Source organism: Phyllostomus discolor, chromosome 8, assembly GCF_004126475.2.
Source record: "Phyllostomus discolor isolate MPI-MPIP mPhyDis1 chromosome 8, mPhyDis1.pri.v3, whole genome shotgun sequence".
Taxonomy (NCBI): Eukaryota; Metazoa; Chordata; class Mammalia; order Chiroptera; family Phyllostomidae; genus Phyllostomus; species Phyllostomus discolor.
In genome coordinates, this window is record NC_040910.2 from 105,357,874 (window position 1) to 105,418,821 (window position 60,948).

A 60,948-nucleotide genomic window follows, 5' to 3' on the forward strand; every position below is an offset into this window, starting at 1 on the left:
GAGATCCCTTGCCCAGTGCAGGGCTAACTCATTAGGCTGATGCACAGACCCTGCCAGGGGTGTCAAACTCATTTTCATCGGGGGCCACATCAGCCTAGCAGTGGCCTTCAAAGGTGATTTTGGGACTGAATAAATGTAACTGCTCCTTAACTGTTAAGCAAGTGCTCGGCACTGCCACTGGGTAGAAACAAGATGCCTGGCTGGATAACACAAGGTCAAGGGCCGGGTTTGGCCTGAGGGCCTTGTGTTTGCCACCTGTGCCCTACACGTTACAAAAAAAGGGCTGGCCCTTGCCTAGCTCCTGGAGATCACCTGCAAGCTTTGGAACATCCTGCCTGATAAGAGTATAACCAGAAATATATAGCTATCAGGGTGGCATTAGCATTTATATACTAGTTTAATTTTTCTAATTCTTTGGAGATGCAGATACTTCATGCCTATGGTGTGACTTATGACTGCATTGTGTCAGTTTGGCCTCTGAAGGGTCCGGAGATTGAGAAACAAAGGTGAATCACGTGGGTGCCTCATGCCGGCGTGAGTGACCCCCACTAAAAACCCTGGACACCAAGGTTTGCCTCCCTGGTTGGCAGTACTTCGTGTGTGTCTTCACATATAATTTCTGGGATAAATATGTGCTATTTAGTATGATTCCATTGTGAAAAAACAGTCGGAAGCTTATGCCTGGTGGCTTCTGTACCCAGCCCCGATGTGCCTTTTGTCTTTGGTGATTTTAATCTAACTGTTCACTGCAATAAGCCGTAGCTGTGAGTATAACAGCCTTTTCTGAGTTCTGCGAGTCCTTGTAGTAAGCCACAGAGCCTAAGGATGGCCTGGGGACTCACCTCTGCAGAGGGCAACTTCCAGATTACGGTGGCATCATGAGACTGGAGAGGACTGTTGGCTTACCGAAGAGCCTCAGATTATAGTGGAGAAGGCTAGTGCCCAAGGTTCTGCATGCAGCTCTATAGGCAGGGTTTAAAGAATCATAAAAATGAAATCAGTGTATAAATGCGAAGGCTACCCTGATACCTATATACGTTTGGTTATATTTTAAAGTGACTCAATCCTCTAGATAATTAAAAAATTATAGCCATGTCCTCTCTGTGTATGAATATACCCCCTTTTTCTTTCTTTTTCTTTTTTTAAATTTTATTTTAATTGTTGTTGAAGTACAATTTTCTATCTTATTCCCATCCCAGCCCACCCACTCAGCCCTCCCCACCTCCCTCCCATTTCCACCCGCCCTAGTTTTTGTCCATGTGTCCTTTATACTTGTTCCTGTAAACCCTTCCCTTTTTCCCTTGAAATTCCCCTGAAATTCCCTCCCCTCTCCCCTCTGAAAGCTGTCAGCCTGTTCTCTATTTCAGTGTCTTTGGTTATATTTTGCTTGTCTCTTAGTTTTGTTGTTAAGGTTGCTGTTAAAGGTGAGATCATATGGTATTTGTCTTTCACCGCCTGGCTTATTTCGCTTAGCATAATGCTTTCCAGCTCCATCCATGCTGTTCGCAAAGGGTATGAGCTCCTTCTTTCTTTCTGCTGCAGAGAATTCCATTGTAAATATGTGCCTCTTTTCATCCAGCAGGTAGAAGACTCTGCTGAACCAAGGCAGTCCTGTTCCTCCTCCTTTTCTGGAAATCGTTCTGCTCGCTCCTGCCTCACCCACTAGTTCCAGCACGTTGACCCCCTGAGCAGGAACGTGTCGGCTCTCCTGGCACCAGTCCCCGCGGGCCTGTGCATATCAGAGGGTAGGATTAGGAGCTGCGCTCCCCGTTTTCTTTGTAGACTTGCCATTTCGGCAACACATTCATGGGAATTAGGTCATTTTCCTCCTGAGTGCTTTTTTGTTGGCTGATTTATTCAATTCATGACCTGAGGCTGATGGTAAAGTAGGAAAAATTATCATTCACCTTTCAAAGGGTTGATACGATGATATCTCTCATCTGAGTACCAGGGATGACTCTGGATCAGCATCTTTATCCCTCGGGCCTGCGGGACCTGATGGGGAAACGTGGCCTGGACTGGGTTATCTCTAAGTTCTGCTGCGCCTTTCAAATTCTCCGATACCATGATTTTGATTGAATTTGGGGGGTGACATTGGTTGACAAAACCATACAAGTTTCAATTGTTCAACTTTAATTTTTTACATTTTTACTTCCTCATCATACCAGCTACATCATTTACTGAGGGCTTAAAATGAACCAGGCACTTTTCAAAGTATGTAGGTTGGATATTTAATCCTCACAATAACTCCCTGGAGTAGGTATTATCATAATCTCCACTTTACAGGTAAGGAGATCAGGTAAGAACAGTTAGCTAACTTGCCCAAGAACACACAGCTAGAAAGAGGTAGAAATTATTTTGAATCCCGGCAGTTCAAGGCCCAATCCCTGAATCACTCTTCAATGCTTCCTTCTGTAACAAGTTAGGTTAGAGAATTGATTTTTCTTTGTTAGTTTGATTTTTATTTTTTTAAAGGTTTATTTTTTATTCTCATTTGAGAGGGAGGGGAAGGTAAGGAGAGAAACATTGAGCGTTTGCCATATGCCCTGACTGGGATCAAACCCCAATCCAGGCATGTGCCCCAACCAGGAATCAAACCCACTACATTTCAGTTTATGGGATGATGCTCCAACCAACTGAGCCACACACTGGCCAGGGCAGTTAGTTTGATTTTTAATGAGATGAGCCCGAGGCAGATGTCTAAGCGGGGGGCCCTGACCTGCCAGCCGAGGCCAGGACTGCTCAGCTCCAGTCTGGATTGCCACAGGGCCCCTGCGCTGGTCCCCCTCTCTGGTCACTTTCTGGCCTTGAAACTGACCAACTAGAATTATGGAATGTAGTTGTATATACCAGACCATTCCTGAGCCTATACATGGTTCCTTAAGTCTTTTCGAAGGATGTGGATAAGGGGAAAAAAAGGAAAATAGATAAAGCCAGGTATAGCATTCAGAATATTTAACAACTGTATAGTCTGGGCACCGATGAATCAGAACAGACACCAGCTCCTGGCAAGTCCGGGGTGGGGTCCTGGAGGCCCCTGCTGTGCCTCTGGGGTTAGTGACTTGAGTTACAAGGTCACAACGACAAGCCTGGGCCCAGAGTCAAGGGCATTCATGGGGGCTCTGGGCAGCGGTGTTTTAATGACAGGCACCAGGCTTGCTGTAACTTTGTACAAACATTCTCTCTCATGGACTCAGCTTTGGGAGTGGAGTGTGGGCTGGGCTCCCTAGTGCAGGACATGACCTGCCAAAGCCTTATAGGCAACCTTTTGTGGTAAAAACTGTCAGCTGGGAGTGGGGAGGGGCATGCATGTCAGAATTTCTGGTGGGGCTGGCATGACGTGCTTGTGTTCATACTGGAGGGAACACATGTTGAAAAGAGCCGAGGACCATTGTTTTATGACGTTACCCAGAAAATTGCCATTTTTTGCAGTATGGCCCTGCAGCTATAGGATAATTTCTTGTCGCAATACTGGTTATGGGCAAAAATTTTGCCTATATTATCTTAGAAAAAGTATTGCATAATAATTCCCCAGAATTGATGATGTAATTCTCTTGCATTCATTTTCATATATGCCTTTTGGATATTTATTATGCTAAGCAAGGTACAGGTCGGAGTAATCCAAGTTTATTTTGGCATCTAAAAGTTTCAATGACTAATTTTTAAAATTCCTTTTAGGGCTTAGGTGAAGCTTTGGATTGTTTCGGCACAAGCCTGAGTCACGTCATTTGTTCGTTCAGTTCCGAGTCTCGTCCCGAGGCAGGTGCTGAGGGTTCGAGGAGGACAGAAGCCGCCCCCCCTCTCAAGGGCTTACTGTTGGCCAAATCCCGAGACAGATGGGACATAAGAGGCAGCAATGGCACAGAGTGAGGCTGTGGACCTCGGTGCTGTGCAGTGGGTATTCTGGGAGGATTTCTCACAGAGACTAAGTAGGGGTCTTCGCCCTGGCTGGTGTGGCTCAGTGGACTGAATCCCAGCCTGCAAACGAAAGGGTCACCAGTTCAATTCCCAGTCAGGGCACATGCCTGGGTTGTGGGCCAGGTCCCTAGTCGGGGCATGCGAGAGGCAACTGATCTGTGTATCTCTTGCAAATCGATGTTTCTTTCTCTTTCTCCCTCCCTTTCCCTCTCTCTAAAAATAAATAAATACAATCTTTAAAAAAAAAGCAGGAGTCTTCGAGGCCAGGCCACACCTCCTCCATGTCTTGTGCAGGTTACTCCAAGAGGCTCACTGCTCCCGTTCCTACCTCCCTACATACAATCCGTTCTCCACACAGCTACCAGAGTAGTTTTCCTAGATGGATGGAGCTCTCCGGTCTGAACCTCTCATGGCTTCCAACTGAGCTTTGAATAAAGTCCAGCTTCCTCCATGGCCTCATTCGAACCTCCCTCCTCCCTGCCCGCTCTGCCCCAGCCACACCGGCCACACTTCGGCTTCCGGAGCAAGCCGGCCTTCTTCCTGCCAGCCCGAGGGTCCTTGCACTAGCCGTCCACGGAGCTTCTCGGAAGTGGCTCCTTCTCATGCATTTGGGCCTCTGCTCGAATCTCATCCCCTTGAAAAGTCTCCAATGACCGCCCTTCTAAAGGAGCCACCTGATCCCTGTATTAATCATGCTTTTTATTTTCTGTATTTTATGATGTTTTGACATCTTAAATAGCTTGCTGGCTTGGGGCTGGCCAGTTTGACAGCAAAGGCCCTGCTGGAGGCGTGTCTCTCATATGCAACCCCCCAGTCCGGTGTCTATAGCCCACTGTCTCCCCTAACTCTCACGCATCAAGCCCATACTTCCCCTGCCTCACCTCATCCCAGGGCAGCATACCAGGCCACTAGAGAGCGCTCTACAGCTCAAAGCCCAAGGAAATTATTCAAATTAGCCACTTCTAAACCATGTATTCTGCCTTTCCTTTCCTGCAGAATCTCCAGTAAAGGCTTAGACCTCACCTTTCCCCGGCTGCTTTCTGCTTCTTGACCAACACTGGTGTTCCCCACGTGGCCCTGTACGTCGTGACATGCCCCCTCCTCATCGGGAAACGTAGGTAATGAGAACCTTCCTTCAGTGGCATTGGCCTTCCCACGTCACCACTCAGCTGTGCTTCCAAATTAATTCTACATATAACTTTAATGCCACCTGTTTGTTGCCTTCAAGGCACTTGGCAGCATCTGATGTCCTTTTGTTTGTCACTTGTCTATGCCCTCCTTAGTACGTAAGCCCCGTGAAAGCAGGGGCACGATTTATCTGTGTTCCCGTAGATCCTCAGCCCCCAGCATTGTAGTGGGCACTTAGTTAATATTTTTTTTTGACCAAATCAATGAGTGGTAGACACGAGTATTGCCTTTGGCCATGTAAACCTATCTGTATTCCTCTACAAAGGTAAGAAAAGAAGTGGGACTGAGTTGGAATGATTCCACACAAAAACTATGAAAGCACCAGTTCCAAATGCTCAGTTAACGTGTGTGAGCATGCTCCAGGTGGCGTACCGATATGCGTTCTAAAGGAATAAGTCAGAGAGGTCTGCGGAGGTAAGGTTAGGGTTATTACAGACCAGGTTCAACACTGTCTCTCTCCTTCCTCTTGCATTGTTCCTATAACTGCATATAAACCCACCATTTGGGCAGTTTTATTGCCTAGGTCTGTGTGAATATACCTTTAAGCCTACGAAAGGACAGCTACATTGTATAAGGTTTGGTTTACTCCTAAAGTAAGACCCTATCTGGTAAGACAGCCGTGTCAACACCTGAAGATTCTCAGAGTTGCTGGGGGTGGACACTGACGAGGTGGGGGGGGCGGCAGAGGTGCGGCAGGAGGAGGAGCACGCCATCGGGGAGTGGTGTGGGCGCCCTGATCACCGTGGATGAACCTTGGCTCTGCAAATGTCCCCTGAAAGTTGTCTTCTTTGTATAACTATCACCAAATTTGAAAAATTAAGCTTTCAAAATTAAGCAGAATTATCCCTAACCAAAGAGTCTCACTGCTGAGAGAATTCTTGATTGTTGTTATTACATGAAGGGGAACAGGGGCACGGAACCCAAGTGGCGTAACATCGAACAGTATTTTCTGTCTGACTGGGAATGTCTGTTATGCTCGCATTTACTGGGAAAGCCGCATTTCTGAGAACTCACGAATTTTGTCTAAGACTGCACTGTTTGTGTTTCACATAATCTAATGGGGGACATCATTAGACATTTTGATTCTAGTGGCCGCTGGCTAAGATTGCATTAGAAATAGACGATGAAAGTAATTCAAGGATAGTCACAGTGCCCTTAATGAGCCCCGATTATCCTTTTTGCTTGATATTTTCAGATGGAGCTTGAAATCAAATTTTCATGGATGGGTTATAATATGGATAATCCATCCACAGAGGATTGAGGGTCAAGTAAGTCTCCAGGGGTAATGTTTGATCTGAGGAAATTATGTTTTAGTCCATTTAATTTTCCCTCTTTATTAGGGATGAGTTCACTAGTGATGAGAGTTATAAACATCAGGTGTACTTTGTAATACAAGTGAGTGACTCCATTAATGGAATTTGAATTCTAAAACAGAATTTTTGTTTTAAGCTCCCTTATTTTTGGAATATTCTTTAAATATATTTTCAAAAGGGAAATGATATTTAAAAATTAATCATTGTAAATGTCAAGTATTAATCATAAGTTGGAATTTGTTGAGTGCTTATTCAGTAAGTATACTTCATAGTCATTTGTTTAATCTTTATAATAACCATTTGAGAGAAGTACTCTTACAATCCCCATTTTACACATGAACCTGAAATGTATACATTTATCTACTATGAAGAGAGAATAGACTTGTTGTTAAATCAGAGTATGGCGAATCAGGGATTTAAATGAGAGTATTTTTATTCATCCTGTATTTGTCTCATTTTGAATTATAGGGGAAAACCTCTTGAAAATTTAGATGGAAATCTCTCAAATTTTTAAGGTTCTCATATAAATTAAAAGCTGCTAGGTGTTCATAAATCTGTACCACAGACACGAACATTTTAAATGTAAGACAATACCATCAGTGATAACTTGCTAAAGAAAGAAGGTTTATTGAACACAAAGAATTGACATTATTTCCTATAGGGTGATCAGATAAGTCATCACATTTGCGTGTGACATTCTTCCAGATGAATGGGGAGATACCACTACTGATGGCTAGAGATTACATGTCAGTAACAGAAAGATGAAGAGGCGGATTTTGTTTTAGACTTGCTCATTTTTTCAGGACAGATCTATGACGCCACGCCTTCTCTTCTCGGAAAGGACTTGGCGCGTGCTGGCTCTTGCGTCTCCGACTAATTGCTCTGGGATTTCTCTTCCAGCGAGTGCAGCCTGGTGCTCAGGATTTTGCTGCGCTGGTCTACCTCCTCAAGGACCTTCTTAACCACTATGGCTTTGGCCGGATCTGAAAATTAAAATTTAAAGGGAGACTTTAGAGAGTTGAGAGAAGATGAATAAGGCCCCAATAGCTAAAATGTGGAAGCACCAAGCATCCATTAATGATGAATGGATACAAGATATGGTACAAACACACAGGGGAATATGATTAGGGTCTAACAAGAAAGGACATTCTGACACATGCCGTCTTCTAGTGGGCATTATGCTGAGTGAAACAACCCAGTCACAAAAAGACAGATGCTATAGGGTTCCACTTATAGGAGGTACCTAGAGTAGTGAGGTTCACACAGAAAGCAGAGTGGCGGTTGCCAGGGGTGGGGAGCAGGGAACGGAGAGTTGTGGTTTAGCGGATGTAGAGTTTCCGTTTTAGAAGAGGAAGAGAGTTCTAGAGATGGATGGTTGCCCAAGAATGTGAATGAACTGGACACACAAAAATGGTTAAGACAGTAAATTTTATGTTCTGCACGTTTTACCATAATAAACTTCAAAAAAATATTTGATAATAATAAGAAATATTTGAATAATATCAAATAAAAGTTTATTTGATAATAATAAGAAATAATATTTGAAAATAATAAGAAATTATATCAACTACAGGAATAATAGGATTTTTATATAAACTATGCAATAAGCACAAATAGACTCATTTTTAGTGAATTCCGATTTTGTGATTAGCTAAAAGCATGGTGACGTGTTGCTCTGCTTAAAATGAGCACACATCCCCAAAGGCAGACATCTGGCACACACTGACATCTAGCACACACTGACATCTACCACAAATCTTTATTGTACCTATTCTCACATATAATATATGAGCTGTATATTCTGGCCAGATAAAAGCAATCAAGCTGAGCACTGCAAATGCAGTAGGAAAGCATAAAAGTAGGTTTTACTTGGTGTTACCTTTGACTTGACCTCCCGCATTTCCAGGTCCATAGTCTTTGGTCTTGTGGCCTCCAGACTTGCAAGCCCTGTGAATACATGTTGTTGAGACGTTACACGGAGTGAGTTGGAGAGAGCCCCTTCCGTTCTAGGTCCACTATGCTGTTTTCTCTAGATGTTTGGTGAGGGCATTTTAGTGCATTACACCTGCTTTAGCATCAATAGGTGAATTTTAAATTTTCATACATTAAATACAGGGCTTGTTGCATTTTGGTTTTGTAGGATGTTGTTAATTCGTATCTTAGTAGTAGGATATCATGATTAATACTTAGCGTCTATGATAATAAATGTGTTCATATCAGTTTATGCACACTTTCCAGAGACCTACGTTTCATGCAGGTTTCAGTATATTTACTTCCCCAGAAAGTTATTTTTCCTACCCATCATCTCCACCGATGAGGAGGCAGTAGGTCTCGATTTCTTTCTCCAGGTGCACCTTGATGTCCAGCAGCTGCTCGTACTCCAGCTTCTGGCCCTCGGTCTCGGTCCGGACCTGGTGCAGCTGCTCCTCCAGGGCCCCGATCTGAGCCTGGATCTGGGCCAGCTGCGCACAGTAGTTGCCTTCCGTCTCCGTCAAGGAGCACTCCAGGGAGTGTTTCTGAAAGGAAATGATGAAGAAACTAAAATGGGTATCCAGATACATAAACTTGCTTTGACATATGACTTTCTCCTCTTGTTAACTTTGCTCATAATTGTTTTAGATTTTGCATTGACAGATGGCTAAGAAGGTTGCGGCACCCTTAAAATGAGCAAGTCTTTTAGGTAGAACAAACATAAAGACATTGATGTTGCTGTTTTTGCTGTTCCATATAAAACCTTATCCTTCATGCTTTAACTACATAAAGTAATATATGGATGTATTCTCAACATAGTTAAGAGATTTAAACCCAACTGTCACATATTTAAAACGACAACCTAGGAGATGGTAAGAAATTGTCCCTTCCTACCGTGGCCAGGAGAGACTGAAGTTCAATTTCCAGCGTCTGGAGGTTGCGCTTCATCTCAGTCAGCTCATTCCGGGCAGAGGTTGTGGCTCCGACATCCTCAGAGATCTGCTGTTGCAGCGAAGCGCTCTGAAAGGTCCAAGCGAGGGAGCAATCTTAGCTGTGGGAACAGCATCAAAATGCAGCGGGCCTGTTTTCGGGACAAGACTCACCTTCTCGTTGAACCAGGCCTCCGCGTCCCGGCGGTTCTGCTCCGCGAGGGCTTCGTACTCAGCCCGCATGTTGTTCAGCAGGACCGTGAGGTCCACCCCGGGCGCCGCGTTCATCTCCACGTTCACGTTGCCCCCCGCGGCGCACTGCAGAACTTGCATTTCCTAGAGGCAGAAAAGCGTGCAGCTCAGCTATGCAGGGACCTCATACAAAGCCTAGAAGCTTAGCTTCATAAGTATTGTTAGCGTTCCCCTGGGTGCATCTCCCAGGCTGGGTGGTGAGCTCCCTCTCCGTTTTGTATTTCCCGTCCAGTGGACATAACTTTCAAATGCCAGTGAGCTCACTGAAAGGGGCTGTCTCATTTTTGGAGCTTTAATTGCTCCGGAGATCTGTCTTAGGGTCAATTGCAGCTCAAAAACTCCAATTCTTCAATTGGTTTTAGTTCTGCTGCACAGATAACATCTTAATTCCTTTTCCAAATGAAAGCCCTTAAAATATTTAGAGTGAGTGATCCATCATCTCCTACTCTCTTCATGGATGGCTTAAACGTCTCCACCTCCGTGGAATGGCATTATTCTACTTCGGTACGAGCTTTGACGGGTCTCCGCTCAGCCATGTCCTGATCACAGCACGGCTGTGGTGGACGGGCTGCGTTTGCATAATTCTGAACAGTTGCAATAATGAAGAATAAATAAATATTTGTTTATATATGTATACTTATTTATAATTACAAACTTATTTATCATTAGTCAAGGAAGAACATAATTTTCTTAAGAATCCTAGCTACCTATTAAGCTATTAAGCTCACAAAGGACATTTATTACGAAGTCCATCAAGACACTGTCATGATGGACTTCAGTGTCAAACCAATCTCCGTGAATTTTGGTTCTGCCCCGTAGTAGCTAGGTGAACCTGGGGACATTGTTTAATTTCAAATCTCAATTTTCTTATCTGAAAGTTGAGGATAAAAAAATACCCTTCTCTGTGCTGTTGAAAGATGTGAAATAGTAATAAGATCAACAAAACTACCTGGCACATAATACTGAATAAATGCGAGTTATTATGGTCATTATCATCATTACAGAGGCTGGAATCGGTTTTGTGTATTGGTTCCTGTTATTCCACCCGAGGTGTGTGCCGTCGGGATGCAGTGAGTCAGGTCTAAGGTTGCGGATGGCGGCCATCGCTGCTGAGACTGGGTCCAACGGAAACAACACAGATCAGCTGGCGTCTCCGCTGTAGGAACCCTCCTCCACCCCATCCAGGCCCAGATGGGCCCTAATGGCAATCATGAGGCTTTCGTTCCTCCCGGCCCCAAGTCCCTCTGGGGAGTCTAGCTTTTGTTCCTCGCTGGTGGTTCCCCTGCCTTCTCTCTCTCCGGGTGGGGTTTTTACTTCTGAGGATTCAGGGGAAACTTCCTTAGTTCAAACAGAAAAATAAAAGGAAAAAGATGCGTGGGAGTTTGCCTGTGAGTTATTAAAAAAATTAATTGCGTTCCATACATCAAAAATTTGTTAACTACCAAGGGGTCATAGCCGTACTTGAACCTGTATATCCCTGTAGTTCTTCAGATAGTTGGATTTACAAGACAGCCGCACAACTAACCAAGCAGCACTTTTAGCTTGATCTGCTCCCTCAAGAAGTGTTGGGCTGTTTAAAAATATCAAATTCCTTTTCAAAGAATAGAGGTGTTCTCAGGCAACAGTAGTTCTGGAAACAATCCCAAAGGCGTGTCTGGTTGTAATGGCAGTATTTCCCGATTTAGAATCTTGCTTCCCAGGCTGACCGCTTTGGACACATATGCTGTTTGTTTGGAAGTCTAATTTTTGATATAACAGTTTAATTTCAGTCTCATTACTTGTATAGCCATACCCATGAAGAATATGTATTAATATTCAGTATATGCACTTTTTGTGTGTATGGAGAACATGTATAAGTGTTTTAAATCTGCCAGTGTTATAAGAAATTCAGATCTAGTTTCCTTAGACTATTCTTAACGTATGTATCTTTTATCTAATTAGGTGTAATCTTTTAAGTGTGCCATTTTAACTTAGCTCTAATTATCCAGCCAAACACAGCTCTTGCCATCGAGATTGGACTGGAAAATATGATTCTTTTTTTTTTCCCGTGGGAAACGATGAGAGAGCGAGGGTGAATCTGTACAAATACTTCGCCACTTCTAAAGACAACGCAGGCCCCATGCCTGTGTGATAATGGATCGTTAGGACCGCTTTGTTGTTTAAGAAGTCAAGTACATCACCGCCTGTCATGGTGATGGAGTGTGCTGGGGGTTGGGGGGGGTGGCAAATGTAGACGTTCAGCTCTTACCTCTTTGTGGTTCTTCTTGAGGTAGGTCATCTCCTCGCTCAGGGTTTCGTACTGAATCTCCAGGTCCGTCCTGCACAGGGTGATTTCATCCAGAACCCTGCGCAGCCCGTTGACGTCGCTCTCTACACTCTGGTGAAGCGCCAGCTCATTTTCGTACCTTAAAGAACGTTAATGATTTTCCTATTTGTCACATGGTTGGAGAAACTGTCACCCATCAGCGATCGAATGCTAGAGACCTGGAATTTTGCAGTGGCTGATTTGGCCACGGGAGCCATTTTCAAAGTTTACTGCATGATAATTATTATTTTCTTTATGGCATGTCTTTGAGAGAAAAAGAATGAGGGTATTCAACACGACTTTCATAGCTGTCCACACTTTATATTTCATGGCAAAAGCATAAAAAAGCAATAACATTCTGTTTATTTTAAATGCAAATGTTTTACCGTGCTGCAATAAGAGGTGGTTAATATTTAATGGAGGGATCAGAACATAAATCCTATGTCATGCTCCACATTAACCTCCGCGGGTCCTTTCACCCCACGAGAGCCCACTCACTTGAGCCGGAAGTCGTCGGCGGTCAGCCTGGCGTTATCGATCTGGAGGACAGCATTAGCGTTGCTGGTGGTGGAAGCGATGATCTGGAAATGTGGAGATTGATTTTTTAAAGGCAGTTTATCGCGATCAATAAAAACAAACCCAAAGTGGTACTTTTTTAGATTAGGAAATGGAAATAATCAAAATTAATGTAGTTCCTAGACATTTCAAATCCTGAGGTTAACCAATGCAATCTATTTAATGCTTATTTCCGGTGCTCAATTGAAACTCCTTTCAGGAAATGACAAGCAGAGATGGTAACTATTTTCAGTATCCAGTGAGGAAAAGGAAAGAGTATTTAGAGACGTAAGTTCATAAGAATGACTTTGAACCGTGATTCCTTACCTGACTTTTGAGATCATCGATTATAGGGAGGTATCTACTGTAGTCGTGATCCAGCCCCCGGCAAGAGCCCGGCCCAAATTTCTCATACCAGCCCTTGATCTTCTGCTCCAGGTCGGCGTTGGCCTCCTCCAGGGCGCGCACGTTGTCCAGGTAGGAGGCCAGGCGGTCGTTGAGGTTCTGCATGGTCACCTTCTCGTTGCCCGAGAGGAGGCCGCCCTCGTTCACCGCGAAGCCCGCACAGGAATTGCTTCCGCCTGCATTTCCTCCCAGCGCGCTGCCCCCGAAGGCGCAGGAGAAGCCACTGCCAATCCCAGGCAGGCTGCAAGCGTTGCCAGCCCCGAAGGAGGCTCCCGCACTAGAGAGCCTGAGCGATCCCGTAGTGGGGCGGGGACCCGCCCTCCTGGAGCCACTGGAGAGTCGCAGAGACATGGTGCCCGACCGGCGCCTGGCAGAGCTGTAAGCCGGAACGGAATGCCTTCGCATCTCGGCTGTTGGGTCTGCCTTTTTATAGACAGTTCGCAAGTGTGTTCTGGATGGTATTCTGCCTACCCAGGGTGAAACGCGGCTTGCCAGCCTCAGCAAGTTAGCATAATTGGACGATTTTTCCTAATTAGTAACTAACTTCGCCGGGCTCATTTCTGGAGGAGGGCAGTTGCCCTCAGGTTGGTGGTTATCTGAGAAATGGGTCTGGGTGGAGCAATTTCAGGTTCCTTATTACGTTTTAAGATTGTGAGTGAGTCATTCTTCACTTCCCTCCTTAGAAGATAAAACACATCAGTCCACCACGCCAGAAAAATCTGGCGTCGTGGTTTTGGACTATTTATGCCGAGGCAGATTTTGACGTTTCTGAGACTTTTTCTTGTTTTATTGTCACGATTCTTTCCACGTAAGTAGAGAACAGACTGGAATCACGATTTCCCCAACCTGGTCCTTGATTTACCAGTTCTGCCCCTGCACACGCCTGCGGCTGCTTCCGAGGGGAAGGAACTTCCATTTTGGCTGACGCGCATCATCTTTTGTTGACACTTACGTCTAGGGGCAGCGGCCTTCTCTTATCCATTTTGGTAATTAGGAACACACCCCTAATTGCTGTTATGGGCTGTGGGAGTTTGGAAGGACATTAACTTGTTTCCTGACCCAGCAAAAGTTGAAGCAAACCCAGGAGGAAATATTTTTATCTGTTTTTACTTCCTGTGGTTTTAGCTTAAGTGAAAGTCAGTAAATTAACTATTTACTGGGTGAGGATGCCCATACATTTATTGAAAACCCTAGATATTATGGAAATTCCTGCAAAATCTGGGAATTGGCTTGTGGACACAATTGCCACATTTATTGATACGGTTGTGAACATGTGGATTCGTTCATTCACTTATTTAACAAGTGTTTCTAAAGCGCCCATGCCAGTCACTGTTACGGGCAGTCGAGATGAGTAACACTGTGCATTATTTCTCTTTTTGTGACTGGCTTATTTCCCTCAGCGTAATGTCTTCAACATTGTATCATGTGTCAAAATTTCCTTTCTTTAAAGGCTGAATAATGTTCCACAGCATGTACGTAGATACCATATTTCGCTTATCCATTCAACAGCAGGTGGACACTTGGCGTCGCATCCACTTTTTGGCTGTTGCAAGTAATGCTGATTGAACATGGCACCCACCATTGTACTCTTTACACGGAAACATTCTTGATGTAAAGGAATCAAGCAGTATCTAAGGGTATAGAGTAAAATGTTGGAAGTTCTTTCTCACCTTCCTCTCTCTCCCATCCTCCTTATGCTCTCAGGTAATGCAGCGTACCCTTCCCGATGTTCTCACCCTTCCAGATGGTTTCCCATGAGTTTGCATACATACATACATAGCATGTAAGCCCACATATGCCACAGATGAGTCATCTGTGTTATCTGTGTTGTTCTATAACTTGCTTTGTTCACCTTCCATGCCTTAGAGCATGAATAGGTAGGTGTCTAATGTGAACAAAAATGTTGGCTGGCCTCCCCATTTTTAACTGGGCGATAGCTACCCACAGCAAAGACCACTTTCTCCAGCATTCTTTGCAGCTAATCGTGGCCGTGAGGTTAAGCCAGCCAATGTGCTACGAGCAGAAGTATATGTGGTGTGTTTTAGAAACTTTATCTGAGACGAAGCCGACACAAGTCTTCATCCCATCTTCTCCCACGCTGCTGCACTGAGTGTAGCAGCTGGATGTGATGGTTGGAGCTTCGTCCAGGACCACGAGCCAGGGCCAGATTCAGGGTGTAGCAGAGTGGAAGCTAAAAGGAACTTGGGTCTCTGAGGATTCTCTAGTGCAAAACTACCATCCCAGCCCTGAACAGCCTACCTTTGAATTTGTGCGTGTGAAAGAAATCAACTTCTCTCTGTGTAAAGTCCTGTTGTTTTGTCACTGTTCCTCAGGGCCAAACCTAATGTTAAGTAACTTGTTTAACTGCTATCTTATTAGAGAACTTTCAGATTGCTTCCAACATTTTGCTGTTAGTAACGCTATGTTCACATTTTTCTTTAAGATAGATGCCTTCAATTTTTTGTCAGCTCTTTTTCATTAGATTTACTGAGGTTTAGTATAGGTATAGTAAAATTCATCTTAACCATACATTTCTCTGAGTTTTGACAGATGCATGGTCATGTGACCCCTGCCATAATCAAGATACAGGGCAGTTTGTTACCCCGCCCCTGAACCCCTCACATCCTTTGTAGCCGACCTCTCTCACAGTCCCAGCTCTAGGAAAGTGCTGGCCAGTTTTTATATCTATAATTTCATCTATGCCAGAACGTCAGATACATGGAATTATGCAGTATGCACTCCTGAAAAAGATTGCATGTAAAGAACTTGAGAAAAGGAAGAAGAGAAAAACAAATTGTAGCCCATTTATTTTTAAGAACAGAAGTGAACCATTTCCTTGGGTTATTTAGCCAATGGGATTTTGCAAAGACAGGCCTTTAACCATAACAACCCCTTTTACCCCCATTATGGTGTTTTTGAAGGCCCTCGTTGTTCCACTGTAATATTGCTTATTTGAGAGGGTTTTTCTTCCAATGAGCGGACCCTCAACAAAAGGACATTGCTGAGTTGATCTAGTTCCTCGGCCACTGTTTTAATAGCAGTTTCTTCTTTTGAGTCTAAAATGAAACAAATGAAAGTTTAGGGTCCATTATGAATGGGGTCAAAGGTATTTAGTTATGATGGGCAAGCTTTTTAAAAATGGTGTTTGCAAGTGTGTAGTAAATGGAGCTATTGATACACTGGGTTTGAAGTCTCTGTTTAACAAGGCCTGGGCTGTCTTTCTTGTATTTACCGCTGTTTTTAGAGCAGTGGGTGTTTGAAAGCATGAATGAATGAAACATGGATTAAAACATGTAAGTGTCAGGCAAGTAGAGGCCTGAAGCAAAAAAAAAAATGTCTTCTTTTAAATATCAGCTTGCCCTAGTTTTGTGGTTTAACATAACGCAGCTTTAATATCAAAGCATTAAAACTATAAAAATCCTGGCTGGCATGGCTCACTGGATTGAGCACGGGCTGCGAACCAAAGCATCGCAGGTTCCATTCCCAGTCAGGGCACATGCCTGGGTTGCAGGCCATGACCCCCAGCAACCGTACATTGATGTTTCTCTCTCTCTTTCTCCCTCCCTTCCCTCTCTAGAGATAAATAAATAAAATCTTTAAAAAAAAACTATAAAATTAATAGGTTCTAAGCAAAAAGAGATACTGGGGGATTGGTTCCCCATTTCAGTAATTTCATAATTTGACCAGATCTGTTTGACAGGAATACGAAATACAAACATTAAGAACTGTCGTAATGACTTTCCCTCACCCCGTCCCTCACTAAACCTAAACTTAGAAACAACCTTATTATTGTATTTCGCCAGGTATAATGTGCACTTTTTGCCAGAATTTTTGAGGGAAAAATAAGGATGCGCGTTTCACGTGGGCGGTACTGGAAATACCCTTGTATTTGTTCTTGTGTTTTGTAATTATTTGTTACATAAAATTTCTTGTATCATAATAGTTCAAAAATAAACACTAAAATTCCTTTATAGTATAAAAACAAGTATCTAAATATAAATAATTACAAAATTGAATAAAAAAATTAAAAAGAAAGATTGTTTTTCCTGAACGTTGGGGCCAAAAACATGGGTGTCCATTATACATGGCAAAATACGGTAGCTTCCAAATGAGTGACTTATTGAATACAATTGCTGGAGTTTAAAAGAGTTACAGCAAGGAAAAGCTCTTCTGTACCTTGGACTTGATTTTCAGAATTTACGGGCTCACACGCTTTTGATTTGCCACAAGTAGACTTGTTTTTTCTGTGAAGAGAAGAGTAAATTATTGCAATTTTTAAATTAGGGAGCTCATAAATAACTCTGAATTGGGAATAAAAGTTTTGAAGTTCTAGTTTCAATAAGGTTCAAATTCTTATGTTTAACAGACGTTAGTGAGCTTTTCACGACTTCAGTATAGTGACAGGAGAGACTAAATGGATGTTTATAACAGAAAATTATCTCTCATCTTAGCAATGCTGGGACTGCAGGTCCTCCTGCTGACTTTTCAGTCCGTCCCCTGGCCAGTGGGCATGTCTGGCATACCAACTGTGCAGAAGGCACCAGAAGATGCGCTGCAGAAAATACAGAGCCAGATACAAGCAGTTTACACTGTTGAAAATAAAACGAAGCACAGGCTTGTAAAAAGTTCCCTGTGCCATGGCATAGGGCATGGAAGGTGGGTAAGGGAAGTGAAAAATGGTGCGATGAGCACTTGGAAGGAGGCAGCAGTCACTGCTGGGTTCCTATGAGGATGTGCTGTAGGGTGGACGCTAGTCTTAGAGGATGCGTAAGATGCTATCATGTCGTGGTGTGACCAGGGACGAGCATTTAGTAACAGCCACTGATCATCAACCGAGTGCCTCCTGTGTGCAAGCCACGGTCACGAGCACTTTTCCTGCACAGTGAGGCACTGTCGTTAAACGCATTTCAGAGTATGATCTGGGTGTTCTCATAGTTTTACCAATAAAAATACTGGGCTTTAAAGAGCTTAAGCAATGTGCTTAGATTCACTCAGTGGTGCCATCTGGACCCAGATTTGCAATTTTAGGGTTGCTGCAATTGGCCATCAAGCTACTGGCGCCTTTGCCAAAGAAATCTTCTGGGTCTTCATCGCTCACCTTTCAAGTGAAGATGTAACAGACCACTTGATACGGGGTGCGTGTCTGGTGACTAACCACGTAATAAAAAATACTGTGTTATTATGAGACACGTGCTTCAACACTGAATCATAGCCAGCAACTCCCCCCCGGATCGGAGCAGAGGAATTGGTCAGTGTTCTGTATGTAAGTGTTCTACATGGTACTGCAGATACCAATATTTTGCATACTTAGACATTTTGTTTTGCTGCCTGTTTTTGTTTCACTTGGATGCAACAATCAATTTCTGAGGCCACAGGGTATGATCTGCAGAGCAGGACACTCTAAGATACGATACTAGTGCACATGTAGTTTGAGAGAGCCTAGCTGATGTGAGATCAATTTTTTTAATCACTAGATTAATTTTTCACAAGGTAATATTTACCTTTCTTCTCCATCTATTAGTGTGCAGTAAGTTTCAATTTCTTTTTCTAAAATTATTTTGATATCTAGAAGCTGTTCATACTCCAGCTTCTGGCCTGCCGTTTCCATTCGGATCTGCTGGAGCTGTTTCTCCATCGCCCCGATTTGATCCTGGACTTGCTGGAGCTGAAGGCGGTAATGACCTTCGGTCTCGGCCAAGGAGCATTCGTAGGAATGTTTCTGAAAGAAGAAGGTGGCAAGGCTTACCTGTGGGACCCATAAATCACACGTTCCTCTTTTAAACATTCTCAAGGTGGAAAGGTATTTGTATGCAATCAAAATCATCATTAACAAAGTAAAATACATTTTTTCTTTTCATTGAAAAAAATTTCTTCAAAAAAATTTTTTGGGGTTGACGAGTCAGAAATAATGTTTATGGACAAAATTCTTGATATTTAATATGTCCATACATTAATTATATCTTATATTTTCGGTTATATATACTTTGTTATCAAGTTGGTTACATACATGTATTTACTGGTACATGCACACACAGATATTCAAATCAGTGGCAATTCCTACACACCGTGGCCCTGAGGGACTGAAGTTCTATTTCCCAGGTTTGCAGATTGCGTTTCTGTTCCATCAGCTCATTTCTGGCCACCGTGGCTGCTCCCGCCTCATCAGAAATTTGCTGTTGCAGCAAAGCGCTCTGCAGCGTAATTGTCAGAGCCGTTAGTGACCAGTCTACCGAACAAACCAGCCCTCGGTGCTTGATTCGCCGCAGACGTACCTTCTCGTTAAACCAGGCCTCGGCTTCTTGGCGGTTCTGCTCGGCCAGGTCCTCATACTCGGCCCTCATGTTGTTCAACAGAACCGTTAGGTCCACTCCAGGGGCCGCGTTCATTTCCACATTCACGTTCCCCACGGCTGAGCACCGCAGGACTCCCATTTCCTGGAAAAGGGATCAGCCCTCTGATGTTCACGCTAGACTGTTAAGAGTCACACTCTGCTGTGAAATGAACCGTGAACTCGAGGAAGGAAATCTGATGCTTATACAAAGCCACCCTGCGGTATCCTTACCTCCTCGTGAGTTTTCTTCAGGTATGTCAATTCCTCGCTGAGGGTCTCACACTGGATCTCCAGGCTGGCTGTACAAAGGGTCAGCTCATCCATCACTCTGTGCAGCCCACTGATGTCCGTCTCAATGCTCTGGTGCAGTGCAAGCTCGTTTTCATACCTGCAAGGTAATTAAAGAGCTTGGGAATTGCCATCCCAGGCAGCTGCAAAGGACACCTTCTTCTGACAGTTCATGTACCGACAAATACGATGTCTGTCAAAACTTATGACAGCTCTTTTTACGAGGACAGATTTGATTTCTTCAGTGATCTAGCCTGACTTCATAAAAACATGTTGGTTTTATAAGCAAAAGATATGTTTTTTTACTCCAAGTGTAGTCTTTTTACGTTTATTCTAATGAATGACTTTATTTTCACCTACTTCAGCCTGAAGTCATCAGCGGTCAGTCTGGCATTTTCATTCTGAAGGACAACGCTGGCGTTGCAGGTGGTCACAGAAATGATCTACACAGGGTAGATGGTGCAGAACGTTATGTTCCAAAAGTCAAGGAAGGCTCCGTATTTAAGTGTGATTTTTACCTTCTTAACCTATCAAGCATCCATTTCAGTATGATCTTTTTCTACATTAAAGGAATTTGGATTTTCTTCTGATGATAAAAGTCTAGAACTTCAAAGCCAGCGTGTAAGTTTTATAATCATGGATACTTTTATTACTCTTGATGAAACACTATATGCTAAATATAAGATCAACCAAGTCATTATAATTATATTTATTTTAAAACTATTTGTTTCATTAATTAATTCCACACATTTTTATTATAAGGCACAGTCCCAAATACTAAGCATATAGAGTGAGCAAATTCTACATTCTACATTCTACATTGACTAAGCACATTTAATATTTTGTCTTTTTTAAGTTATGGACATCCTGAGTTCATACTAAAAGTATGCACAGCCATATTCCTTACCTGCCTTTTAAGATCTTCGATGACTGAGGAATATGCACTATAGTCGTGATCCAGCCCCGGGAAAGAACCAGGCCCGTAGCTCTCGTACCAGTCCCTGATTTTCTGCTCGAGGTCCGTGTTCGCGTCCTCCAGAGCTCGCACGTGGTCCAGGTAGGACGCCAGGCGGTCGTTGAGGTTCTGCATGGCCGCCTTTTCGTTCCCGTAGAGGAGGCCGCGCTCATTTCCAAGAAACCCAGCCCAGATCCCACTTCCCAACCCTCCACCGCCGCCGCCGCCGTAGAAACCGCCTCCGGAAGAGGCGCTCCCGAGAGTACAGGAAAAGCTGCCTCCGGCTCCCGCCCCGCCGCACACAGTCCCGGCCCCGAAGCCTGTTCCTCCACCTGATCCCCGGCCACAGTCCGCTCCAGAGCAGACCTGCCCCGCTCCCCTGGCGAGTGGAAAGGACATGGCAATAGCGCAGGTGAGCGACGCTTTCTCAGGCAGGAGCCAAGCCAAAGTACCCCAGTCATAGTTCTTAGTTCCATTGGCCTTTTATAGGATTCGGCAAGTCATTTCAGCCTTAACTATGCGATTTATAATAAAATATTACTCACACCCTAATTGTTGTTTTCCATAACTGGGTGATTTTCAGTGCTGTCCAGTCTGGAGGAGGAAAAGCACCCAAGGATACCTTTGCGCGCGTGCCAGGCGGAGTAACACTGAATCACAGTTGCAAAGGCTCAACTTAAATCTATGCAGTAAAAATACACAGCTTTTTGACCTCCAGAATAGATTCCAGTTTTTTCCCCCTTTATAACAAAAAATTAGTAAGTCCAATGAGAAATGTCTACTGCTTTTGTCCTGCAAATGCTTATGGAGTATCTCTGTTATTCAGGCTTTATCGAGTGTTTTCTTTCTTATTAAAGTCAGATATTCTCAATAGTGATCTTTTGGTGGTGGGTTTTATTTTAATTGATTTTTTTAAAAAATTGAAAACTGAAATAATAGAAGTCTTACAGTACTTTGCTTATCCATTTAACTAAGATTAATGAGTATGTGGACTCAACAGAAAGTTACTTGTACTGAGGTTTCTTGGTTGAGTCGAAGAGCAGAGTGTCCATTCGACTGACTTCCGACTCTCCAAACTGTTCACTTCTCTACCTCAAAATGTTGTTTAGTGCGTTTTAGTTTAAATTTATGTCTATAAGGCATTAAGAATTATTCTGAGAAGTGATGATCAATTTCCATATTGATGAATTAAATATGAATAGATGGAGAGGGGTGTTTTCATGATTGCCTGGAACTTTGGTACTCTAAATAGATGAGTGGTCCCTGGCTGGCCTAGCTCAGTGGATTGAGTGTGGGCTGCGAACCAAAGCATCACAGGTTCGATTCCCAGTCAGGGTACATGCCTGGGTTGCAGGCCATGAGCCCGAGCAACCGCACATTGATGTTTCTCTCTCTTTCTCTTTCTCCTTCCCTTCCCTCTCTAACAAATAAATAGAAATAAAATCTTTTAAAAACATAGATGAGTGGTCATGGGTAAGCAGACTTTCTATTCTCTTGCCTTGATGCCCCTGGGAAGTTGACCTGCCTGTTTGGGCATCATCTCCTTATTGGGCAAATGAAAATAAATAATGTTGCACAGTCGCAAATGAATGTTGAACTGTCCCAATAATTAATGACTATAAAACAATGTGAAGGGCACAAACATTTCATAAATGCTAATTACTTAAATTATTATAATAAAGTGGCCATGTCAGAAAGGTCATGTCTCTATTATTTATAGTGGTACAGATTGATTGGTCGACTGATTATGGGTTTGGGTAGTTTTGGAAGAGTAATTTTTTTTCTGAATGAGATTTTTCAAGGTGGTGGCTGTTGACTAGTTTGGAAAACCTCCAGCATCATTGTCCCTAAAGTATATGGGATATTGGGTGGGGTCCGGAGTACATGGATGTTTTTCCACCAAAATATTTTAAGATAATTAATACAAAACTGTAATTCAGACCACTTGCACAAGTTTAGAATAATGGGTGAGGAGTCAGGAGATGTAGCTCATATTCAGAAACTTGTTACTGATCTTACTGTGACTTGGTCAATATTTTACTCTTTGGCTTGTTTCTCACAAATAAAACAATAAAAACAGACTATGTTGTCAGTGTAATAGTTTATAACCCTTGAGTTTCTTGGATAAGAGGTATTACAAGACAGCCAAGTATTATTAACATAAACTAACTGATTTCTAGATATTTTATAAATAACAATTAACTTGTAATCTTTTGTGAAATAAGCTAAGCATGTATTATTAGAACCACTTTGGAGATGAGCAGACTCTGAAGCTAAGGAGCAACACAGATCACAAAGTATTTTTATGTCGAAGCAGGACTGGGATGCCTCATGCTTCATTCCTCGAAATGCTGTCGTCTGTTTTTCATAAGGGCAAGTCTCTTGAGTGTTTTAGTCATAAATTTCTTCTAAACTAATCATTACTACAAAAGGTTAGCTTTAGTCGTTTCTGGAAGAGGGAGATAAACTTGACAAATTTTCTAGGCTATTTCTACCCATATATTTTGTCTCTGAGAGTGGTTATTTTATTCACGATATACGTGTTCTGGCAATTGTCAGGCCTCGGAGACCAGTAGAGTCTGCCAGGCCCAAACAGGCCAAGATTTGATCTTGTGAAGGGAGGGCTCTGTACTGGTCAGGTGTGAGAGGGAAAAATGACCCTCATCCTAGAGCCACACAACTCGGTCTGTCCCAGCTTCTGCTGAGCCCAAGCTCAGAGGGCGGGGCCTCCAGGAATTAGGAGGGTGAGGCCAGTGGATTTTCTGTGAGGGGAAGCACCAGTCAGGGTTGGCAGAAGGAGGGAGGAGTGGCCCCAGCCCCAGAGCCACACAACTCAATCACTGACACCCCCTGAGTCTGCCCGGACCTCTACATCCCTGCCCCAGGCAGCTGCACCCTCAGTAGGGTATGAGTTCTGCAGGGTGGGGTGACAAGGTGTCTTGAGTGTGGGGCCGTTGCATTCCCTCAGGATGATGCCATAGGGGAGTGCTGCACCCAGGAAAGATGGCATCTTAGGTGTGGGGGAGGGACTCAGCACAGGGATGGCAGTGGCTGTCCCTTCAGCTCTCTACCCAGTGCCACAAGCCCCAGTCTCTCCAACTCGACTTTAGTGCACACCTCTGTCCCTCCACTGGAGCCCAGGGTGAGTGGCTGTGAATGAGATTTTGTGTGTTGGCCCTTTAAGAGGGCGCCTGTGTCTCTAGCAGACTCACGCCTCTCCCTGTTGGACAGAATTCCTACTGATTTCCATGGCCAGATGTTATGTAGGCATCTCTTCCCAGCTCTGGTGCTCTGGGCTGGGGACCCTGGCTCCTCAGGGGAGACCTCTGTAGCTGAGATGTCCCTCTGGGATCTCAGTCGATGCCTGTGGGTGGGGACCAGTCCTTTTTGTGTTTCTGCCCTTCCTGCCAGTCTCGATGTGGCTTCTGCTGTAAATCCTTGGTTCTAAGACCTCTGTTCAGCTAGCCTTTGGTTGGCTATTTAGGTTGATCGCTCCATATTTTAGTTGTCATTCCAGTTTTGTCCTAGGAGGAGGTGAGTGTAGCTACTCCACCACCATCTTGGATCTCCCAGTCTGTCTTCTTTCTTAATGTAGACAGGTATCACTATAAAGTGCCCTTTTTTAAAAGATTTTATTTATTTATTTTTAGAGAGGGAAGGGAGGGAGAGAGAGAGAGAGAGAGAGAGACAGAGAGAGAGAGAGAGACAGAGACATCAATGTGTGGTTGCTGGGGGCCATGGCCTGTAACCCAGGCATGTACCCTGGCTGGGAATCAAACCTGCAACATTTTGGTTCGCAGCCCGCGCTCAATCTACTGAGCTACGCCAGCCAGGGCTTAAAGTGCCCTTTTAATACAGCTTTTGCTGTATCCCGTAAGTTTTGGTACAATGAATTTTCATTTTCATTTGTCTCTTCTATTTCCCTTTTGATTTCTTTGACCTATTAGTTGTTCAGGAATGTGTTGTTAAATTTGTATGTATTTTTGAATTTTCCAACTTTTGTTCTATTATTGACTTCTAGTTTTATACTATTGTGGTCAAAAAAGATACTTGTTATAATATCAGTTTTTTTTTTTTACTGTGAATTAATTATTTTTTTTATTTTAATCATTGTTCAAGTACATTTTTCTCCCCCCTACTCCCATTCCAGCCCACCCACCCAACCCTCCCCCCTTCCCCCCATTACCCCCCACCCCTAGTTTTTGTCCATGTGTCCTCCAAATTTGTTCCTGTAATCCCTACCCATTCCCCCCTGGAATTCCCTCTTCTCTCCCCTCTGGCCACTGTCAGGCTATCCCCTATTTCAGTGTCTTTGGTTATATTTTGCTAGTTTTTTGTTTTGTTTTGTTTTGTTGTTTAGATTCCTGTTAAAGGTGATATCATGTGGTATTTGTCTTTCACTGCCTGGCTTGTTTCACTTAGCATAATGCTTTCCAGCTCCATCCATGCTGTTGCAAAGGGTATGAGCTCCTTCTTTCTTTCTGCTGCATAGAATTCCATTGTGTAAATGTACCATAGTTTTTTGATCCATTCATTTACTGATGGGCATCTAGGTTGCTTCCAGCACCTAGCTATTGTAAATTGTGCTGCTAGGAACATCGGGGTGCAAAGGTTCTTTTGTATGGGTGTTTTAGTGTTCTTAGGATAGAGTCCCAGCAATGGAATTGCTGGGTCAAAAGGCAGATCCATTTTTAGTTTTCTGAGGAAGTTCCAAACTGCTTTCCATAGTGGTTGTACCAGTCTGCAGTCCCACCAACAGTGCACTAGGGACCCCCTTTCTCCACATCCTCTCCAACACTTGTTGTTTGTTGCTTTGTTTATGATGGCCATTCTGACTGGTGTGAAGTGGTATCTCATTGTGGTTTTAATCTGCATCTCTCTGATGGCTAGCGATATTGAGCATCGCTTCATGTGTCTTTGGATTTTCTGTATGTCCTCCTTGGAGAAGTGTCTGTTCAAGTCCTTTGCCCATTTTTTAATTGGGTTACTTGTCTTCTTAGAGTAGAGTCGTGTAAGTTCTTTATATATTTTGGAGATTAAACCCTGTCTGAGGTATCATTGGCAAATATGTTTTCCCATACAGTTGGTTCTCTTTTTATTTTGATACTGTTTTCCTTAGCTGTGCAAAAGCTTTTAATTTTGATGAGGTCCCATTTGTTTATTCTTTCCTTTATGTCCCTTGCTCTAGGAGACAAGTCAGTGAAAAAGTTTCTGCGTAAAATATCTGAGATTTTCCTACCTACGTTCTCTTCTAGGACTTTAATGGTGTCACGTTTTATATTTAAGTCTTTTATCCACCTTGAATCTATTTTTGTATAAGGTGTAAGTTGGTGCTCGAGTTTCATTTTTTTGCACGTAGCTGTCCAGTTCTCCCAACACCATTTGTTGAAGAGGCTATTTTTATTCCATTTTATGTTGCTGCTTCCTTTGTCAAATATTAATTGACCGTAGAGGCTTGGGTTTATTTTTGGGCTCTCTGTTCTGTTCCATTGGTCTATGTGCCTGTTTTTATGCCAGTACCAGGCTGTTTTGATTACAGTGGCCTTGTAGTATAGTTTAATGTCAGGTATTGTGATTCCTCCTACTTTACTCTTCTTTCTCAAAATTGCAGCAGCTATTCAGGGTCGTTTATGGTTCCATATAAATTGTTGAAGTGTTTGTTCTATGTCTGTGAAATATGCCATTGGTACTTTAATAGGTATTGCATTGAATGTGTAAATTGCTTTTGGTAGTATGGACATTTTAATGATATTAATTCTTCCAATCCATGAACACGGTATATGTTTCCATTTGTTTGTGTCTTCCTTGATTTCTCTCCTCAGTGTTATGTAGTTTTCTGAATACAGGTCTTTTACCTCTTTGGTTAGGTTTATTCCTAGGTATTTTATTTTTCTTTTTGCTATTTCAAATGGAATTTTTTTCTTGATTTCTGCTTCTGCTGTTTCATTGTTGGTGTACAGAAATGCCTTTGATTTCTGGATATTGACTTTGTATCCCGCTGTTTTACCAAATTCATTTATTAGGTCAAGCAGTTTTTTGGTGGAGTCTATAGGATTTTCTATGTACACTATCATGTCATCTGCGAACAGTGACAGTTTTGTTTCCTCCTTTCTGATTTGGATTCCTTTTATTTCTTTTTCTTGTCTGATTGCTGTGGCTAGAACTTCCAGTACTATATTGAATAGAAGTGGTGAAAGTGGACATCCTTGTCTTGTTCCTGTTCTTAGTGGAAAAGATTTTAATTTTTGCCCATTGAGTATAATGTTGGCTGTAGGTTTCTCATATATGGCCTTTATTATGTTGAGGAATGTTCCCTCTATTCCCACTTTACTGAGTGTTTTTATCATAAATGGGTGCTGTACCTTATCAAATGCTTTTTCTGCATCTATTGATATGATCATATGGTTTTTGTCTTTGCTTTTGTTTATGTGATGTATTACATTTACTGATTTGCGAATATTGTACCATCCTTGCATACCTGGAATGAATCCCACTTGGTCATGGTGTATGATCTTCTTAATGTACTGTTGGATGCGGTTTGCCAGTATCTTGTTGAGGATTTTAGCGTCAATGTTCATCAGCGATATTGGCCTGTAGTTTTCTTTCTTTGTTGTGTCTTTATCTGGTTTTGGAATTAAGATGATGTTGGCCTCATAAAAAGAGTTTGGGAGTCTTCCATCTTTTTGGATTTTTTGAAATAGTCTGTGAAGGATAGGTGTTAGTTCTTCCTTAAATGCTTTGTAGAATTCTCCTGTGAAACCATCTGGTCCAGGGCTTTTGTGTGTTGGGAGTTTTTTGATTACTGCTTCAATTTCTTTTGCTGTTATTGGATTGTTCAGGCTTTCTGCTTCCATTTTGTTGAGTTTTGGGAGGTTATATTTTTCTAGAAATTTGTCCATTTCATCTAGGTTTTCAAATTTCTTGGCATACAGCTCTTTGTAGTAATTTGTTACAATCCTTTGTATTTCTGTGGTATCTGTTGTAATCTCTCCTCTTTCATTTCTGATTGTGTTTATTTGGGTTTTCTCTCTTTTTTTCTTGATGAGTCTGCTTAAAGGCTTGTCGATTTTGTTTATCTTTTCAAAGAACCAACTCTTGGATTCATTGATCTTTAGAATTGTGCTTTTAGTCTCTATGTCATTTAATTCTGCTCTGATCTTGGTTATTTCCTTCCTTCTGCTTGCTCTGGGCTGTCTTTGTTGTTGTTCCTCGAGTTCTTGTAGACGTAGGGTTAGGTTGTTTGTTTGAAATGTTTCTAACTTTTTTAGTTGGGCCTGTATCGCTATGATCTTCCCTCTCAGGACTGCCTTGGCTGTGTCCCATAAGTTTTGGGTTGTTGTGAGTTCGTTTTCATTTGTTTCCAAAAACCGTTTGATTTCTTCCCTAATATCATTCTTGACCCATTCATTGTTTAATAGCATGCTGTTTAATCTCCATGAATTTGAGTGTTTTGGGTTTTTTTTTCCTTGGGGTTGGTTTCTAGTTTCAGTCCCTTGTGATCCGAGAAATTGCTTGGTATGATTTCAATTTTTTTGAAATTGTTGAGGCTTGTTTTGTGTCCTATCATGTGGTCAATCTTTGAAAATGTTCCATGTACATTTGAAAAAAATGTGTATTTAGCTTCTTTGGGATGGAGGGTTCTGTAAATATCGGTGAAGCCCAGTTCGTCTAGTGTATTGTTCAATGCCTCAATATCTTTGTTGATATTTTGTTTGGAAGATCTGCCCATTTTTGATAGAGGGGTGTTAAAATCCCCCACAGTAATTGTGTTGCTGTCCATATCTTTCTTGAAGTCCTCTAAGATTTTCTTTATGTATTTGGGTGCTCCTATGTTGGGTGCATATATATTTACAATATTTATGTCTTCTTGGTGAATTCTTCCCTTGAGTATTATGAAATGACCTTCTGGGTCTCTCTTTATGGACCTTCTTTGGAAGTCTATTTTGTCAGATATGAGTATTGCTACCCCGGCTTTTTTTTCCTGTCCATTTGCTTGGAAAATTTGTTTCCAGCCCTTCACTTTCAACCTGTGCAGATCTTTTATCCTGAGGTGGGTCTCTTGTAGACAGTATATGTGTGGGTCATGTTTTTTTATCCAATCAGCTATTCTATGCCTTTTGATTGGAGCGTTTAATACATTTACGTTTAAGGTTATTATTGATAGGTACTTATTCATTGCCTTTTATGTACGTGTGATCCTCTCTGACTCTCTCTTTTCCTTTCTTTCCTTAAAGCAGTCCCTTCAGCATCTCTTGCAGAGCTGGTTTAGTGGAGGTGTATTCTTTTAGACTTCTTTTGTCTGAGAAGCTTCTTATTTGGCCTTCTATCTTAATTGAGAGCCTTGCTGGGTAAAGTAGTTGTGGTTGCAGGCCTCTGGTTCTCATTACTTGGATTATTTCTTGCCATTCTCTTCTGGCTTGGAGTGTTTTCATTGAGAAGTCAGCTGTTAGCCTTATTGGGGCCCCCTTGTATGTTACTTCCTTTTTCTCCCTTGCTGCCTTTAAGATTCTCTCTTTGTCTTGAAATTTTGCCATTTTAATTACGATATGTCTTGAGGTGGGCCTCTTTGGGTTCCTCTTGATTGGGACTCTCTGTGTTTCCTGTATTTGTGTGACTTTTTGTCTCATCAAATTAGGGAAGTTTTCCATCATCACTTGTTCAACTAGGTTTTCTATCCCTTGTTCTTCTTCTTCTCCTTCTGGTATCCCTATTATGCGGATATTATTACGTTTCATATTGTCTTGCATTTCTCTTAATCCCTCTTCATTTTTTCTGAGCCTCTTTTCCTTTTCTTGCTCTTTCTGGGTGTTTTCTTCTATTTTGTCCTCTAGCTCGCTGATCCGATCTTCTGCTTCATCAATCCTGCTTTTCATTCCTTCTACTGTGTTCTTCAGTTCAGAAATTGTATTCTTCATTTCCTCTTGGCCCTTGTTGAGAGTTTCTATTTCCTTGTTTATGCTGATGTAGTTTTCATTGAGTTCATTGTAGCTTCCCTGTAGACTCTCGTAGCTCATTGTGAGCTCATTGAGCTTCCTGACAATCACTGCTTTGAATTCAATATCTGATAGTTGAATTGCCTCTGTTTCATTCAGCATTCTTTTTGAGGCTTCCTCCTTTCCTTTCGTTTGGGGATTATTTCTTTGTTTTCCCATTGTTTGTGGGACTCTTCTTGTTCGCCTCAGCTTCTTATATTGATCTGTTCTGGCTCCCTGGGTTTATGATGTGAACTTCTTTAGTAGAGTAGCAGTGAGTTTCAGTGGTGCTGTTTCCTTGACCCCCCACGCTCGCTGGTCTTGGGCTGTCGTTTAAGTTGGCTTTGTGTTTGCCTTTGGGTTTTGATTGTTGTTGAGTCTTTCTTTGGTGGTTCCTTCCCACCAGCTGGTTAAATGTGGGTCACTCTGTCCACCACCTTCTGTATTTTGCTGTGCTGGTGAGGGCAGGTTGTGTTGAAGCTGGATCTTTTGTGTGTACAAGGTTTAAAGAAATCTTGTTCAGTTGTTTGTATTGGGTACTGTCTCTACTGTTTAGTTGTATTTCCAGATAAGTCCTGGATTGAGGTTTGTGTGGTTACTACTCCCTCCTTCACCTTCTTCTGCTGCTATCTGTTAGTGGTTCCTTTGTTGTTGGGTTTCCTCTTCCAGTGGGTATCCTGGTGTTCACCTCCTCCACCTATTCTTTTTTGTCATCAGTTGGAGGGGGAAGGCAAAATGGTTTAAGACAGCAACAGAGAATTCTATGCTATTTACAATAGTAGCAAGTAGGGAAAATATAGGAGATCCTTTCACTATGTATAGTGTTAACCGTGGTCTTCCACCCAGCTAGCTGATTTTTAGAAAGGATGGAAAGAAGATAAGACTCTTGTTGGGGGAGGAAGGATTGTGAGTTAGATCTATAAAGCAGAGAGGTTGTGGGCGGTCAGATTCTGGGGTAAGGTGAGAGTAAAGGATAGTAAATAGGTGTAGTGTGTGAGAGAATAGAGTTAACCACTACAGTAATAGCGTTCAGGAAACTTTGAAATGGGCTAAGATCTGGGGGGAGGGTGTTGTGAAGTAATTACAATTGTATGGAACAGCAGTTATTTACAATAATATTATGGCAACATTCATATGGCAGAGTCTATGAGATCTAGATAACATGGATAGGGAGTATAGTACATCTAGTAGTGTGCTGATGGGCCACAGGTGAGTTCAAGGACAGTAGGTTAGTAATACAGTATAGAAAGAGATATCAGGGGAAAGCTGTCAGGTCATACAATAAAACCAGCCTAGCAAAGCAGGCTATACAAAAATAAGAGGGATATACAAATACTGTTAAAAAAAAAAGAAAGGAAAAAGAAAAAAGAAAAAGAAAAAAAAAAGATGTAGGAACACTGGAAAAATAATAATAATACAAATATGCAATAACTTGCAGGTTCTCTGTAATAGCAGAGTGATATTTATCTCACTGTCCCAGCTGTTGTGATGCCCCTTCTTTGGGTTCAACTTTGGTCTTTTCACTGATCCAGGATTTTGTCACACTTGTAGGTATTTAGGAAAAAATTTAAGAAAGTAAAAAATAGAAAAGGCAGACGAAGGCAGGAAGAAGAGATAAAATTGGAGGACAGGAAGGAGGAAGGAATAAAGCAAGAAATCAGGTAAGAGAGGAAAAAGAAATCAAAAGAGCATAAAAACAATAAAACTTAAAAAATTAAAAATTGTTAAAAAAATAGAATCAAATTAAAAAGTCTCTTGGTTTCAAAGTGGCCAAACCGGTTTTTCTGCTCTTGCTGGATGAGGCAGACTGAAGGATGATTTGTTTGGCTTTTCTTCCTTGGCCCGTGGAGTTCGCACTGGCTCCTTAGCCTTGGGCCCTGGGTGTGGGAATTAGGTCTTTCCCCAGGGTTACTGCTGTGGGTTGCTGTGCGGGGATGCTCTCCTTGCAGGCACCTCCCCTTCGCCGGTGTTCCCGCGAGCGGGCGCGGCCCGTCCACCGCCGGTGCTACCGGTGCTGGTGCGGCCATCCGCCGCCGGCCGGTGCGACCAGCGCCCCCGCAAGCGGGTGCCCGTGCTCTCACAGCTTGTTGTAGCACTTCCCTTAGGATCTGTTCTTTGTTCTTTAGGTTCTGCCACAATCCTTGGTCCTCTGTTTTCAAAAATGCTGAAATATGTTGGTTGCTTGCCTTTCTACTCCATAGATTAGTCAGGATTTTCTCCCCTGAGCAGAGGAAAGCCAAATCTGCTCCTTCCTACTCCGACGCCATCTTAGATCTCCTAATATCAGTTTTCTTAAATGTAAGACTTGTTTTGTGGCCTAATATTGTGGAATTGACCACTTGCCCTATCCAGTCCCCCCAGCTCTCTCTCTCTCTCTCTTTTCCCTTCTACCTTCAAATATCACATTTATAGTTTTTTCTCCATTTGCAGGATGTTTCTGATTCTGCAATTCCTTATGTTCACTTCTATGAGCATGTTGCACTTAGGGACTCGATTTTATTAACTGTTTTATTCTCATTGCCAGTACTTAGTGTGTGTGTAATAAGTATTTAGAGAAGGAGGAGAAATTTCAAATTTTACAGAAATGTGAAAACGACTCCAGCTAGTTTGCTAAATTGACTCATAACTAGGGAAGGCCATTGAATTAAACAGAGTATGTTACAAACAAAATTCAGCTCTAGTTTGGGTTACGTTGACAATGTAAAGGTAGACCAGAACCAGGGACGATGACGTGCAACAGGAAGAACTTTTATTGAAACACCACCACAGAGGACCCCCCCCCCCACAAGTTACTATTCTAGAAACAGTTTGTCCTAATTCACTGGAAAAAAGCAGAAACATAAGAGGGCCCTCACTTAGGAATCTAGCTTCAGTTTCGGACTTTAACTTAAGGCCATCCCCTTGGGGCTCAGGAAGGCACCCTCTGTTCGCTCTTCGTGTTGTTGACCTTGGTGGCCTTCTCTTCCACGGTCTGAACTCTGGACGAGAGAACTTTACCACGAGGATCTATTTCTTCAACAATTGTTTTAACCACAGTGCCTTTCGATGAATCTAAAGGGACACAGAGGAATCGTTAGAATTTATCACATTCATAAAGGGGAAATAATGAACTCGTCATTTGAATCATACAAATATAATAATTAACTCATGCTTTGAAGCATACAAATATTCAGTGATGCTCAGCACTGGTTTTGTGCTTACCTTTTATCTCATTTCCTGGTCCTTTGTATCCTTTTGATTTAACGCAAGAGCTATAAAAATATGGAGAGCTTTTGTTAATTGTTTCACCCTGTGTTGTGCCGAGGAAACTGACAAATAGTGGTTTCAGCGGGGGGGAGCCTCGGATTCTTTAATAACTTGAGAAGGGGTTTAGGTCCATGTGATGTAGGTCATACATACTTTGTACTTGATTTCAAAAAGCCTTTAATAACCTTCAAAAAATAGTTCCCTCAATGGAAGCAGTACTTACCCATCTTCTCCATCTATCAGGCGGCAGTAGGTCTCGATTTCTTTCTCCAGGTGCACCTTGATGTCCAGCAGCTGCTCGTACTCCAGCTTCTGGCCCTCGGTCTCGGTCCGGACCTGGTGCAGCTGCTCCTCCAGGGCCCCGATCTGAGCCTGGATCTGGGCCAGCTGCGCGCAGTAGTTGCCTTCCGTCTCCGTCAGGGAGCACTCCAGGGAGTGTTTCTGTGGATCAGTGAGACAGTGGAGTAGAAAAGGTCAGTGTCCTTTTAGAGGAAGGCAAAGCACATAGGCATTTAAGAGAGTTGTTTGTACAGAATACAAACGACATTTACCAAAAAGATTCTACTCATCCAACATTAATTGTTGCCTTTATTATATGTCACAGTATTTTTTGAGAACAACACAGTTGGTGGAGGGTGTTGCTCACGTGCCCAGGAGTATTAGCAAAGCTGACGTGGGTTCCTCGTGGGGCTCAGTGCGAAGATAGCTCCCGCCCCCCGTGTAGCCTGTGCTTGTTGAGTCTGACACAGTTTGCCATTCCCCCCCAGAATAAAAGTCCCCCTTAACTTTGCTACCTCATTTCTAATCATGTGACAGCCTTGTCTGATGCGGAATGTAGCTCTTCTATTAAAAAAAGAAAGTCCTGTGGTGAACTGCACATTCTTTCCAGAAGTAGAATGACCCGAAGAAAAGAATGACCTTTTTTGGCTTTCAGTCATTTGATTCATTGGCTGGTGAACCCACGTGGAGTGCAGGGTCTGCCCCACGGAGGAAGGCTTGCGTTCTCTTACACGGAATGAAGGCGCAAGCATCTCACCCTTTCATCTGCAATAATTTGCACATAAAGTCCCACTTTTATATACGCCCACAACCTCTGTTTTGGTGGATCAATCTGGAGGTTTACCAGCAGTGTGAGACAAGTCTAGACGGAGGAGGTAGAAAATTTGGACAGAAGTTATGGCTCCTTTGTGTCCCGCCGTGGGACTCTGGGAAAACTGCCTCACTTCTTTGAATCTCAGGTTCTCCTTTTGGAATTAAGGACCTGAACGGTCGAGGCTGCCCCACCCAAGCCCCAGGGCTGTGGCGGACTCGTGTGGGTGAAAGTGCTGGGCAAACCCTTAATAAAAAAGGTCATTACTACCATCCTGCCTGTTCGGCCTTGTGGGCGACCTTCACACCTCTCCTCTGCTTCCTGTGTGTGCCACTCAAAAAGGACCTTCTAAGTGTCTGTAATTAAGTGGCCAAAAGGATGTGCTGGACGAAGAGGCCGGGAGGGGTGCAAGCGTGTTTCTGCACCCCATGGGCTGGTTTCTGACCTTCCGACTTGGGAGAGAAGATTCAGGGTGAAAACTTGCTTTTTGGACTATCTCCAAATAACTGTATCTGTTAATTTCTAATATTTCACAATAATTAGCGTCTAAGTGTAATTTTCAGGCAGAGAGGATTCTATCGTGCAAAATGCAAGTGTGTCTTATTACAGACATAGTAATTAATAGGTAAAAATGAAAGTGAGGACTATCGTATGGAAGAAAACGCTCTTCCAATTTTTTTCTCAACTTCTAAAGCAATTTTTTAAAAAAATTAAAATAATTTTTTTGCTTACTGTTGCTAAGAGGGACTGAAGTTCAATCTCCAGGGTTTGAAGAGTACGTTTCATCTCAGTAAGTTCATTTCGAGCTGAGGTGTTGGCGCCAGCGTCGTCGGAAATCTGCTGTTGCAGCGTGGCGCTCTGAAACGTCAGGAGTCGTGTTAGGGCCGGGCCTGGTCAGCACGCGGCGGAGGGGGGGGCGGGGGTCCAGGGCCGAGGAAGCGCGCCAGCGCTAGCGGGGCCTCACCTTCTCGTTGAACCAGGCCTCCGCGTCCCGGCGGTTCTGCTCGGCGAGGGCTTCGTACTCAGCCCGCATGTTGTTCAGCAGGACCGTGAGGTCCACCCCGGGCGCCGCGTTCATCTCCACGTTCACGTTGCCCCCCGCGGCGCACTGCAGAGCCTTCATCTCCTGGGGAAAAAGAGTGTTTATGACCATGTTAGGATGTGAATATTTTTAAAGGAGCCAGAAAGTTGCGATCCATATAGTGGATCTTTTTAGAAACTTTTTTTTTTTTAGGATTCATTTCTTTAGAGGGAGGTGAGCAGACACATTTAAAACAGCCTAAGCCAGATGGAGAAATTGACAAGTTCCTTCTGGGAATCGATTTAAGACATCCCATGTGCCGTCTGAAATTCATTTTTAAAACCTGGGAGGAAGGCAGACTGTGAGGTCCGGGGAGACAGAGCACCTACCTCCTTGTGGTTCTTCTTGAGGTAGGCCAGCTCCTCGCTCAGCGTTTCCAGCTGGATCTCCAGGTCCGTCCTGCACAGCGTCAGCTCATCCAGGACCCTGCGCAGGCTGTTGATGTCTGCGTCCACGCTCTGGTGAAGGGCCTGCTCGTTTTCAAACCTTGGGAAATGTTAGAAAGCGTTAGCCCGTGAGTCACATCACTTTTCAGGCCATCCTACAACTCAAAGCAAACTTTGAGGTCAAACTGTTCCAGGGGCGTCCAGCCTTTTGGCATCTCTGGGCCACACTGGAAGAAGAAGAGTTGTCTTGGGCCACACGTTAAATACACTGTGACACAAAATCACACACACACACAAATCTCACAGTGTTTTAAGTAAATTTATGATATTGTGTTGGGCCGAGTTCACAGCCATCCTGGGCTGCATTCCGGCCCTTGGGCTGCAGGTTGGACACCCTTGGAAATATACTCAAAACTTCAGTAAGATTGCCCACAATGCAGTGACTTAATTTTTCTGAAGCAAGAGAGTGGAAATAGTCAAAATTTTCTTTCATATGATCTTGACATACATTTGTGCCAGCCCCCAAATTTCCCGCGTAAAATACACAATTCAGCTAGTCATTCTAATATACATTTCGTTTAAAACGAACAAATAGAAACGGAGAATTGAGCCAACTTCAAATAGCCTAAATGAAAGAGTGAAATGCTTGGCTAGAACTTTTTTTTAGCTTCTCTTCGGCTCTACTTACTTGAGCCTGAAGTCATCCGCTGTTAGCTTCGCATTATCGTTCTGCAGGACGACGCTGGCGTTGCTTGTAGTTGCAGAAATGATCTGATAAAGGGAGGGGAGTGAAGAGTGAGGAAACAGGTTTTGAAAGTTCAAATTTCCTTGCAAAAATGTAACCTATGAAATAATAGTAATATTTCTGGCATTCTGTCTCCAATACTAAGATAGTTCTTTTTCGAATGGGAAATGAAAGTATGGCCTCTTTTATTCTCCACCCCACCCATTAAAAACCAAAACTTTTTCTATGGAAAAACTTATAGATAGATAGCTGGAGACACTGGGTAGGTTTTGATATTTTAATATTATTAAAAGCATAAGCATGCATGCCTTGTCCCAGGTGCCAGATGTGACATGTTCAAAGATTAGAATTGTAATATGAACTATTTTTAGTATTCATAACGAAGGACCGAAAGTTAGAAGCTTGAAGCGGAGCTCTGCTTGCGGTATGTGACCGCTTAGTTTGTGTGTGTGCCCGTGGCTAAATACTCTCGCTGGTCTTGACCTTCACGGCATTGTGTTTCTTACCTGGTTCTTCAGGTCGTCAATGATTGGGAGGTATCTGCTATAATCATGATCGAGACCGCGGCAAGAGCCAGGCCCAAATTTCTCATACCACCCTTTGATCTTCTGCTCCAGGTCCGAATTGGCCTCCTCTAGCGCCCGCACGTTGTCCAGATAGGAGGCCAGGCGGTCGTTGAGGTTCTGCATGGTCACCTTCTCGTTGCCCGAGAGGAGTCCGTGCTCATTCCCCGTGAAGGCCCCGCAGAAAGCACTGCCCCCGCCAAGCCCTGCCCCATAACCTCCCGCAGAGGAGTTGCCCCCAAAGGCACAAGAAAAGCCACTGCCAGTGCCCGGCACACCACACGCGTTTCCAGCCCCGAAGCCGGCTCCCCCACCAGACAGCCGCACGGAGCCCACGGCCCCGCAGGAGCCCAGGCGCCTGGATGCAGAAGAAAAGCGCACAGACATGGTGTTCAGAGAGGAGAGCCGGGGCCTGGAAGGGAGCTCCGATGGCGAATGTCCTGCCCAGACAGCCCGGTTGGTCTTTATATACCCATTCGCAGGGTGTCTCTCCACGAACCCTGCTACCCATAGCCAGCTCACCGTGGAATTATTCATAATTGCGTGATGTTTTCTTAATGAATGACTTTGCCCTGCTGTGTCCACTTCTGTAGGTGGATAGTTACCTGGGGGTTATCTGTTATCTCTGAAATGGGACAGGGAGGAGTATTATCCACATTATTATAGTGGCGCATTTCAAATGTGGTGTGAGTAAGGCTTCCTGTCTTCCAGGCGTCAGGAGTATAAAATTCTTGTAAGAATAAAAAAGCGTGATAGACAAACTTCGCTTTCTTTTGATTCAACCAACAACGCTGCATTTGCTACCAGCAGGTGAGTATCGTAGTTATGGCTCTCTCTGGATAGTATGATTTTTCTTTCAGGTGTGTTGAAAGTAATTTTAAGACCGTGGTCTCACGGTACCACAGGAAGGAGGTCAGGTCTTCAGTGAGAATGAAAGAATTAAATGGACTCTTCTTTGATACCCCATCCCTCCCGAGTTACCATTTCATCTCCGCTGGTTTTCTGTCTAAACTGCGTTGCTAACCCGGTTAAGTCAGGGCATCGGTTAGCCTGTCTGGGCCTTAGTTTCTTCTGAACATGAACTAGACCGTGGCCTGTGTGTTCTCTTGTATTTCTAGATTTCTGGGATTTTTACATTCCTTCCTTGCATTATTTCTAGAAGAATTTCTGTGTTCACTTCCTCCATTTTTCACCTCTTACTCACTGCTGGATTTTGGCCCCACCACTTTATGAAATTGATGTCTCAGAGATTGCTAATTACCCCGCATCGCCATCCAGTCATCATTCCTCACATTTGTTCTCCTACGCCCTCTTGGACACATTTGATACCAACTACTCCAGTTTTACTGACTTTGGAACGATTGCTTTCTGAGAATACTTCTGTATCTCTCTTTGTTCCTCTTCTTTCTTCCATTCCTAGTTTCTTGCTCTAGAATTTGCCATTCCGTACAGTTCTGCACCTGGTGCCCCTGTTTTGTACTGTCCCTGGGTGATCTCATCCCTCCTCGGCCCCAGGTGAACGTTCTAAATACACATCTTTCGCACTGGCCTCTTCCCCTTTCAGGGCGCACCCTTTACTCCACCCTCCAGACGTTTCCACTTGGATGCTCTGTCGTGACTTCCAACTGAACACGCAATTGCCTTGGCATCAAAATTCGATCTTATGCATCTTTCTCCATTAGCTGCTGGTGGAGTTACCTTGAGTCATGCTTAAGATTACTAAGAAATCTCTAATTGCTGTGATTTTCGACCAGTTTCCATCCGGGAACTCAGCAGGTCGCCTTGAGTCTACTTCTGCCGTGTCTCTAGAAGCATTTTTCTCTTCCATTTTCCTTGTCACTGTCATTGTCTTGCAGCTCACTTAGTAGGACCTTAACTGGGTTTCTGTTTTCTTTCCCCATGGTCCTTAAGTAGGTAGGGGCCACGGCATTATTCCTGAAGCACAACACCAGTCATGAAAGAAGTTGGGCCCTTGAGTCAGATGTATCAGCATTCATATCCCCGTTCTGCCGTTTTCTAGCTGTGGGACCAATGCAAAGTTCATTCATTCTGAGCCTTGGTTTTTCACTTCTTTTTTTTTTTTAATTCTCCCATTGGCTTTAGAAAGAGAGGAAGGGAGGGAAAAAGAGGGGGAGAGAAACATCAGTTGGTTGCCTCCCGCACACACCTTGACCAGCGACTGAACTTGCAACTCAGGCATGTGCCCTGACTGGGAATCAAACCTGCTACCTTTCGGTTTATAGAATGATGCTCCAACCAAATGAGCCACGCCACCAGGGTGGTTTTTCATTTCTAAGATGGAGCTATTAGTACTTGTGTGTTGTGAGGCTATTAAGCAACAGTAGTTTAAACATGTAAAGCACCTATGCTTTTCAATAATATGTAGTCACTAAGTATTTCTTCCCTTCCTCCACTCTCCTCCAGTTTAAAATCCATTGATGATAGGTTAGATGAAGCTCGTTTGCCTGAAATTTATGACTCTTTTTTTAAAGATTTTATGTATTTATTTTTAGAGAGAAGGGAACAGAGGAGAAAGAGAGGGAGAGAAACATCAGTGTGGGGTTGCCTCTCACATGCCCCCTACTGGGAACCTGGCCTGCAACCCAGGCATGTACCCTGACTGGGAATCAAACCGGTGACCCTTCGGTTCACAGGCTGGGACCCAACCCACTGAGCCACACCAGCCAGAGCTTAAGACTCTTCTTGATGTTGTTTCTATTTAACTCACTTGTCCATTCTTTTATTTTACTACTTTCCTTCCCTCCCTTTTGTCTTTGTTCATGTCTCCATTTGAGAGTATTTAAAATCTTTGCCAAGAATGACTGACATCACCTTCAATTATACAGATTGAAAATGAAGTTGCTAAAAATAAAAATTTCATGACCTAATAAGTGAATTTGCAGAAAAGCCAGAAAAATCTGTTGTCTAATCAAGAAATCACATTAATAAAGCATTATTATTGTATTACATAAAATTACCACATAAAATGTTATTTTTTGCAATTTGTAAGTTAACGTTATTATATATGTGTAGCTATTACAAGTATTGTATATTCTAAGTAATAAAATATTTTTAAGGAAAAATGTGGAAGAGAAAACAATGATATTTAAGTGCCTTTAATGGACATTTTTCTTGGTTTTTGAACAAGAGGCTCCACATTTTCCTTTTCGCTTTGAGCCCTGCAAATTATATTGCTGGTTCTGTGTGTTGTACATTTGGGAAGTTATTTCCCCATGAATTTCTAGTAGTTGCTTCATTTGATGACTTTTGGCTCAGGATGTTGTAAATATCCCATCTGTTGCCACTTCTTTGAACTCCCATGAGACCCTTGGGCTGTTGGGTAGAATTCCTGCCATCCCTGGAGCTTCTCTTTAGACTCAGGCCATATACTAGAGAAATAAGGAGAGCTGCTCCCCTTCTAGTTAGGGAATGTCCTATGTGTCGGATATCCCTGCCATACATTTCGATCCTGAAACACAAAGACACCAGAACCATAATATTCCTCAGTGTCATGAGATTTTAAGTTCTAGAGCAGGTGTTGGTGGTTTGAGTCTGGTTTGCCACCTGACTTTGCACAGCCCATGAGCTAAGAATGGTTTTACATTTTCAAGTGGTTGGGAAAAATCAAAAGAACAGTGCTTTGTGACATGTCAAAATTATTTTCAGTTCAAACTTGTGTCCATAAATAAAGTTGTATCGGGACCCAGTCGTGCTCACTTGTTTATCTGTGGTCCACGGCTGCTTCTGCTATGATGGCTGAGTGGTTCAAACAGAGACATTATGACCTCCATAGCTTGAAATATTTACTATCTGGGCCTTGACAACAACAAAAAAAGTTTGCCAATCTTTGCTCTAGAAAAGAATTCATTAACACAAGGCTCATTGCTGTGGATCTTTCCAGAGCTAATCCGGATTACAGGAGAGATGGTGTCCTGGGCAGCAGCATCTGGATCTCCAGAAGAGTTGGAGATGGGATCAGTGGTAAAAACACCAGAAATGCGCCATCTAGGGGTAGACTCTTAAAGCACAGGAGAATTTCTGAAATTTTCCAGATGATTTGCCCAAACAAAAAATGGTGAGATTTGAAGATGATGCCTACTGAATGTTTAATATTTAAATGTCATGTGGCATTGAACTATCATTCAAAATTAAAATACATTCCATCAGTGTTTTCCTGTGAATCATACATAAAAAATAAATCTCAAATAATTATTTATTAGTCACGAGTGAATGCAAATAACTGTACGTCAATTTTTTTTATTTATTTGAAAATAAACACCCTTCTTCCTGTAAAAGGTAACTAAGAAAACAGGGTTTTTTTTCCCCTAAGGAATTTATCTTTAAGAGTAGAAAATGTTTTCATTATCTCCTTGATATTTAGAATAATGCAGTTGTGCAGGGTCCTTCCCCAAGTTATTCTTTTCTCAGAAGTGATGGCTAGAAAGAAAACCTTTGTTCTGTCTTGCCGCTGGTCATTTTGGATGTCTTTTCTTCAATGGATTGGATCCTTGAGGAAAGGACTTTACCGCGTTGATCTATCTCTTCAACCACCGTCTTCACCAGGGTCGTTTTGGATAAATCTAGAAATAGAACGTAAGTGAATGCACATAGTCAACACACAAGATTACATAACAAAAAGTTCAACTGCTGCTTGCCGTATAGCACATTGTGTATACTTTTGGAGAGGGAGTAAGCACAGATTTATAAGAATAGCTTGGAACAGTTTTATTAAAGGAATCTTTTATGTTCCAAGCTAAGCACTTTAGTTAAAATTGTTTAAGTACCATTTGTTGCCCTAGTGTGTGACTGCCATTTGCTGCAGTAGAAATAACTAGATGTTATTACCTTTAGATGAATTCCCTGAGCTTCCTGATCCAAAGCCTTTTGATTTGGAGCAGGAGCTGTAAAAAACAAACGAACCAACCCAGTTTATTTTTTTAAAAATATTTTTGTTTATCATGTGAGAAATAGTTATTGAATGGATAGGGGAACATGAACTCAAGTGAACTTTGTATGCTAAAGACAGATGTTAGTTTTTTTTTAATAAAGGAAAATAGAATTTTGGGGGGGCGGGTAGGAGCTGAGAGAAATTAAATGTCATCTAAAGAGAGGATACACCTTGTTTCCATTTGATTTTTAAACTCACAAATTTAAACTCAGGGTGGATCTATATCTTGTCTGTTTGTCTTTCTCTCTCCTGGGGGTTTACACAGAGAATGTTTATTTCGAAGCAGCAGTGATATTAGGAATGAGCTGAAAGATGGATAAAACCCAGAGGGAGATGTTGGGAGAATCTGGAAACCCACAGTAACTAACATGGACGATAAATGGGGGCGTCTTCAGGGATGACCCGGGTCATGAAGGCGGACGAGGAAGAGGCTGTGGTGTATGAAACAGGGGGAGAGAGGGCTGCAGAGGCAAGAGGCGAACATGCTGTGCTGCTGTGGGGATAAAGGAGAAAAGGCTCGGAGGCGTGGAAGGTGAACGGACGACGCGTGGTTGTGGTTTCAGATAGATAAAACCGGATTTTCACACGGTGCTACTTACTTCCCATCTCCGTCTATCAGGCGGCAGTAGGTCTCGATTTCTTTCTCCAGGTGCACCTTGATGTCCAGCAGCTGCTCGTACTCCAGCTTCTGGCCCTCGGTCTCGGTCCGGACCTGGTGCAGCTGCTCCTCCAGCGCCCGGATCTGAGCCTGGATCTGGGCCAGCTGCGCGCAGTAGTTGCTTTCGGTCTCGGACAGGGAGCACTCCAGGGAGTGTTTCTGAGGACATAAAAGATGTCAGAGCAAGGGATGAAGGCACTTGGAGGGCTGTGCACACCAGTGTTCCCCAGCAAAAAGCAGTACTGCTCCTTAGGTGAAATTTCTGGGGCTCGTCACAGTGAAATGGGAGGTGGAGAGGAAGGGGAAGGGCCTGTTCACGGGTGGTGGGGGAGGGGTAGGCCTGCTAGATGACCCGGCATGAGATAAAGGACATTTTCGCCCTAAGACTTTTGACTGTCTCAGTGAACATTCCTGACATGTAGGTAACATTCCCTATGATGACCAACCATATCAAATGTATGATAGGACACTTTTTCAGGCAGCCCAATACAAAATCAGTATTGGAAATCTTACACCTTGAAATTACATATTTGTTGTTGGGTTGCCTATTGTTTTTCAGTCTTATTCCGCTGCGGTCCTCAGAGGTCCCCCCCCCCCCAACGTTCCCAGGTCTCTGAGCTGTGCTTCTTTTTTTAACCGGTCCTCGATGTCCTACGGCCCATCAAAGGCCTTTTCTTAAGCTGAGATCGAAATGATGCCTTTACAGGGGTGGGATTTCAAGACAAGCGGTATGTTTAATAACACAGCGCAGGTCATTATTGCAACACCACTCTTATGAGTATGATGCCTCCTCATTTCTACTTCCATAGCCTGTAATTTGTCTTGTCATGTGATCCCTACTTCAATTAAAGTCATTTTCCTCTTCCCCTTATCCTGTATAAATACACCTGGGTGCTTATTATTTCTTCTGACATTAGTTATTATCCGAATGTCCACCCCCACCTTTCCACTCTTTTATTTTCCTTTTCATCTTGTATGGAGCAATTTATTTCTTCTTCTTCTTCTTCTTCTTTTTTTTTTTTTTTTTTAGCAATTTATGACTGTTTAAAATAAAACTTACTTATCAAAGAAATGTGTAAGCCTCTGTCTCTTTCATCACATATTCTAGGGTGTTGGGCCCAAGTATTTACGTGTTAAATTCATTTTATTTTAAAATATATTTATTTCTCCTCCTTATCGCAGCTACAGCACTGTACTGGTTTAAAGTAATTTTCGTGTATAGTGCTAAATGTATTACCTATGGACTTGATTCTAAGGCTGTAAAGAGGAAGTTATAAAGTGTGTATCATAACCGGCAGATGTTGGGTCTAACAGGCTGATGGGCGCATTACGTGGGTGGTGCTGGGCTCTCCAGAGGAGAGGATTTGGACGGTGACCGGGATGGTAATGAGGAGGGGGAGGCAAGAAGTGGCAAGGTGTCAGTGAGGTGTGTGCTCAGCTGTTCAAAACTTTAATTTCCTTGATGATGTGTCCTCATAGGGTATAGCCTTTCAAGGTTGTTAATACTCTAAAATAAGAGGGCAAAGCATCTCTACCCCACAGCCTTCTGCTGCAAACGTGGGCCTGAAGATGAGGAAGGAGGACAGGATGAACTTGGAAGCTGGTGTACTATAGAAAGCATGTGAGGCCTTTATCCATTTAGACAACTGCCACTTTACACATGATTGGTGTGCAAAAATATAGGAGATTATGCTTGGGATCCATCTATGACAAAAGGATCTCAGGTATGGAAGTGAGGCTCTGTGCCACCATTATTCTAGAATTCATGTATGTTGTATGTTAAAAGGGGTTTTTATTGTGGATTCTCTCATGGGCCCAAACTGCAGTACTGGACTGGCTGCATAGACCCTAACTACTTTCTAAGTCCTTGTTTCTATGTGAAAATGCTTAAATTCTGATCTGGGAGCTTAGGAATTCCTTTCCTTAAACATGGCTCAGACAGGCGGCGGGAGGGGGCGGGATTGGTACACAGGGCACAGCCCGGGAAGAGGCCCTCAGGGTTTGAGTTGTCGGAGATAGGGGAATGGGCAAGAGAGGAGGGTTCCGGGGGCTCAGAGTGGCCCGGAGGGTCCCGGGTACCAGCCCTCAGTGGTGACCAGGGTGAAAAGAGGGGCATGCTGGTGAAGTTGGGGTTATTCAGTGGTAAAATAAGTCTCCAGTGTAAATACTACAAGCACTGCACCTTTTCAGCTAAATCAAAATCATCTCATTGTTTTGGGTCTTGCTTTCTTAGCTTACTGTCCTCATTTGTGTAATGGTGGCACTTTTCTTTGTGTTACAGACTGGGATGGTGACAGGGGACCCCTGGGCCACATATGTGCCATAATCCTCAAAATCAAGGCTTTTGGGTCCTGCCAGCCAACACTCTAGAGAGGAGGCTGGTTTTAGTGGGTTGTCTCCAGGGTAACCTCTAAAGAGTCGGCCTGGTTCTGCGGGGTGTGCGTGGAAGCGACCTCTGTCCTGGATCCTGTGGTGATGCAAAGCCTACCGGTGTTCATGCAGAATCAGAGAGGCACCCTCTTTTCCTCTGCCCGATGAAAAGCTCGCTGTGGCTTTTAATAGGCTTTCGTCATTACTAGGAGCCGCGGAGGACGCTAACTCTGCCCTGTGAGCTCGCCCGATGGAAGCCTGCCCCTCAGTTTTCGGGTGGAGCAAAACAGCCCACCGCCCGAGGTCCAGGGCTGAGCTGAACTAGCTGAGGCAGGAACTCATGAAGGCGGCACTGAGCACCCTCCCGGGAAGAAGCCCTCAGTGGCCTCAGGCAGGAAGAAAGCCCTGTCCGTCTCTCTTTCTGCGTATCTCAGGGTCTCCCCTTCCTGCTCTTTCCCAGACGTCTTTGTAGATAAAGCTATGAACAGGGAGAACCGAAGGGTTTCAGTGAGGCTCCTTCGAATCCCCAAATGCAGGCTGCCTTGCGCCGTCACCTACCATTGCCAGGAGGGACTGCAGCTCTATCTCCACCGTCTGCAGGCTGCGTTTCATTTCGGTCAGCTCGGTCCTGGCCGAGGTGGCTGCGCCCGCGTCGTCGGAGATCTGCTGCTGCAGCGTAGCGCTCTGGAGGGCCGGGCGGGCGCAAAGGGGTTAACCGAGTGCGCACGCTCCGGTGGGCGTGAGCAGGGCGGCTTGGGGGGGCCTCACCTTCTCGTTGAACCAGGCCTCCGCGTCCCGGCGGTTCTGCTCGGCGAGGGCTTCGTACTCAGCCCGCATGTTGTTCAGCAGGACCGTGAGGTCCACCCCGGGCGCCGCGTTCATCTCCACGTTCACGTTGCCCCCCGCGGCGCACTGCAGAGCCTTCATCTCCTGCAGGGAAAGGCGGGCCTGGCTTTAGGGGCCCATTTAGGGTCACCTGCAGTCTACAGCTTGAGAACACTTTCCCTACGTGTTGCTTTGTGTCTCAAAGGTTGTGGTTTAAGTTCCAGCGGACAATGAAAGGCATGAGATCTTTAAAATGGACTTATCTGATCCATAGGCTGATTATCTATGGAATTAACAATATGCTCATTAAAACAATCGCAAACAGCAACACAACAAAGGGTCCGCATCTCCAGAGACGTGTTATATTCTTTTAAGTGAGAAGGGGATCCAAAGTCCAGAGAGGTATTAGGCACATAACTATTAATTAAATGTCAGGGAGTTTCTTCAGGGATGTGATAAAACACTGGAAAAAAGCTAAAACAAAACAAAACAAAACTAAAAAACCCTAAAAAAAAATCCCTGTCTCATGAAACTCTCATACAAGGGACAAGAACTATCATTCATTAGCGTTTGTGAATGCCAGGCACTATTTTAAGCAGTTTACATGCCTGGACCCAGTCAGGTGTTTTGCCCTCTCCGGATGTGGTATGTACGATCACCCAAGATTCTTAGTACTGAAAGGGCTGGGATTCGAACACTCCGAGATCTGAACAGGGTGCGTCCTCTGGCTCCAGAGAGTCTGCTCTGAGCCCCTGCACTCTGTGGCTTCCCTGTCCTGGGACGCATCCTAGCCGGAATCATTAAACGGTCTGACGCACTCGAAGAACAGACTTCTGGACACATTAGCCTATCGGTGACCTGGACTTGGTTCCTTAGGGAGCTGACCTTTTTCATTAGTCACAATGTTTGACGGATGGCCATCTCTGCTTTCTTAAGCCATCTGGGTACGACCTGAGACTGGTGGCTTTCCAGGGTCCAACAGGGACAGAAGGTTTGTTTGCGTTGCCCGAGGACACCGCTGATTACCGTAAGTTCTTTTCATGTTTGGGGGGCTTTGTGCAGGATTGCCATGAAGAAACATTTTCATTGCTATCAAAGTTTTGAACGTTGAAGTGCTTAGAGTTATCGTAGGGACCCTGGTCACTGGTGAGGGTGGTAAATGGGACATTCTCAGGGGATGTGGAGATATGAATGGCTCTGTGTTCCCACCCTCAGTGCGTTCAGAGGCACCTTCTTTCAGTGTGTGTGTCTTTAAGGGGGACAGTGAGCCCCGCTGCCACCCCGAGCCTGTCTGAATGCCCACGCCAGGCTGCACTGCTGTGGGCACCCTGTCTGTGCCTGATGATGTCTCACACTCGGTGCGTGGGCTTCTCACTCTCCGGCTGATGCTGTGATGGCCCGACCCTTCCACCTCCCTGCTCTGGGACACTCGCTGCCCTCCCTGGTTCTCTTCTATTTCACTTCCCTTTTGAGTTTTTCCTCCTTCCCCCCTCTCCCATAATTTCCTCCTTTGGGAGCAAGCAGATTTGGTGTTTGAGCCTTTTCTAACCAATGGTGGGGTACATCCTGTCCTAGGTGGTCTTCTGAAAATTTCTCATCTGTGGTTTTGGAGACTTTTGTAATTACTTTTGGGATAGTAATTTTTTTGGAGGGTTTGAAGTTGCCTGGTGTTATGTGTCAAATAATGGAGCTATTATTGGTTCAATAGTCAAGTAAACCCAAGCTCACTAAGGAGAGAAAACATTGGCAGATCAAATGATTAACATTTATTATGTTGGGGAACGAAGTTAGAAAGGCAGAGTGGCAGCAATGAAATTCTTTCTTTCTATGCCTTGGTGTTGGTTGAATGAGCATGCATCACTAGTCTAACTTCATAGTCTCCCCCAAAGTGTTTAAAATGTACAGGATTGTGATGTGACTGGAAGTCAGGCTTCTCCTACCTGTTCGTGGTTCTTCTTGAGATATGTCATCTCTTCACTCAGGGACTCGTACTGCAGCTCCTGGTCGGTCCTGCAGAGCGTCAGCTCGTCCAGCACGCGCCGCAGCCCGTTGATGTCAGCCTCCGCGTTCTGGTGAAGCGCCAGCTCGTTCTCGTACCTGAGACGCGTTACGTGAACATCAGCGCGAGTGAGGCCGCTTCCAGAGACAGAGCGACAAGCCTCCGTTGCTTTCCATCGAAAGTTAGAAATTGAATTGAGACTCTTGCCCTGGCTGGCGTAGCTCAGTGGATTGAGCGCAGGCTGTGAACCCAAGCATCGCAGGTTCGATTCCCAGTCAGGGCACATGCCTGGGTTGCAGGCCATGGACCCCAGCAACCGCACATTGATGTTTCTCCCTCTCTCTCTTTCTCCCTCCCTTCCCTCTCTAAAAATAAATACATAAAATCTTAAAGAAAAAGATTAGCAAGTGACTCTTAAAAAAAAGACTCTAAATATTGTAAAAGTGCACAGAGAAGGCCATTCTTCCCTCCTCTCACCCAGTTCTGTGGAGGATAAATCTGCAGCTATTTAACCACACAGATTCCAATGGCGTGTCCCAAGGACATAAAAGTACCATTTTAGAATTTCATCTCAGTGAATATTTTTACTTAGTCAACAAATGTTTGTAAACATCTTTGTTCTCGGCACTATTCTAGATAGGCATAGAAATGCAGTGCCATTTTTGTCCCAACAATGTAATAAATATGTAAATTATGAGTATACCGGGTGGAAGTATTATAACATGCATTATATCATATTATAGTTTTATAACATGCATTGCTTCCTTTAATCTCTTAGGTTGTACTTTATATTTTTAAATTTATTGATTTTTGGAGAGATAAGTAGGGGGAGAGAGAGAGAGGGAGAGAGGGATTTGTTGTTTCACTTATTTATGCATTCATTGGTTGATTCTTTGACTCTTGTGGGTGCCCTGGCCGGGGATCGAACCTGCAACCTTGGCATATTGGGACAATGCCCTAACTCACTGAGCTACCTGGACAGGCTTAATCTCTTAGGTTGTACTTAATTCTATTTGGGAAGAAACTGAAATTGAAATTTTTATTTAACAAAGTAAATAGATAAGAAACTTCTTCTAGAGTGTGATTATTTTCTATCACTTACTTTAACCGGAAGTCATCAGCGGCCAGCCTGGCATTATCAATCTGCAGAATGACATTAGCATTAGCAGCTGTGGAAGAGATAACCTAGAAGAAACCAGACGGAAGAATACAACAAATGCATCACCTTTATAATGTATTACTTTAGGAGATAAGAAATGTTAGACAGTTAAGCTTTTGCATAAAAATCTGACTTTCGGCCCTGGCTGGCGTAGCTCAGTGGATTGAGCGCAGGCTGCGAACCAAAGTGTCACAGGTTCGATTCCCAGTCAGGGTATATGCCTGGGTTGCAGCCACGGCCCCCAGCAACCGCACATTGATGTTTCTCTCTCTCTCTTTCTCCCTCCCTTCCCTCTCTAAAAAAATAAATAAATAAAATCTTAAAAAAATCTTTCATAAGTAACAACCAATATGTTTAAAATTTAATTTAAAAATACAGGTATGGTTTATTTTCTCTCATAGACTCATATAACTTTAGAACATAATACTTTCTTATCAATGAATATACTTCAAAATGAACAATGATGGAATTACTAATGTTTTGCTACACTGAAATTCATGAATCAAACTGCCTATATTTGACTAACAGGAAGAATGATTAGCAAAATAAATAATAAATAAATACAATACAAATGACAGGTAGCAGTTACGAGGCACTTCCTGTTGTCATTCTGTGTCTTTGGTGAGGTAATTCTTGGTTTCAGATACTTTGCATAGTTTCAGATTTGTGATTTCTCACCTGATTCTTAAGATCTTCGATCATCAGGTGGTATCTGCTATAGTCAAGTCCACGGCAAGATCCAGGGCCGTATTTTTCATACCAACCCTTGATTTTTCTCTCGAGTTCAGCGTTGGCCTCCTCCAGAGCACGCACGTTGTCCAGGTAGGAGGCCAGGCGGTCGTTGAGGTTCTGCATGGTCACCTTCTCATTCCCTGAGAGGAGGCCTCCTTCGCTTCCAGCAAAGCTGGCACCGGCAGCATTTCCAAAGGCGCCACCAGCATGGCTTCCACCGGGAACACTGCCCAAGCCCCCTCCCAAGCCACAGGAAAATCCACTTCCAGCGACAGAGCTGCCGCAGGCGCTGCCGCCTGCCAAGCCTGCACCCGCGCTGGATGGCCTGACAGATCCACTTCCAGACCGCAAGCAGACAAGCCTGGACCCACTGGAAAACCGGAGAGACATGGTGGTGTGAGGAACGTCCACCCTGTCTGCAATGCTTGCGACTTCAATGAAGAACAGAGTGTTGTACACCGATGGTTTCTTTGGGCTTTTATACGCAACGATCGGGATGTTTCTGTTTGAGCTGTGCATGCCAAAAAAAAAAAAAATGGCATCATTCAGATTAGCATAAAATTATGTATAATTGGATGATTTAAAAAGATTAATGTCTACCGTCCCTCGCTATTGCTTTGGGGTGTTTGTTATCTTAAATATAATGGGGTTCATTCTATATTAAGTTCATTACTTTAATTTTAACTTCTAATTTTGAGTGAGTAATCCTTCACTTTCATCTAGACCCTAGGACTATCCCATCATTGTCTGGCACAGGATATTATAAAGTTTTCAAAGTTGAGTGAGCCTGTAATAGGGTGCTATCAGCTCCAGCAAAGTCTTAATGACCAGAAAGGTATATGAAGAACCATTACCAACAGAAACACGTATTTCATCCCATTAGAGCAAAACCCATGATATTTAAAAAATACAATCCTGGTAACCTCTTTGGTCTTACCAGGATGATAAAATCTGTTGATTACCTTGAACAATAACTCGAATATTGACTGATTCATTTATTGAACACGTACAGCCACTGTGTCTGGTGTTCAATGCTAAAGGCAAAAATAAAGACGTGATGCTAAGTGCAGAGATGAAAGAGATACGGTTGCAATTTTTAAGGAATGTGTGGGTAGGACCGGACTGGGGCTCGCAGGCCGTGTATTAGGTACGTGGATGTGGAGCTGGGGGCGGAGATGAGGGAAAGGGGAGGGGGTAAGGAGAGGCGGAGGAGGGGGCAGTGAAGGATGAATGAAGGGAGAAGAGGGAGAGGAGACAGGGGAGGGACAGGATAGGATGTAGGAGCAGATGTGGGGTGGGGAGAAAGACGGGAATGGAGATAGGGGAAGAATGGTCAGTTTCCCACAGAAAAGTTGCTAGGCCAATTTGGGAGAAAAGTACATGAAGCAGTTCATGATATTAAAAAATATCTTTTAAATTGAACCCAGAGAGGCTTGCAGAAAGTGTCCAGATTTTTGTGAAAGTGTGGATTAAAAATGGTTCCACCAGGTCAGTTTGTTGAGGCACCAAAGGAGATCACGCTTAGCGGAGGGTCTTGCAAATGGCACACTGTCCCTGAAGGGCCGACATCACTGTTACTGCTGTTGTGATTGTGTTACAAACTGGGTGTGCGTGTGTGTGTGTGTGTGTGTGTGTGTGTGTGTGTAGGGGGCTCGGGGGAGGTCAAGCTGAGAAGGAAGGCGAGGTGAGCAAGGAGAAGTGGCCTGAGAAATCTCCTCTCGAAGCAGAGGTTGGGGGCGGGGTGAAGCAGGGGCCGGGCAGGAGGGACCGCTTTCAGGCTTGGGCGTGGCGTCAGGTGTAAAGTCGTTTTGTCGCCAGCACAGGCTGGGCATCTCCTGGAACTGTGCTGGCACCAGCAGCCTGAAGCCTGGTCAGCTGCTACTTGTCACCAGCAGTCACGTGGCCTTTACATGCTGCTTCCGGGCAAAGTTGTACGATCTTTCTTCGCTGCAAAGAGCTTTAGATATTGCCTAGTCTCGCCCCTTTATTTGGCAGGTGAGGCAGCTGGGACCCAGAAACCTCAAACCAGTTGCTCAGAGTCACCGGGCACATGCCAGGTAAAGACGTGGCGTGACGTGTGAAGATAGCGTTGAGATCCTGGTACCACGAGCGCAGTTGAGATACGTTCTAAATGAGCCACGCTGATACAAATGCCCACTTTCAGTGTTGTCGTCAACAGTACTTAACGTGTCACATAAAGTGTAAAATCATTCTTCTAATTGTTACTGAATTATTGAATCAAAATATTGAAGAATTGGACTATTATAAAAGGAATGATAAATCTCTTCAGTACCTGATTATTAACTGTAAATAGTAATAATAATAATAATAATAATAATAATAATACAAGTTATGGGTGTAACGTGCCTTCACCCTGCACGTGTGAAGACAATATTCCCAAAAGAACGTTTGTCTCAAAAAAGGAGAGAAGCCTAAGTTAAGGTGAGTGGTTACTCCTCTGTCAGCATCACAGCCTGCAATCCCACATTAACTGCTCTTGCCCCTGTCCTTCTACTTCCACCAGGGGGCAGTGCTCACCTTCAAATGGATCGGAACCTTCGCTTTGAAGCTCGGGAATAACCACGTTGAAATGCCTGCTTATAACCACAAAATGAGCTCGTTCCCTAATTCCCGCTCTCAAGATGCAATCTAGATGGTAAATGCTGGATGGGTCTTGTTTAGTTAACCTCACTGTAGCTATTTCCCCTAAGTTGACTATTACAAAGTTTCTTTTCCGCCCCAAAGTATCAAGTGACCATGAACACCCAAGTCAGGTGCAAAGCTTGAAGGCCTGTAGCAGCATAAGGCAGAGTCTTTGGGCAAACAAGCTTTTGCTGTTTAGCAGGATTCCACACGAGCGCCAAAAATGGGCTCTGCCGGTCCCATTGGACACTGTCCTGCTTAAACAGCAGGACTCTGGAACAGGTGTAAAATCTGCACGGGTATGTACAGGATTTTTAAAAACATTTTATTTATTTGTTTTTAGAAAGAGGGGAAGGGAAGGAGAAAGAGAGAGAGACATTGATGTGGAGAGAAACAATCGGTTGTCTCTTGTGCCCCCCACTGGGGACCTGGCCAGATACCCAGGCATGTGCCCTGACTGGGCATTGAACCAGTGACCTTTCCGTTCACAGCCAGCACTCAACCCACTGAGCCACACCAGCCAGGGTGACAGGATTTTTTTTTTTTGATCAATAACTATATGATAAATCTATGTAATAGAAATAGTGACCAGTAAAGTTAACAGGTTTTTTTTTTTACTATAATACTAGTGTTCTTGTTAAATCAAATTGTTTAGACTGACTGCCTTTATTAAACTGTAGTTTTGGAGTCCAGTAAAAAAAAGTAGTTTTAAAAAGTAGTTTTTGTCAGTTTTATTGAGATATAATTGATATACAGCGCTGTGTAAATATGAGGTATACAGCATAATTATTTGACATACACATGTTGCAATACAACTACCACAGTAAGTTTAGTGAACATCAACCAAGAAAGTAGTGCCTTATCAGAGAGAAGTGACTATAAAGCATTGTTTAAGGAGATACTGGAAAGTGGAAAACTTGAGTCAACAGGACCACCATCGCTCAGACCTTTCAGGAAGGGAGGTTTGGCTCCCCCACCCAATCAGATAAAGAGCTCTGACCTGCTGAGATTCTGGTTTGTGAATGAATGGGCAGGAGAGACAAAGCTTCCTAACACTGAGCTCTTCAGAATAAGGAGAAGGGACCCAATACCCTGGGTCCCAGGGACTTGGTTAACTGTGTTGGACAGTAAGTATTTTAAAAGGCAGTGTTCTTGAACAGCAGTCAGCATATACACAGCCGGTGTTCGAAGCCCGGTGGTGTGCTTCAGGGCTTCACCGGGTGGCAGGGTGGGGCTCCAATAGTGAACCTCGGAAGACTGCTCCCCCCACCCACCCCTGCAAAGAGTGGCCAGCACATATATGATAGGACATCTGGACTAACGTGGAGAATCTCTGAACTATGGTAATATTTGGTGCCAGGCAGGTCATGGAAACTTGACTCTAGGGAAATTTATTCACATGGAAACAGGGCTGCAGTCATCCATTTGGGGTACAGAGAGTAGGGTTTACCTAGCGGGAGTCCCCAGTAAATGGCTTGGGGACCAGGGCTCAGGTCCTTGGGAAAACTGCAGCTCAAATCGGGAAGGATGTTGAAGAATGCCACTTGTTAGACCCGGGACACATCAGGGAACATACGGTAGCCTCAGGGGCAGAGAATACCTCCAGCCCTGACCCACCCCATATAGTAGCAGAGTATGAAGTAGTGTCATTTGGGTTTTTACCCGCTGAAGGATGTGCTGATGGGGTTGACCCTACAAGTACCAGATTTTTAGTACTGATCCCTGGGCATGGTTGCAGAGGCTAAAACCTGGAGGTGTCCCTTTGGTTAAACTGGCATCACCATGGCTTGCGAGTGCTTCTCCCGTTCATCTGATGGACACCGCATGATTCTGATATGATTCCACTGTGCTAGATAGAGAACACTGGAAATCTCTCTTAAGCTGTATAGCAATTGGGCAGAAGTAACATAGTAATGGGAAGGAAATATGGGCAGGTAAATGGGAGAAGTCAGGTAATCAGAAAATGTGAAATTTCCAATTTACTTTATTTTGGGGGTCTTAGTTGAGATATTTCAGAATTTCCAGACTTGAAATTATTATTATTATTTTTTAAGATTTTACTTATTTTTAGAGAAGGGAGAGAGAGAGAGAGAGAGAGAGAGAGAGAGAGAGACATCAATGTGCGGTTGCTGGGGGCCATGGCCTGCAACCTAGGCACATGCCCTGACTGGGAATCGAACCTCCGATGCCTGGTTCGCAGCCCATGCTCAATCCACTGAGCTACGCCAGCCACAGCGAAATCATTTGAAGACAGAGCTTTCTATATGTTGTGTGTCTTTAAGAAAGAATAAACCTGGTGACTTGTGGACTTTTTACTCAGTAAGACTGCAGATACTGGTCCAACATTCCCACAAGATTAAAAAATGTATTCAGACAAATCATAACGACAATAACTCTCTTTTCGGAATGTCTGTAGAAATCCATCCTCAAATGCTATAGTTAATTAATATTTCAAGTTAAAAGATCTCATTTAAATAAAGGCAATTCTGACCAAATAAGATAGTTTGCATCAGTAAGAAAGTTTATTGATTCATTAGTACATGAGAATAGAAATTTTTCTTTTTTCCCCCCCCTTAAAGAACACTTTCTGGTAAAGTGAAAAGAAGAAATACAGAAACCACAAAACACCTTTTTAGACACCTTATTTTCAAAGAGGGAGCCTATTTCCAGAGACCATTAAGACTGGAGTGTTTTCTTGGAGACCTTGTTTTTCATGCATCTGTACAAAATGGCCTTTCCTCTTGATGTGGCTTAATAGTAGTGTTTCTTGGTTTCCGACTCGACCACAGATGAAAGGACTCTACCATCAGGTGCCACTTCTTCAAGAATTGTCTTGATCACTCTGGTTTTATTAGTATCTGAATGTAAATCACGAAAAAAAAAGACTTTAGACTAAGCAATTTGTGGGGGTCCCCATTAATGAACATGCAAAATTTCTAAAAGAAAAATACACTAAATTTAAAAAGAAAATTTACTTTTTAACGTTGCTTACTCCCCCTCCCCCGCAATGTTTAAAACACAGCATTTTAGACCATGCCATTTTCCCTTCAGTATAACTTATTGTTTAAAAAATGCACGTAGGAACCCTAAAGTTTTAATTATTTAGAAAGTTAAAACTAATTCTAATTACCCCAGCTAGTTTCTGCTGACCTTGGTCCCTTAGTTGAGGACTCGCCAGTGGACCCGGAACCGGACTTCTGGCCTCCTCCGCCGGAACTTCCGCCGTAGCCGCCGCCGCCGCCTCCGGAACTGCCGCCGCCGTAGCCGCCGCCGCCGCCGCCGGAACTGCCGCCGCCGTAGCCGCCGCCGCCGCCGCCGGAACTGCCGCCGCCGTAGCCGCCGCCGCCGCCGGAACTGCCGCCGTAGCCACCGCCGGAACCGCCGCCGCCGGAACTGCCGCCGCCGTAGCCGCCGCCGCCGCCGGAACTACCGCCGTAGCCACCGCCGGAACTTCCGCCGCGCCCGCCGCGGTAGCCGCCGCCGCCGCCGCCGCCGCTGCAGGGGGTAAATGTCACATTGACTTAACTGTAACCCGGGGAGTGGGCGCGTCGCTTTCCCGCTTACTGGTTCTTTAGGAAATACAATGTTTTCTTGGGGGGGGGGGACCTCTGCCAAGTATGTATTTTAAAACTCATTCATTAAAAACAATTTGATGTACACACAGCCCTAAGAATCAAGTTCGTGAGACACGGGGGCTGGTTGCATACGCCTTTTTTCTGTGCTCTGCTTCCTCCCTTCGCTCCCCTTTCTCCCAGTCTCTGGCACTTCCCTGGGCTATGGGAGAGCCTTGCGATTCGGAATATTGAATAAAAGCAGTTCAGATAATTAAAAAAAATTGTATAACTTACCCTCCTTCTCCTTCTAGCAGGCTGCGATAGGTTTGAATTTCAGTCTCCAGTCGGATCTTAATGTCCAGGAGTTGCTGGTATTCCGCGTTCTGGCATTCGGTTTCAGCTCGAATCTGCTGCAGCTGCTCCTCCAGAGAGGAGATCTGGCCCTGAATCTGGGAGAGCTGCACACAGTAGCGACCTTCTGTTTCTGCCAAGGAGGCTTCCAGGGATTGTTTCTGTAAAGAGGAAAGAATACATTGTGGCTTAACTTTCCTGTTCAACTGAGAACAGTGCATCTTATTTAGCAATTGAAGACATCATATAGAAGCATAAAGAAAGGGAATAGAATTTGTGTTTTCCATTTAATAACAAACTTCAGTTTCAGCACTTTCAGATCGATGCCAGTAATGCTTTTCTCCCATTAACAAAGAGCTCGGATTTTTATTGCTCCTTTCTCACCTTCACTCTGCATTTTCTGTTGTTGCATATTCTTACTGAGCATGAAACTTTGTGTGAGAGAGTTATTAACGTACCAGGGCTAGTTGGGACTGTAGTTCGATCTCCAGACCTTGAACATTGCGTCTCAGTTCGGTGATCTCATTCTTCTGGCTGGACATTTGTTCAATGTTATTATCGATTTCCGTAGTCAGTTCCTTGCTCTAGAGTATGAGGAAAAAAGGGAAAGGTGAGAAAATCTGCAATGATAACTGAATTTTCGTTGGCTTCCCCCAAAGGAAGGTGGCTTACCTTCTCATTGAACCAGGCTTCTGCGTCTTTGCGGTTTTGTTCAGCAAGTTGCTCATACTGGTTTCTCATGTTGTTCAGAAGCTGGGTCAGATCAACGCCTGGGGCAGCGTTCATTTCCACATTCACATCGCCAGTGGACACATTTTGAAGGTCTTTCATTTCCTGTTTGAGGAACAGAGAACATCAATGACTGCTCTGGGGCCAAACTGAGCAGTCTTTTGGCTGGGGAAAGTACATATTAATGTTTTGCATCACCTCGTCATGATTCTTCTTCAGGTAGGCCAGCTCCTCAGTCAGGCTCTCGATCTGCATCTCCAGGTCAGCCTTGGTCAGGGTCAGCTCATCCAACACCCTGCGCAGGCCGTTGATGTCGGCGTCCACACTCTGGCGGAGGGCCACCTCGTTCTCGTACCTGAAACAAGCACAGCACAGTTACTGGCTGTAACCCAGAAGGGAGGTGCGCCAGATGAAGGCAGAGACTATTTAAAAAGCAAATATAAGTTGACTTTATATCATGGCAACATTTATTGCATATTAATTCACAAAGGGATACTGGATAGTGGTTTAATGCACAGAAACTTAGCAGTTACTTTAAAATGCATTTTCTTCTTTTACTATTGCCCAGAAAGGTATATTGAAATGGAAAATTTCTCTGACAGCTCCAGTGCTATTTAATTTTAAATGGATTGAGAAAAATGTAATTGCTATTGTGGACATCCAAAGTCATTGTTAAAAACAACTCATGTATTTGTTGTGACAGCGTTATACCCATTTGCTTAGCTTACTTCAGCCTGAAGTCATCGGCTGCCAGCCTGGCGTTGTCGATCTGAAGCAGGACATTGGCGTTGTCGGTGGTTAGATTCAGGATCTGCGGGAAGAGGTAAAGACATCAGATACAAATACGGCTTTTATAGCGGCATAGGTGAACTGCACTTTTATGTTGTTCTCTTACACAATTTTGGAGAGAATTTTTATTTTAAATGTGAAATATTACAGGCTTACCGGTACACTTAAATTGGGTCATTTGTTTTCTTGAAGGGTTTATACTCTTCTATTTCTGTTTCATCCCATTCTGAAAACTGCTTGGAATTCTATAGCCGTGTTCCTGCACGCATGCCCCCCTCTTACACTGTGTGATTTCCATGTAGGTCGGCCAAGTTTTGACTGACCCATACCTTACTTGGTTTGATGTGTTACAAATATACACTCTAAATGAATACACGCTAAGCTGGCACACAGTAGGTACAATTCACAAATCCCTAGAGGCCAGCGATATCTCATTTCATGCTGGAGGGTTAATGTTTCTTGCATTGTTGGTAATGAGTGCTTTTTCTGTTATCAATCTGAAAAGTATTTTCTTCGGACTCATCTAACAATTCTTTCAGTTTTCATATTTGTAAATGATCTAGTGTATTTTAACTATGGACTCATTATACACTAATTAAAACCAAAAAAATTTTCAATAACCCACCACCCTATACGACACCTAACACACGCATTGGATGAAGATTGGAGTGACCATACCATCACAAATACTTACCTTGGGTGAGGCTGTATTGTTTTTGGAATCAAGAAAGTAACACAGGCAAACATAGCGAACGGCTACATCATAATTAATTTAAAATTGATCACACGGTTGAAAAGTAGGCTTCAAGTTGGACTTTAAAACGCCCCTTACCTGATTTTTAAGGTCTTCGATGGTCTGGTAGTATTTGTCGTAGTTGCGAGGCTGGCGCTGGCCCGTGTTGCTGTTCTTTTCGTACCACTCCTTGATCTTGCCTTCTAGCTCGTAGTTGGATTCTTCAAGAGCCCGCACTTTGTCCAAGTAGGAGGCCAGGCGGTCGTTCAGGTTTTGCATGGTTACTTTCTCATTTCCGGAGAGAAGGCCACCGTCTCCTCCAAATCCACCACCGCCACCGCCGAAGCCCCCAAAGCTGCCTCCGCCGAAGCCCCCACCTCCGAAGCCCCCACCTCCGAAGCCGCCGCCTCCAAAACCGCCTCCTCCGTAGCCCCCACCAAAGCTGCTGCTTCCATAGCTTCCACCAAAGCTACCTCCACCGAAACCACCTCCTCCTCCGCCTCCTCCTCCGTAGCCGCCTGATGAGCACAGAAAGCCTCCACCGGAGCTCCCACGGCTAAAAGAGCCACCACTGAACCCCCCCCCTGAGCTATAGCCTCCACCATGGGAGCTTCTGCTGCTCGAAACCCTGAGGGATCCTCCGCCGCCGCCGCCTCCTCCACCCCCTCCTCCTCCGCTGCGGGAGGAAGAGTACTGTTTGCTTGAGCTGTACCGAACAGACATGGTGATGCTGTTTAGCCCAGGGAGTGCCTGCTGCTGCCACCAAGGACAGTGACAGGCCTTTATATACTGAGAAGGTGTGGCCCACGTGTGGTAGAGTTTGCTTACTTGCATAGTTTTCTTTTTGCCAATTTAGCATCTTTGGCTGATGATTGCATAAATTATCTTCAGTAATAACCAATCCCAATAGGTATGGTTTTAAATTTGTCTTGAGAACAAACGAGAGGCGTGCTGTGTTGAAACTGAAAATGGGTGTAGTTCAGATAAACATGCTTTGTAACCTTTTGAAGGACATTGGGCAACTGTTAAAATCCAGTTTGAGCTCAGCACTGATTTAGGTTGTATAGCATGGTTGCAAAGTTTGGAAAAAGAATTTTAACTGCAAAGTTATGGTAATATAAGGTTTTTAAAATTCATGTTTTAAACAGTTTTAATTAATTGGAACAACAAATAGCATAAAGCCTGCCAGAATCATGCTATAATTTAAGAGATCTTGTAGAAAACTGTAAGCAACTAAAAAGAAAATAAAACACATATGCTAAACAATTTTACTAATGTTTAAAAGTTGCCACGTATAAAAAGTTAAAACCACAAAAGCACAATTTAGGAAATAGGAAATATGCATGTGCATATGTAGGGAATCTTTTATTTGGGTGAATGAAAATATATTGATATTTTACCTAGGAAATTGGAAGTGAATAATGATTTAGGAATCTTCTAATTTAATGGTGTTGCTCTTTTTAACATTAAAAAACTAAAATCATGAAATTACCCATTTTCAACTGTTAAGACCATAAGGTAGACATTCTTAGCACAAGATATGAAGAACCATCCTCCAGTACTTTCTTATACTAAGTTTGATTGACTGAAAGGGAAAATTTAGGTATGTTATGATCGTGAGTAAAAAATTTGCTTACAAGAATATTAATGTAGATTAGAGAATGATACTCTCTCCAAAAATTATGAACTAGACTGTGAACACATGTTTCCAAGCTAGATTCTGTTTCTCAAAAAAAAAAAATTCTATGGGTATACGGTGTGTAGAATTTGGTATAACAGTTTGTCTAGTGAAGTATTTAATTGGGACTTTAATACACAGTGTAAAGTTATTTTATATTTATCCATAGACAATGGCATTGCTATGTATATGTATCCATTCACACACACTTTGTAATTACACAGTGCTATTTGTGATGCTGTGTTTGTATAATCTCTGAAATAAGCTGCTGAGATAGGGGTGGTGGTTATTATCTGTAGCCCATGGACAAGGAAGGTGAAGCTGAGAGAGGTTATGATTCTGCCTAAAGATCTGGAATAGGTGGTTGGACTGAGATTAGAAACCTGGTCTTCTGATGCCTGGCTTTTGGCTCTTTCCTGCTATACCTGCGTGTGTGTGCGTGCGCATGCTCCCGTGGATGGATCTGATGGAACTGATGCCTCCATTCCTTACCACGAACACAGCACAACACTACACAGCACAACAAAACAACACAGCAGAACGGCTTGGAAGCGCGACAGTTTCGAAAGAATGGTATTTGGCACACACTCTTCTATTTCTCATTGCTGTTACACGTTAAATTTATAGCTGCACATTCCAGCTTATGAAAGCGCTAGAGATAGTTTCTGCGGGGAAAGGGAACGTGGTTGGCAGGGGAACGAAGTGTTGATTGTCAGAGCGGAGGTTCCTACCCAACAAATTGCAGCTCCTCCGACCTGTTCGCGCACGCAAGTGGGGCAGTAGCTAGACAGAGAAACGAAACCCAGCCGTGGGAATTGATCCTTGGTGCAGATAGTCTGCAGTGAAGCGAAGCCGTGAGAAGTCAGGATGGGGAGGAGCCATATTCTGCTAAGTTCACAGAGGGTGTTGAAAGGCTTGGTATGAACAGGAGCATTTTGCAAAGAAAACATTTTAGTTTGAGTTTTTGAAAGATTTTCCCTGTAATTATCACACGTTTTGAGTCTTGAACTTACCAGTTATTGTTTGGTATTAGCCTTTAATTTCTTGCCCCTGGTGGGAAAATAGAACCATCTCGATCTAGTTTCAGTTAGGTGACAAGTGGTGTGAAGAGACCTGTTATAATTACATTAAATCGAAGACTATATGAAAGGAAACCATTGCATAAAAGTGCATGGGAACAGAAACATGCATAGATTCTTCTAATAACTGACTGTAACATTTAATTTAAGCCATCTCTAATGTCATCAAAGATTACTTACTAATCTGTACACCCTACAAATTAAATTG

The 60,948-nt window shown here is 43.6% G+C and overlaps 5 protein-coding genes across 10 annotated transcripts; all 5 read right to left on the bottom strand.

Annotated features, from left to right (window-relative positions):
- Nucleotides 1-7,022: 7,022 nt before the first annotated feature.
- Nucleotides 7,023-13,215, bottom strand: LOC114503068 (keratin, type I cytoskeletal 25). The gene is made up of 8 exons (XM_028520446.2): nt 12,759-13,215; nt 12,375-12,457; nt 11,820-11,976; nt 9,494-9,655; nt 9,285-9,410; nt 8,718-8,935; nt 8,299-8,366; nt 7,023-7,402 (listed from the first exon to the last, which is right to left on the bottom strand). Exons 1-8 carry the CDS (start codon nt 13,185-13,187, stop codon nt 7,293-7,295), a joined length of 1,353 nt encoding a protein of 450 aa, XP_028376247.1. The 5' UTR covers nt 13,188-13,215; the 3' UTR covers nt 7,023-7,292.
- Nucleotides 13,216-15,641: 2,426 nt separating this feature from the next.
- On the bottom strand, nt 15,642-20,814 carry LOC114503427 (keratin, type I cytoskeletal 26-like). The gene is made up of 8 exons (XM_028520999.2): nt 20,363-20,814; nt 19,816-19,898; nt 19,399-19,555; nt 19,109-19,270; nt 18,902-19,027; nt 18,338-18,555; nt 17,013-17,080; nt 15,642-15,892 (listed from the first exon to the last, which is right to left on the bottom strand). Exons 1-8 carry the CDS (start codon nt 20,807-20,809, stop codon nt 15,741-15,743), a joined length of 1,413 nt encoding a protein of 470 aa, XP_028376800.1. The 5' UTR covers nt 20,810-20,814; the 3' UTR covers nt 15,642-15,740.
- An 11,295-nt stretch (nt 20,815-32,109) lies between these two features.
- On the bottom strand, nt 32,110-36,964 carry LOC114503065 (keratin, type I cytoskeletal 27). The gene is made up of 8 exons (XM_028520444.2): nt 36,437-36,964; nt 35,874-35,956; nt 35,129-35,285; nt 34,683-34,844; nt 34,451-34,576; nt 32,852-33,069; nt 32,584-32,633; nt 32,110-32,433 (listed from the first exon to the last, which is right to left on the bottom strand). The coding sequence occupies exons 1-8, from the start codon at nt 36,878-36,880 to the stop codon at nt 32,291-32,293; spliced, it is 1,383 nt and encodes a 460-aa protein (XP_028376245.1). The 5' UTR covers nt 36,881-36,964; the 3' UTR covers nt 32,110-32,290.
- Nucleotides 36,965-40,779: 3,815 nt separating this feature from the next.
- On the bottom strand, nt 40,780-50,295 carry LOC114503067 (keratin, type I cytoskeletal 28). The gene is made up of 8 exons (XM_028520445.2): nt 49,131-50,295; nt 48,396-48,478; nt 47,235-47,391; nt 45,238-45,399; nt 45,028-45,153; nt 42,041-42,258; nt 41,339-41,394; nt 40,780-41,073 (listed from the first exon to the last, which is right to left on the bottom strand). Exons 1-8 carry the CDS (start codon nt 49,701-49,703, stop codon nt 40,931-40,933), a joined length of 1,518 nt encoding a protein of 505 aa, XP_028376246.2. The 5' UTR covers nt 49,704-50,295; the 3' UTR covers nt 40,780-40,930.
- A 4,032-nt stretch (nt 50,296-54,327) lies between these two features.
- Nucleotides 54,328-58,902, bottom strand: KRT10 (keratin 10). Of its 6 annotated transcripts, none has more exons than XM_036033879.1 (9): nt 58,083-58,901; nt 57,190-57,272; nt 56,660-56,816; nt 56,405-56,566; nt 56,191-56,316; nt 55,676-55,893; nt 55,213-55,253; nt 54,978-55,032; nt 54,328-54,685 (listed from the first exon to the last, which is right to left on the bottom strand). In XM_036033879.1, exons 1-9 carry the CDS (start codon nt 58,815-58,817, stop codon nt 54,679-54,681), a joined length of 1,584 nt encoding a protein of 527 aa, XP_035889772.1. In that variant the 5' UTR covers nt 58,818-58,901; the 3' UTR covers nt 54,328-54,678. The 6 variants fall into 6 exon arrangements, with proteins under 6 accessions (XP_035889772.1, XP_035889773.1, XP_035889771.1 ...); XM_036033880.1 differs by having other exon boundaries at nt 54,978-55,029; nt 55,210-55,253; XM_036033878.1 differs by having other exon boundaries at nt 54,958-55,032; nt 58,083-58,898.
- Between the last annotated feature and the right edge of the window lie 2,046 nt (nt 58,903-60,948).

What these genes read in the sequence shown, in the direction of transcription:
- KRT10 (XM_036033876.1), bottom strand. Translation starts at nt 58,817, where the DNA reads ATGCAAGTAAGCAAACTCTACCACACGTGGGCCACACCTTCTCAGTAT. An exon ending in TCGAAGACCTTAAAAATCAG is followed by an intron (nt 57,273 to 58,082) that starts GTAAGGGGCGTT and finishes CTCTTCCCGCAG; the next exon opens with ATCCTGAATCTAACCACCGA. An exon ending in CTGCTAGAAGGAGAAGGAGG is followed by an intron (nt 55,254 to 55,675) that starts GTAAGTTATACA and finishes CTACGGCGGTAG; the next exon opens with TTCCGGCGGCGGCGGCGGCT.
- LOC114503068 (XM_028520446.2), bottom strand. Translation starts at nt 13,187, where the DNA reads ATGTCTCTGCGACTCTCCAGTGGCTCCAGGAGGGCGGGTCCCCGCCCC. An exon ending in TCAAGAAGAACCACAAAGAG is followed by an intron (nt 9,656 to 11,819) that starts GTAAGAGCTGAA and finishes TTCTGCCTCTAG; the next exon opens with GAAATGCAAGTTCTGCAGTG. An exon ending in TTCAGTCTCTCCTGGCCACG is followed by an intron (nt 8,936 to 9,284) that starts GTAGGAAGGGAC and finishes ATTTCCTTTCAG; the next exon opens with AAACACTCCCTGGAGTGCTC.
- LOC114503065 (XM_028520444.2), bottom strand. Translation starts at nt 36,880, where the DNA reads ATGTCTGTGCGCTTTTCTTCTGCATCCAGGCGCCTGGGCTCCTGCGGG. An exon ending in CTGATAGATGGAGAAGATGG is followed by an intron (nt 32,634 to 32,851) that starts GTAAGTACTGCT and finishes ATATTTTTATAG; the next exon opens with CTCTTGCGTTAAATCAAAAG. An exon ending in ACCAGGAAATGAGATAAAAG is followed by an intron (nt 32,434 to 32,583) that starts GTAAGCACAAAA and finishes GTGTCCCTTTAG; the next exon opens with ATTCATCGAAAGGCACTGTG.
- LOC114503067 (XM_028520445.2), bottom strand. Translation starts at nt 49,703, where the DNA reads ATGCACAGCTCAAACAGAAACATCCCGATCGTTGCGTATAAAAGCCCA. An exon ending in GCTGATGACTTCCGGTTAAA is followed by an intron (nt 47,392 to 48,395) that starts GTAAGTGATAGA and finishes AACGCGTCTCAG; the next exon opens with GTACGAGAACGAGCTGGCGC. An exon ending in CTGATAGACGGAGATGGGAA is followed by an intron (nt 41,395 to 42,040) that starts GTAAGTAGCACC and finishes TGTTTTTTACAG; the next exon opens with CTCCTGCTCCAAATCAAAAG.
- LOC114503427 (XM_028520999.2), bottom strand. Translation starts at nt 20,809, where the DNA reads ATGTCCTTTCCACTCGCCAGGGGAGCGGGGCAGGTCTGCTCTGGAGCG. An exon ending in TCGAAGATCTTAAAAGGCAG is followed by an intron (nt 19,899 to 20,362) that starts GTAAGGAATATG and finishes TACCCTGTGTAG; the next exon opens with ATCATTTCTGTGACCACCTG. An exon ending in AGGCCTGGTTTAACGAGAAG is followed by an intron (nt 19,028 to 19,108) that starts GTACGTCTGCGG and finishes ATTACGCTGCAG; the next exon opens with AGCGCTTTGCTGCAACAGCA.